At 45.4% G+C, this 72089-nt stretch overlaps 1 protein-coding gene across 1 annotated transcript; it reads left to right on the forward strand.

Moving 5' to 3' along the window:
• Window positions 1-18401: 18401 nt before the first annotated feature.
• SPARC (secreted protein acidic and cysteine rich) lies at window positions 18402-45087 on the forward strand. Its single transcript, XM_086931272.1, has 10 exons — window positions 18402-18636; window positions 32577-32646; window positions 33810-33863; window positions 34149-34239; window positions 36018-36139; window positions 37536-37656; window positions 39692-39825; window positions 41246-41394; window positions 43119-43267; window positions 44358-45087. Exons 2-10 carry the CDS (start codon window positions 32590-32592, stop codon window positions 44384-44386), a joined length of 906 nt encoding a protein of 301 aa, XP_086787398.1. The 5' UTR covers window positions 18402-18636; window positions 32577-32589; the 3' UTR covers window positions 44387-45087.
• The last annotated feature ends 27002 nt before the right edge of the window (window positions 45088-72089 follow it).

The raw sequence follows: 72089 nt of genomic DNA on the forward strand, positions 1-72089 counted from the left end.
AGAGAGGATCATTGAAGGTTATCCACCCCAGATTTAAAAGACTGAAAGGGGTGGAAGGTGCTTTGCTTCATGAGCTTCTAAACTCTGGAATCTCCTACACTTCACCACCAGAGACCATCCCTCTTTATTAGCATTCAGAGAGCTCCTGAAAACCTGGCTTTCCAACAACTAGCTTCCACTTCAGTCTCTGTGTTTGTTAAGCTGAGTCAGCGCCAAGACACCTCTGGGTATACGTGAGCTTTTATAAATCTATTAACATAACAACATAACATAACATTTTACCAGCAACTCTACTGATACCCGGTCTCAGGCACACTAATCCAGTTATGACATCAGTGCTCTCGGCAAACCACTGCCACGGGCGGCCTTCTGTAGCCTGGTTGGACCGCTTCCAATTCAACCCAATGTGGCCCAGCTCTGCCTCCCATGATCTAGGCCAGCATTACCCAGTTTTGCCTTGGGCACCATAACGATCATACCACTGTCATGGGTGACCTTTGGTGCAGATGGCACTAAGGAAGGAGGATTTCGATACGGCCCAGTTTTGCCCAATGTAGTTTGGTGGCCAAATAGCCCAGTTATCTACATACCAGCACGGCGTATCGAACCCAAGATTACCCGCTGCCACCTGCTTGTGCCAGGGTAGGAGCCCATGGTAGGAAAGACCGATCGATGTCACATCCTGACTGGCCTCTGGTCCACCAGTGTCATCTGCTCTCTCGGGGACAATGAATGTCACACGTTGAATGGTCACTGGCACATTGCAGTGGTGTAGCGAGGGTGCGACGTGCTCTGGTGTAAGCAAGGAAAGGGGATCCCCGGCTGCTGTTTGAGTAGTAAAATACAACAATCGGGGTCCAGAGTACCCCTGGGGTCTGTTGGCCTCTGCGCCAATGCAAATGATGCATTGTTGAAGACTACCCTCCCTGTCACTGCTACTCTAGTTACTCTCGTTACCCCAGGACCCCAGGACCCAGGTGTGACGTGTGCATGTTTGACCCCTGCTCTGGTGCACCTCGGGGGCCTATTATGATTGTCAAAAAATCTGATCAGCTAGGCTTAGCCTTTAGGGACCCTTGACTGCAAAGACCCTAATCAAATGGGCTACCAGCACATGAGTGCTGGTCCTTCGTCTCCCTGTGCACTACCATAAACAGGTAGCGCTAACTGCAGATCCAGTAAAGCTTCTACGCGCTCTCAAGGTACAACTTTCCATTTCAGTTGAATGGGGATAACTGGGGTTGCTTAAGGCAGAGACAGATGCGTCACCGGCTAAAAGTGAAGCACGCGTTTTTGACTCTAAGCCCAGTGCCCGAACCAGCAGGCATGACGTCTTGTGAGTACCCCCGCCGTCTGAGTGCTGCTCAAGATGTATAATGACTCTGTGGACCCGTTTCCAGTGCATGAGAAGGGCCCTCAAGTAAATGCAAAAAAAAAAAAAAAAGTTGTGGCGCCCTCCTGCCTCCAAATTAAGAAGAAATAGTTGGAGTTTCCAGGAGTGATGTCAAGGCGAGAGAAGTTTCTTCGTGGCTGCCACGTCTGCAGGCCGCCGCCGTGGCTTTTATTTATCCGTTGCCGCCACGTTGCCTGCAGAGCGAATCTAAATTTGAAGTCTTTTTTCATGTTCTTGTTTTTCTGAAAACGGTTCCAGATGTTTTTTTTTAGTCGTGACTGGACAAGTCCCAGCAGCTGTTGCAATTGTAAGTGGAGTTTGTGGCTTAGGGCGAACCGGCAGGAAACTGCGCCTTCAACGGCTCCTCAGCATCCGACCGATGCTGGGTCCCGGCGGGCACCCCAGGCTTGTCAGCACCCGCGCATAAGGTACCCCAGGACCACCTTCCCGGTGTGCAAACACCCCTCGCAGATCTGCGTGACGTTATCTGTGAGAAAATGGATTTACGACTAACCAGAAGAAGCGCAGATGAGGCAGTCTGGCACCCTCGAAGGCTAGTGGGCCCGGGTCGAAAGTCACTCAGATACCAATCATGCCAGTTGCTAAATACTCTCTTTTACCTTCCAGTAGTGTGGTCAAGCGGAAGGGAAATCCTTTCCCTATAATTGCATTTTAAAACTTTACTTTTTAATGAGCATCTCCAACCGAAAGACCATCCGACCGTCTGTAACTACCAGCTTATTGGTTGAACGTCTCTGGCCTCCAAATCACATTTGTACCATGAAAAAATGAATGTGCCTTCCTCACCCGGCCGAGTTCTCTGCTCCTTGGGCTGAATTTAGTAAGATGTCGTCAGACATCCCTGGTGGACAGCCAATCTTCTGAGATGAAGGGTCCACCCCCTTTGGAACAAGCCACCTTAGGAAACCACACCGCTGCTCCTCTGGCAATGTTTCCTGACCTCATCCAGATGTGCCCCTCCGTGGGGGCATGTGCTGTCCAGAGCCCTCTGTGCCCCAGGTGTTGTCTTAGAGTCCACTGTACATTTGCACCATAGAACATACCAAGCTCACTGGTTCTTATGAGATCACTTCCAACTTTTCCTCTAGATCATCATTTCTCGGTATCCAGCCTCTCCACACCCTGTTGCACAGTCCAACTTTGGTATCAAACAATATGCCCACCCCACACTGGCTATAGATTATTTTCCGGCAGTGCCGTACCAGCTTCTGACTTAATGGGTCTGCATGTGGTGAATTGAAATGCGTTTCCAGAAGAACTGAGATACTTAAAGGCTTTGTTGTGAACTACCCCGTTTTCAGCTGTCCCTCAATGTACATCGCTACGTGTATGAACATAAGACCGTTTAAATTACTCAGACCCTCAGGTGCTACAGGAATCACACAAGGGGGCATATTTACAAAAGCTTATCACCACCAGAACGTCACTTTTTGTGACGTTCTGGTGGCAATAAGCCCATTTTCTTATTTACAAGGCAGCGTTAAGCCACTTAATGCGGCTTGACGCCACCTTGTAAATAAGGCCCCCTGTCATGCAGCACTTAGCGTGAAAGGGGCGAGCAATGGGTGTGTCAGTGGGTGCTCCACCGCAACACCCATTGCTTTTTGGCACTGCCCCCTATTTACAAGGATTAGCGTAAATATGGGGCGGCGCCAATAATAAGACCAGGGAAAACCTGGTCTTAACCTGGCGAAACGAGGAGAAATGATGCATTTCTCTTCGTCTTTGCTGTTTCTATGTGTGCTGCATTCTGCCGCCCACATAGAAAGCACGCATAGAAATCGCCACTAGTTATTGTTCATTTGCAGGAAGTTGTCCCTTCCCGCACAGAAATAATCCTTAAAAAATGCCAAGTTGCAACTTCTATGTCTGCTGCATAAAGCAGCACATATAGAAGTTACAAACCGCCATTACTGATTGATTATGAGCTGGAAAGGACACCTTCTTGCACATGAACAATCATTCACCGCAATGCAAGCACCCTTGTACTAGATTGCAAAGGTGCCTGCATTGGCGCTAGAAAGATAAATTTAGCACCAGTAATAATGTAAACTCGGGGGTGCACCGCATTCTTGTAAATATGGTGCATCCCTGGGTTTTCAGATTGGCAGAGCGCAGCATTAGCAATTTTGGCCTAAAGCCGCGCTCAGCCATTCTCTGTAAATATGCCCCAAGGTGTGTTATTCAATGTCATACACTTCTTTGGTCTATGATGTCTTATAAGAAAATGCCCCCTTTTGCATGATCACCTCCAAAGTTTTGAACTGATGCTGCTGGTTTTTCTTTTTCCAAGAGTGCACCGAGGCCTGCTAACCAGTACTTAGTGCCAGTGTTCTACCCTATTACAAAATGTATGTTGAATTGGCTATCCCCAGTTGGCATAAGCTGACGTACCTATAAGTCCCTAGTATATGGTGTCAAAGGTTCCCAGGGCATGTGAAAGTGTGCACTCAGGGCTGCAAAAAGAACAAATGATGGATAGAATGCTAATCAACGTAATACATTCACCCCAGTACAGCGATCTGGGCCTAAATCCATTGTTTGTCTAAACCCAGCCATGTGCAAATCAGTCTTGACCCTTCTCCCCGTGGGAACAGTCCAGCTAGAACTGCCAGGCCAGGTCCTCCCTGGACCGGAAACAAGCACCCTGGGACCGGTTTCGGGGTATCACACCTCTTCAGCCAGAATAGCTGGACTCCAGTGGTATGGAGAACAGGGGACCCCTGTCTGGGCATACTCAGCCCACTCGGGGTAACAAATGCAAAAAGAACACATAATGAGTAGAATGATGAACAATGTCAAACATCTACCCCAGTAAGAGATCTTGGTCTAAATCCATGGTTTTTCTGCTCCCCAGGCCATTCAAGTTTAAACCTAGCCATTTCCGAATCTGTCTTGATCCTACTCCCCATGCCAAGACATGGGTCCCTTGCTTGCTGTGTCACTGGATTCAAGCTAGCCTGGCTAATGGGGATGTTACACCTAAACCGATCCCAGGATGCTTGTTTCCGGTCCAGAGAGGACCCTGCTTGGTAGTTTGGGATGAACTGTTGGCATGAGGAGCAGGGTCAAGACTGATTTGCATATGGTTAGGTCCAAACTGGGGTGGGAAGTGATGATGAATTTAACCCAGATCAATTGACTTGGGATGAATGTTTGCTTCATTGAACATTGCGCCCATCACTTGTTGCCACAGCACTCAGAGCTGCAGCTCTAATTGTGCTTCCCTGCATTTGACAAAGTATAAAATGTTTCCCAGCCTGCCACTGCAGACTGACTGAAAGAGCAGTTCTAAAACTGCTAGGTTGTCTTTGCCATTTAAACCAATGGCAAAGTCCTCATTTCCCTTAACAATATATGTAAGTCTCCCCTAAAGAAGGCCTATTAAGCCCTAAGGCAGTGAGCTTTATATTATTAAGTAGGGCATATACTTTTATATGTCCTAAAAGGAAACCCCTGAAATTGTCGTTTTTGCTGTGGAAAAGTAAGTAGATCCATTGGCTAGTACAGAGTTAGCAGCTGACCGCTTAGCCCAGCTAGCTTCTGAATAGGACTACTAAATTTGGTACTTCAAGGTATCAGATTAATCATTGCATTAAACCTGACTTGATGCCTATGCCAAATGTGTCACGTTCGAGATTGATTCAGAATTGGAAACAGAATAAATACGCTGTGGAAACGCCGATTGAACACGCCGGTTCCATCATCTGCTCAAGCTAAAAAACTTCTTCACGGGCAGATACGCTGTTGAGACGCGGATTGAAATCACCGGTCCCATTATCCTCATTTACTCATATTTCTCAACGAGCAGGTTGTCTGAATCTTCCAGTCAAGATACATTATCCAGAATTAGAAGGATCCAGACAATATTCAGGGGGTCTCTACTCTCTAAAGATTGAATTGTCCTGAGGATGGCCTTAAGGATTTAACAACTACAAGGCCGAAACGTCGACTTCTTTGTCCACATCTTTTTAAGTTGAAAGAACTCAGACAAAAGAATCATTGTTTTAAGTTATGCAAGATTCATTATTAAAAATTCACTAAGAGTGGACCACAGCGCAAGTGGACGTGAAGAACAATTTATTTTTTCCAGTCCATTTGTCTTTGATGAATTTTTCTCATTGTTAAAAGTACCCTTCTTAAACAAATATATATATGTACAGGAATTTATATAGCGCAAATCACCAAGCGGTTCCTAAGCGCTTGCTTAGGGAACCCGTCCTGGTATTCACCTGTGAGATAACCCCAGCAGGGTATCCGCAAGGTGAAAGCCAGGCATCCCGCCGCGAGGGGCCGTTGTGGAGATTAAGCAAGCTATTGCCCAGAGTCGCAGAGTATGAACCCGTGAATCGAGTAGGCACCGGAGCAAGAATTGTCGAGTCCATGGACATTTTAGGACTCAAGACCCCACAGAGCCAGGAATTGAACCCTGGTCCTGGGCTGACCTCTGCTTCCAGGTCTGCCTCCTCTAACCAGTGAGCCACACTTCTCCACACCAGTGAGCCACACTTCTAAAGAGATATTATTTTATAAACTTAATAACCGTGTAGCTTTCCTTCTTTTTGAGTATTTTGTTTACCATGTCCAAATTTATGTGACAATTCATAACATAACAATAGCAGGTATCAATTTAATTCAGTTGATCAGAAGTATAAATGTATAAGTGATCAATTACCTGTGATTTAATCCTTGAAAAAAATCCCCTTTTTGGCACTTTTAAAGAAAGGCAGATTTTAGAAAGTGGTCAACTTGTTGACCAGTTTGTCTGGTGGCCTTTCACAGCTGCCAACCACGAGACAGTCGTCTGCCCTCCTGGCTCAGGAACGATAGGGGCCTGCCACAGAGAGAGGTGTTACCTCTCCCTTACAGGAAGTCACACGAAGCAGGAAGCCGCCTTTGGTGAACATATGGTGATCACACTCATGTGGGGCTTCCCCTTTGTTCATGTAGATGGCGGTGTCAGGAACAAAGAAGAGAAACTAGTGGCCAACCCGGTTTTCCTCTGGGCTTGTAACCGACAGATAGCCACACCTCTAGGGTGAGCTACAAAGCTCCTAACATCCAAGGAAGGGTTCAGAACCTTAAAAGTGGGCAGAATAGCGCACTCTGGGATTGCTAGATGTCAAACATAATCTGAAGTCTTCATAAGGAGGGATGCTGTTAGTACATTGGCTAGTGACCACATCATCCCCGTAGGGCACCTTCTGAAAATAATATGGTACCCCTAACACCCGAACATCAGATCACATCTACACTGGAGAAAGTACCAAAGTAGGACTGCCCTGCAGACCCCTGGACCTGGCAAGATAGGTAAACCAACCGCTAAACTGTGCCTGCTGCTCCTTAAGTGAGCAAAGCCAGGACTGCTCCTAAGGAGCCTGGCTGGAGGAAAAGTTGCTCCACAGACTAAAGTTGTGACACCAAGGGTCAGTCTGCTGACCCCCTGTTCTAGCACCAAGGCGATCGATAAAATCTGAAGTAGCCCCTTCCGGGCCAGTCAGTAGCCACTCGAAAGGAATCGCCGCTGAGGGCCAACGTGCAGCCAAAAAGACCTCTAGCCCGGATTCAAAAGTTGCACCTGTGTCTTCTGGACTCTGGAGTATGGATTAGTTTCCAAAGTCAGACAGTAGCTTTCATCAAAGGATATCACTGGACCTGCTGTGTAGCCCAGCCACAGATGGACTTCTACTGGCTCAAAAAGGACTTACAAGGTCTTGGACCCCTGGTGTGAAAGTTGCCCCACCTTACCCATGGATCAAGGGATAACCTGAGGAAGACCCCTGTTGACGGCACAGCACCCAGAGCATCTTTCAGCATCCTCAGCATCCAGCATCCCCAGCATCATGACCACTTCATTGAAGTCTATGACTGTCTTGATGTAAAGTTTGGAACTGGACATGAGACTGCTTTGGTGCCCAGTAAAATGTCCAAATTCTCCTAATTGGTTCCACTGACCTTCTCCCTGTCGAAATGGGGCACTCTATTTGGGCCGGTGTAGCTGAACACAACTCTTTCCAACTTTTTTAAAGTTTCCAAACTATACAGTTACCAAGGCTTGTTTGCACTTTGGACTAAAAAACTTGAGATTTTTGTTTTACTTAATAATTTATATCTCAGAAACCCTCTGGTGGATTGTGCTCATCCTGGTGTCTAAAATTCACAAAAATATATTTTATTTTCATGAATTGGTGTCAGATTTCCTTTGTGTTGGATTACTTTCTTATTTGGTTGTTTGGTGCATCTAAATGCTTTACACTGGTTAATTTGTTTAACCATTGCTGATAGAAGTCACAGCTATCCAGGGTTGAGCTAAAGGTTTTACAAACAAGCCTTGTTGGACCCAAGATGTTTTTGTGAATGTATTACACAGTAAGGTCACACAACCATACCATATAATACACCACAGTACTCACATGCCTCTAGAAGACAACAAACCAAAAAGCAATCAAACACATATTAATAGATAGGTTGCGTGGGTCCTTTCCAATTGGCAACTCCTCCTCTTGCAAGCCAGACAGTTACATTCCCATTTTTACTTTTCTATACTGCATTCTTCTGACAGACAGCTGGAAAGCAGGTGACCACAGGGGTGTTTAGTCATGCAAATGTCAATACCCCCATTAAACCCCACCAATTCATTGGTAGTTACACCTTGGGCCTCTATGTGCAAAGGGAGCTCCACTGACTACACAAAGGATGCTCGCTGTACTGGGCTGTCTCTTAGGCACATCTTATCAGTCAGTCAGTCAAAATACTTTATTTCGATAAATCAATATCATAAAAAGACAATAGCACTGTGCAAAATTTACATGTTCTAAAATACATAATTTATACAAGGTACACATCTAATCTTACTTTATTCAAGTCTACGGCACTCTTCCTTGCTCAGATGTGTTTTATAGAGATCATTAATCCTCCCATTGATGAGAATTTATAGAAAATCCTGGCTCCTGAGACACAACGCGATAGGAACTTGTTGGTTAGCCAAGGTGCTTGTACCTGAGGAGGTACAATAGATGTCCAACTCAACTGCTGTTTCACAGACCCCAGATGCAGACTTACTCAGACAGTACATCAAGTACCTCCCACTTCTGTCAGCTTCCACAGTATACAAGAGACCATCCTGTGTCAGACTCTGTTCAGGGAGCACAAGACAGACAGGGGCTACTATGCCTCAACTGTGGGGTTTTGGATTGATAGATGCTGGTATTCTGGAGCCATTTGTTCATTGGTTCTGCAATCCGGGCTAAGTACAACCCCTTCTGCGCTTCACTCTCAGGGTAGTGCGGGTGACAGGCTTCTCATGAAGGTAGGTAGTGTGCGGTGCTTGAGCTCAGAACTCAGAAATCAACCAAGTCACAATAACTTCTATGTCCAGCCCATTGCTTTCCTTTTAAAAGAAAGCTAGTATTTTTAATCATACAGTTGTACAAAATACTACGCAATGCGCTTAGTTATACATATCATTCTTTCTGAGTGTGACTCTTGTTTGTGGTGCTACACTCTATCGGATTCCCTCACTGCTACCCCATTCTCAGGTGGCCAAGTGGCCCACAGGCCTCTAGTTTCCCCTCTCTGGGAAATCTGTATATATATATTGTGAATGAAATGCACGTGCAGCATTTTCTTGTAGCAGACATTGTGCACTCAGTGTTTAATCTGACACCCTATGTGTACTGGGATGGCGCCTTCATATCCTCATTTGTCACTTGCAGGCTTGGACCGCTCTCCCGCACATCTACAGAAGGGGCAGTGGTGAGCAATATATTCACCTACCTGCAGTGGAAACTGTGTGCATGCAGGCTGAGTCTGTCTGTGTGCAACCCAGCCTTAGTCTTCTGAGTCCGCAGTACTTGTGCTGGTACAGACCAGACTGTGATGGTCTCTGCTGGATGGGGTGAAGTGGTCTTGTTTAGGCAAAGGACATTCCCCTGCCAGATCGAGCTAACAGTGGTCACAGCAGTTGTGGTCCCAATTGGGCCAGAGGTAGGTGAGGCCCTGAATGGGCTTAGAGAGATCATGGTAGTTGCAGCCCCTGTCTGGGCCTTCAATGATCACTGTAGTTGCAGCTACTGTGGGGACGACAGTGATGTCACAGTCGCAGCCCCGAAGGGCCTCTGATGATCACAGTAGAGAGAGTAAAGAGAGCAGGAGGACCCATTTGACATGGGTCCTTCCTAGCGTATTCTGATGAGTCAGACCTCTTTAGATATCTCACAGCCACCAGGGACCTTCTGGCCCCCTGTTCTCCTGGATAGAATCACCCCCTGCTGTGCCAGACAGACTCCTTTGCTCTCTCAGCAGGTAGGCAGGCTTCTCGTGTTTCAGGTCAGATCCACAGCTCCTCCAGAAGAAAGTGCAGACATCATGTGATGCCCCCTCACTTCTGGGAGACTGAATGTAAAACAGAAACCAGCCTTGGTTGCACAGTAGTAATTTGAGTACTCTGTGCAGCACTGATTTCCCTGGTCATGAAGGACTTGGAAATGGAACAAAGTAGGGTGGTTTGAGGTCCCCACTTTTATACCCAGCTTCTAGACAGGTGATGTGGATTCACTGTCCCAAACTGTAGAATGGTTCTTCTTTTAATTGTCTTCCTCAAGTTGCTCTCCATGCACAGTCTCAAAGCAGGTAGCACGAGGGATGTCTCCAACCTGTATCACCCAAAACACAGGCTCAAAGAAGTGTGCGATGTCTGCACCCAGCTGACAACTACCCAAGTGAAGGCATAATCAGGGACAGATAAAAGGGTCGACCTCACCTGTAAACGTCCTCACCTCTTGATGGAATTTTTTTAAGGTATCGATTTTTCTCCTCTCCAACTACAGGAATGCAGGCAATACACTTCAACTTTGTTCTGTGCCAGGTCAAATGCATCTACAATAGATCCCGCTGGATTCCATCCCTCAGGCTCACTCACACACACAACCCATAATTACAGATGTTACATGCACTACACATGTGTACTCACTTGACATACACAAGGGATGCCAGAGAAAATTCTGGGCGTACAAATATAAGTGGAACTTTACAGTTCAATAGGTCAGTAGGCCTCAGTCCCAGATCTATTGCTGGGCTTTTCCAAAAACACAGTATGCTGCCACTACATTCTATGTGCTATACTCATGAGAGGGACATTGATACACTATCCATAATGAGACCATGCTTGCTGTGCCCCTTCATGTCACAGGACAGGTCCTCGCATAATCAGGGGCATGTCTAGCCCTCTGTACACATGCTAAATTAACGTGATGCCTGGGCCAAAATAAAAAGTCAGGATACAGCTATATATTCAGTTGGGCACTTAGGGCAGGGTAACATGATCGTATACCATGGCTGGAGCATTTCCTTCCCAGTACCCTGAATTCTGAAGTCAATAGAAATTGTGCTCAGAACATGCATGTTCTGAGCATCGATTGTTTGTTCCTTCACAGACCCTCAGATGATTTTCAAACTTGACCTGCATTAAAAGAGTCTGACGTCTTGGATTTCTGATATGGGAGCAATGAAGACAGATCTACCTGCTCCAGAGAACGTGTTATCACCTGGAGGACTCAAAGTTGAGTCCCGGCATGTCCACGTAGTAAGCCTTTGCATCTTTCCAAGGTTAATAGTATTTCTTTAAGCCGCCCAAAACTAAGTTAATTTAGGAGCTTGCCATGATCATCAGTAGGACTGGGGGAAGCTCAGCATGTAGCTCCCCTGCTATACCACTCTTACAGAAGGTTGTTGTGAACGGCATGTCAAGACGAAAGTCACACTGACTAGTTTACTCTGGTAGTGTGAGAGTTTAAAAGATTCCATTCACCTTTCAATCACAGATGTCATTTGGCTGCTGTCTTGTTTTTGCAGCTTGGCTGTTTTTCACAAGGAAGCCATGCTGATGTTTCCAAGATACAGCCCACGTCCAAAGAATATCCGTGACAGGGGTTGATAGTAATCTCAGGAGTGATTTCTTGCTAGATCTATATGTGTTAACAGTGACACCAAATGTGTAGCTTATTTTGGGTTGAAAGGTTATTTCATGCACTAGCTTATTGAGAGCAATGGTCCATTATTCAAGCCTTATCTGGAGTAGATTATCAATTCTTTAGTTAAACCTCACCTATGGCAGTGCATGAACTCCTTAGAATTCCTTAGACAGACCTCACCTAAAGAGTTTTGTGCACTTAGCAGTGGGCGTGCTTCTTAAATACAGTATTAGTTAATTTGACCTCGTTAAGATTATCACAACTGTTCAACATTGTAACCTTACCTGAAGAAATACATCTAGAGTAAAGTCGTTTGTGCGGCCTCATCTGGGTGACTGCATGCTTTCACTAGCGAGACATGAATGAATTTCTGTGTCCACATATTGGTAAAATATCCCCTCTAGCATTGCCAAGAGTGTCCTGGAATGTGGCGTCTAAATCAAACGTTTCAAAAGACAAAGGTTAATTTCTGTTTTGAAAGTGGTAAGTGTGTGCAGCGTATAGCATATTGGTTGAGGATTGGTAATGATGGCAAAGAAGACGACTGGTGTGGTAATCCCTGTGCGAGGGTATCTCCAGAGAGAGTATTAAGGGGGATATTATCAAGAACGATGTTAAAATTATGGCCGGTTTAGCGGCAGAACACTGCTGCTAAAGTGGCGATAATGGGCTTGATAATATGCCCTTGAGAATTCCAATTGAAGCCCATGTTCACACTAGAACATGGACTTCTATTGGAATTCTCAAGGGCATATTATCAAGCCCATTATCACCGCTTTATGGCAGTTTTCTACCGCTAAACCAGCGATACTTTCTAACACCTTTCTTGATAATATGCCCCTAAGGACTTTACGTATTTCCACCTGGCTGTGGCATCCTTCATTGCGGAGATCACATTAGCACATCCTAATCTTTGTATACTGGGAGACTTTAGTACTTTGCAATAGTTTGAAAAGATTGAACGATATCGGTCTAAATGCCTCCTCTCTATCCTCTTGTCAATTAACGTTCATAAACTAGTTGTGAGACATACAGGATGCAGCAGGGAATGCACTTAATATGACATTTACTCTTTCTAATATCTTCTCAGCAGCTCAGAACAATCCAGTCACCTCGACTAGCCATCACGTAATCCTATTCTACTTTACCACTAATCCTCACTGAAACCTGCCAGCCACACAGCAGTGCATAATACCTGTCAGATGATGGAGGAAACTCAACCTATCCTGCTTCACCTCTGAACTACTTACTTACTTAGCTATCAACCTGATGAAAAGCAGCGTGACTCCCAAGACTTTCGATGCCGCTTGGTGCAAACCACCTCTAATTCACCTTAAGATTTAGTGATCAAAATAACGCGGCAGGCGCTGGGAACTAGAAGGCGAAGAACATGTTTATTTCTCTAGAGGAGAGTACATCACATCAGACACCAGGGCTATTGTCAGGAGGTGCTCTAACTGCATCTCTGTGGCATGGCCTTTTATATGCTTTTTCGTCAGTTTATTACATGGTCAAACATCCTTGGAATCCCCGCCTCAAGCTAGTTCCCACACAAACTCAGCAGCAATCGTCCCTCCACCCAGATCTAACAGATGATCGCTATCTTGCAGCTGGACATTCCGACAGGATCTAAAAGTATGTGGGATCGGTCAGATCTAAGAGTTTGTATCTTTGATTAGATCAGGCCCCTTTGTTGGTGAACCAAGCCCTGCCGTGTGTGGGTAATAAACTATGTCCACAGGGGTTGGTTAGTGCCTAGGACCGGATTGAGTGGCCAGGTGCAGAGAAGTGACTCCGGGGCATTATCATTCTGACAAGGTTTTACGACCCTGGTACATGTGTTCAGGCTTGGTCAGAGCGTGGGGGGATGATAGCGAGGTCGGGTTGATTCACAGGTTTAAGTTTAAGTTTAAAATATTTGTTAAGCGCAACGTACACCTGGGCGGTTTCTTGGCGCTAAAGTAGCAGGCAGCCAACTGGGCAAGAGCAGCTGCTAAGGCGTCGACTGGAAAGGCAAGCAGGGCTTACGGTAGAAAGGCCTGAGAAAATAAAAAGGTCTTCAGGGCTTTGCGGAAACTAGAATACTGGGTAAGGGACCTAAGATGAAAAGGGAGAGAGTTCCAAAACATGGGGGCAAGAGTGGAAAATTTCGAGCCGCCCTGTTTTTTTTTCCGGTAGCGAGGGACTGATAAAAGAAGGTGTGCCGAGGAGCGGAGGTCTCTGCCAGGGACATAGGCCTTAATGGCAGAGGATATAAAGAGGGGGGCCAGGCCAGTCCTGGCCTGAAACGCCATGCAGCCTAATTTGAACAGGGCGCGTTCCCGCACAGGGAGCCAGTGGAGGGTTTTCAAGAGGGGGGAGGTATGGTGGAATTTGGGAAGACCGAAGGCAAGGCGAGCAGCCTGGTTCTGCACTAGTTGCAGTTTACGCAGGCTGTACTGAGGGATGCCATTGAACAAGATGTTCCCGTAGTCCAGGCGAGACAGGACCAGTGCGGACATAATTAGTTTAAGTGCAGAGAAAGAAAAAAAACGTGAAATAGAGCGGATAGTGCGGAGAGTAAGAAAGCAAGAAGAAACCACCGAACCAATCTGGGAGTGCATAGTGAGTTTATCGTTTAGCTTGATGCCAAGGGTCTTAACAGAGGGAACAGGGGTAGGAGGAGAACCAAAGGAGGGGGGCCAAAAGAGAGAATTCCAGGGACTGGAGCAACCACCCGTCACCACAAGTTCCGTTTTATCGGGATTGAGTTTAAGGTGGTTGAAATTCATCCAGTCCCTGATGAAAGATAGGATAGATTGGAAGTTAGAGATAGAGTCAGGGGTAGAAGACAGATTGAAGATGAGCTGGAGGTCGTTGGCATAATTATATACCGTGACCTCCAGCTGCTGTAAGGCAAAGATAAGAGGAGCGATGTAAAGATTAAATAGTAAAGGAGAGAGAGAAGAGCCCTGAGGAACACCGCACTGGACCTGACAGGGGGTAGCAGAGAACTCCCCAAGGTGAACCGCCTGGGTCCGGTCCCTCAAAAAGGATGAGAGCCAGATGAGGGCTGAGCCTCCTATGCCCGCCGCCTTGACACGGGAAAGCAAGATGGAGTGATCCACCGTGTCAAAAGCGGCGGACAAGTCAAGGAGGACCAGCGCCTGAGAACTGCCCATGTCCAAGCCCTCTCTGAGGGTGTCTGATACTGACACCACCACTGACTCTGTCGAGTGCTTGGGCCGAAACCCAGCCTGGCACGGAGCCAGCCTCCCATTCTCCTCGGCAAAGGAGCTGAGCGCAGATGTAACATGTCGCTCAAGCACCTTCGCCAGAAACGGGAGAAGGGAGATGGGGCGATAGTTGGCCATCACAGAGGGGTCGGCTCCTGGCTTTTTCAAAATAGGGACGATGGAAGCGGCTTTTAGCGATGAAGTGACAACCCCTCGAGCCAGTGAGTCATTAAGGAAACCCAGAGGAGGCAGAGGGCAGACAGTATAAATCTGCCGTAAGATGTGTGCCGGGCATATATCAGCAGGGGAACCGGATTTAATTTTGGGGAGAAGGGACAGAAAAAGTTCTTCAGGGAGGGGGGGAAAGGAATTGAAATAGGCTGGGGCGGGGGGAGGTGACCAGCAGAGTGTGAAATGGACAAACGTAAAGGCCCTCACTAAGCAAGATGGCGCCGGCAATGTTCATATTTGTCGTTTTATTTTCTACAAACCTAGTATCAATAGTTAACCAGTTTTCCTTCCAGCTGCCAACTGTTCTTAGCAACCTTATCACAAGCAAGAATTTGTCATCAATCAGTCCCCATATGGGAATGGCAGGCTCCACCTGAAATAAAATCCCTAAAAATACATAAGAGGTTCCTAGAAAGACTCTGAGAAATCTTACTGCAGTAATGTCAAATTTGTAGTTAATTTTTATTCCAGAATATAAAAGCCACCAATAAAAAGGCAAAAATATGTAGCTACTAGCACCGAATCTCAGACGCTGTCTATCCAACAATTGAACCACACATAATAATTATCGAATTTCAGAACCCTTCAAAAGCCAAAGATCTGGAATAAAATACCTGGAGGAGAATAAAAACGGAAGGCAATCTAACCTATCCAATTTCACCGGAAACTTACCAACACGTCACCAACTGAAGTTACTCTTTTTCAACCCATGTACCCTCTGAAGTTTTCCCTGCCATAATAAAAGCTGTCTGCTTCGTGCCTCTTGTGCAACAAACAAGTGTATGAACAATTGCAATAACAGTGGTTTTCCCACAGGTGCATTGAGATTGCGGGATGCACCCTGTATTATATATGCATGGCACAGAATGTAAATATATATATTTTTATTACTGCCCGTTAACAATGTTTTACTCATTGTTTCCGCTATCCAGAGTACAACAAACAACATTTTGAAGTAGTTATGGACCATCAAATTTTATTATAGCTAAAAAACAAAAGTCATGCAGCAAATCAGTGACAAGCTTGTTGGATGTTATCACTTCCCGCCCAGAAAAGAAACATATTATCGCTGACATACTTTCCCATCTAGAATCTGAGGCCCAGTAACAGAATGGATGGGCCAACTGGAGCTCTTGATTGACATACTTTGGTTAAGGACATTGCATTTTGGTAATGAGAATCAAAGTAGCCTGAGATAAAACTTCAACAACAACACAAGAAAGATATAAATTTGTGGAAATGCAAGCGGATGTTGGTGGCTAGAAAACATGTAAAACATCCAACATTATGATCATTATAGGTTGATTGCTTAACACTATAAAAACTCCATAAAATGAGTTTGCAGAATGTTGCAAAGCATGTGCAATTTGTGCTTAATCGAACACATCTCAAGTTAAGCTATGAGTTACGACTTTGATTTCCACCACCAGTAAGCTTCTTTACATCATCTCAATGTATCTGCAACTGGAATACCTTGTTATCATTATCATCGTTATCACTTGATAGGGTGCTTCTACCCATAGGCGTACCCCACTGGACCACACTCTGGTCACATGGCGTGACCGTGTTAAAAGGTCTTGGCCAGTTTCCTAAAGGAAAGGAGATTTTCTGTCACCCGAGTGCTCAGAAAGACTTCGACAAGCGCAATACCTATTTCCAGAAAGAGCTTGATGATTCAGCCAGGAGGGACCACTTTGATAAAACGATCTTAGTAATGTCTCTTGTACCTTACTGTTATGTGAAACCTTAGTCCATAGTCTGTGAAACGAGTTAGGGGTGTCTTTTGAAACATTGTTCTTCCACAGAATGTTCCAAACGTAGATGAGAAGCATTGGGATGTGCCAAACCAGGGGTACTTCATTGTAAAAAACTCTCTTGTCTGCTTCCAATTTCTTGGTCAGCAGGGGAAATGCACCACTGATTAGGAAATTGCCAGAAATGTCTCTTAATGCACTTCTGTATTGCCCAGAAGATGGTGAATTCAGTGACAGTTTCTAAAGATAATTAGCAGGGTGCCAGAAAGGAGTCTGTGAGTAAGACTTTATATCAGTCATGTGTGAAAGGTTTGTGATCCCATAGTTAAAACCACCTGCCATTAATGGCACCAGGCTGGTTGGCTAACTGTCGAGAACAAGCACCTAAATTAACTATTGGCCCTGGAATTAAACTGAATGTACATGCCTTCAACAATATATATCAGTGAAATCCGTTCCCACTATATTCTCATGAGAACATCTGATCTGGCAACCTCAATGTACTCATCACTCTAAATTGTCCCTTTGCCACATTCAGATTCCAGTCTTGCAATGTCCTAGAATTCCTCTACTGGAACACCCTGGCCCATGGCCTTCATCTTAGTATTCCAACATGACCGCATGTAATTGCAGCACCACAGAGGCAGATGCCCTGGGATCTCCTATTTCCAAAGTCCCTGGGAATCATAGAGAGAAAGTCCTGGCTGGCAGCGGCTTCCTCTGGCTTGTCCTTTGATAAACTAGGCTGTGCCCTTTCTGCGTGTGGGTTTAGGGATGTTTAGATACTCGCAGAGACAGAAGGTAGGCAGAGCTCCAAGAGGCCTGTATACTTTTTGTTGCATCCACTCTTTGCCGTTTCCCTACCTTCTCAGAGGCGAATATCAGGCTACTAAGGGCCTAATGGAGGGACAAAGATTCAACCCATGTCCCTGAAGGCCAAATGGCCTGTGATGTAATTTCTGCAACCCTTGGGGCTTGTATCATGATGGGCTTTGCTGGCTCAGCGCAGAGCTTGCAGTGAGTAAGATGAATTCATTTCACCCGATAGTTCTCTGAGTTAGTGCTTTATTTTCAGAATGCACTGCTCGGAAAAAGTGAGCAATGTTTACCTCTTTCTGCTTCTGAGATGTTCTGTCTGAAAAAAAAGCTCTCACTCATAAATATTAGGTGGTTCCTGCGTGAGAAAGGTCCCTTGAACTCCAAGGTCACGGTGTCTCTGGAGATAAGAAGGGTGGGGCATTGTCTGCCGCCAATGATCCCTAGCCTGTAGTATTATTTCTTCTCTGCAGGACACTGCACAACCGATTCTAGACGTGGACCACAACGAACATTCACTTGCACTTCATCTGTTTCCAGTTTCTCTTCGAGTGTTAGGATTTTGCACATTTGTTCGACTATAGTTAGCTGAACTCCATGTAAACAATAACTACTTATTCCAGCTCTAAGCAATAACTGTAAAGATACAATTGCACTGTAGAAACTGCTAAATAAGTACTCCAATACCCTGGCATGACATATCAGACAAGCATTGGCAATAAATATATTGTATTCATCTAGTGATATATAAGAACATTGTTTTATTTTGCATTTCAAAGCTATTTCCTGGGCAGTACGGTGTTTTTTTCCCTAGGTCTACACTTGTGACATAGTTGCTGCTATCTTGGCAAGTTTTAAATGTCTTACCAAACACAAATGTTCAAATCCTAAACCACAGTGTTCGGGTTACTATCGAGCCATACATACGAGTATAGTTCCCTTGCTTGCGTTGGGGCCCATGGCACTACGTCATGGCCGGGGCTCCGACAGACCTGACGTCAGACAGGTAGGCAGGCAGAGTGCGAGGTGAAGCAGGTTTGTAAATTGTGGGATGGGGCGAGGGAGGGCGGAGGACGGCCCACCAAGGAAAGAGCTCGGGGGCCGTAATTTGCATAGACGCCCGTAGCCCATCCCAGCCCTGCTTGCCATCCCCGAGCCGGACCCCGCAGCTCTCAGATTCCTTCAGACCTTCCCAGAGCCTGGAGCTGTCTCTACTGCCTGGATCCGCTGCCGAGGTAGGTGCAGAGCCGCTCCGGAGCCCCGGTCCGTCGGGCGCGGTGTCCCCGGCGCCCCGATGGCGCTGGGGTTAAGGTTCAACGTCTGCGCCCTGTTTGTCTTCGGAAACCCGGTTCTAGCCTTAGAAGTCCCCCCCTAACGTCTGGGCCCTAGAGTAAGGCCTCTTCCATGGACTCTGGGGCACCTGTGTGCCCCTGGAATCAAGGACCCTGACACTACTCTCTCACGGTGCCTATGACTTCTACCTGTCCCGAGGTCCCTGCGACCCCTGCCTAGCTCTGGTCTCACAAGTCACTCCAAACTCGTTGTCGCTCTCAGGTGCTCTGCCTGGACGTGGCGTAAGTAACCCCTGCCTGCCCCTGTTCGGAGAACATTTGTCGACTCCTCCTGATCCCAGAAGCTCCTTTCTTTCTGTTCTAGTCTCAGGGCCCCCGTCTGAGTGGTCTCACGGGGCCCTGATGCTGCTGGCATTAGGGGCCCCTCAAGCCGCTGGTCTCAGGGGCCCCTTTCTGGTCTGTGTGTGGATTCCTTTCGAGCCCCTGGCGTTTCCGAGCTCAGCCTATGTTGTGTGTGCTGTTATTCGGCTTGTGGCTGCGCATTTAGCTTCTAGGCACCCGTTCTCTTCTTTGGGGTGAGGTGTGGGGTATTTTAAACGAGCTTTACTGTATTTCAGGATGTGAATAGTGTTGTCTAGGAGTGTGGGGTGGGGGTAGTAACGTCGCCGTTTAACGAGGCAACGCTGCTGCCCAGCCAAAGGCACATCAAAGGCTGCCGCGGGTATAAACTGGAGCAACCGCCTGCAGCACTGCTCGCTGAAAGAAAGTTTTGTGGTGAACTTTTGTGTTTTTCATTGAAGTTGATACAATAAAACACAAAGGCTTTACAGGGCCAGGTATCTTTCGACGTCCCAATGAGAGATGTGGCATTCAGACGCTCTCCGAGGAGAGGTGCGTGGATTTCCGGCTCTTACTTCTTGGCAGTCTTCGAAGAAATGCATTCGACTTTATCGGCCGTCGAATACATGTGTGCATGCTTAGATGTGGCGGAGAGATATGTGCTCTGAGTAGAAGGCTGCAATTTTTAGGTGCTTCATACAGTTGAGCGACATTTTTAGCATTTGGAGGGGTGCTTTTGATTGTGTATTGAGCTGTACATCCCTAGTTGCCTCGGAATGTGTGTTTCTGTGGGGTTATTCGTCATGTGTGCACCCTTTAGGCCATTCTTTGATCTTCCTGGGGCGTTATCGTGTGTTTTGCTCTTCATAAGATCTCTTTGATCTTCGTGATTGTGCTGCTCGGTCTGCGCATCTCTTGGCCGCGGGCTGACGGAAGATGATCTCACTTGCATTCGTGAGGTTGTTCTTCTCTGGACCACTTTTCGAGGTTTTGCAGGGATGCCTCTATGGTCAGATTGAGGACGAGGTGGGCGTTGGGGGTGGGGGGAGGGAATGAACTTTCCCTACCCAGATATGGCCCTGCAGCTATATTGCTGAAGTGACAGAGATGTCTGGAATCAAGCTCAGTCCATAGGACAGCAGAGCCCAGCCCAGCATGAAGCATTATTGTGTGGTTAATGCCTGGCTTTCTGCGGGTGCTGATGTTGACACGTTGACTGTGATGACACTTGACAATGCATTGCTGGCACTGCTCTGCGGGAAGGGGCAGTACTGGAAGTGGGAGCCCGTGAAGGGGTTAAGGATACACGTATTGTTTGCCACATAGGCAGAAAAGGGGGGAGGGAAGCAGACGGGGGAGATCGGATTTTCCATCACTCCTCTGGCCCCTCCCCCTGGCTCTCTGTGCGGAGGGATCTCTTCTTACACCCCCACCCTCAGGAATGCTCTCTGCTGCCAGCCCTTTCAGCTCAGCCTGCCTCGGCTCTCGGCCAGCAGCTTTTGTCCCATGGCCTTTTCTCCCAGCATCCTCCCAGAAGTAACAGAGAGGTCAGCGGCGCCCCAGCCCTCTGCCGACTGCACTCAGCTCCTGTCAAGACCCGCAGACTGAGGCCTGTTCTGTGCCCGCAGTCAGCTGCGTCCAACACTACGCCCCTGTTTGCTGAACTCTTTTCTTTCAGTGTGCAACGGCCTTTTCTTTTCTTCTTTAATAATCCCAATAGTTTACCATCACTTCCTCACAGCCTCTCTCTCTCCTCTCTGAAACCTCACTTCTTGTATCTCCATTATTTGTGAAGGCCTTTTGTTTTCTGTTGGAATTTTAGATTCTTCATCATTTCGTCTTTTTTGTTTCACAGTCATTGTTATCTCTTCTTCCTCGTTAAATGTTTTTGTTTGTTTCTTTCCAAGAGTTTTTTTTAACATTAAAATATATCAGGAGTGCTTTCTTTGACCTGTAAAAGGCTGTGTTGTCCCCTTCATCGTCAAAGACACATGTTGTCTTGGCATTATTTGTCATGAACCAGACACCCCAGCACCCTGCGGCTGATTCTCTAAAGAAACAGAGTTTGCATTTCAGATGACAGACATTTAACACCGAGAATTCCCCCCAGATTCGACATTGGATTACAAATGCTCGCAGTGAAGACACTGAGGCCATCTTCACTGCTGAGCACATAGGTTCCAACACTCCATGTTCAATGTCGAGCATACACATGGGCAGACATTCCATGTTGAGTTGTGCTGAGCACATATGATCGCACAATCCATGTTCAGCGCTGAGCACACATGGTCAGACATTCCATGTTCGGCTCTGCTGGGCACATATTTACAGATAGTCCATGTTCAGTGCTGAGCCCACACGGGCATTCCTTGTTCAGTGCTGAGCACTCACTGCACACACACAGGTCAGACATTCCTTGTTCAGTGCTGAGCACTCACTGCACACACACAGGTCGACATTCCTTGTTCAGTGCTGAGCACTCACTGCGCACACACAGGTCATACATTCCCTCCCCACTGCTCTGGGATCCCAGGTGGGCCAGTCCATGCCCAATGCCCCCTGCACACAGACCACGAGTGCCCCGGAACCTCAGATGGGACATTCCAAGAGCAGCGCTCTCTGTAAACGGGGCAGACATTCCGTGAATAACCTTCCAGACACCGAGGAGAGGGTGGAGAGAGAGAGATAGAGAGAGAAGACAGAGGCAGGGAGAGTGAGAGTGAGAGCGACCGACGGAGGGGACAGGGCAGGGAGAGGCGCACCCTCGATGGAAGGCCAGTGAGAGACTGAGAAAGGGGGTGTGATGAGTACTTGCTGAGGGAGACCTACAGAGCGACAGCAGCTGAAACAACAAGCCGGAGCCCGGCAGCTGCTGGCGGGGAAGAGGGGGCGGCGGTACAGGTGGGTATGCAGCGCGTCCTCTCTGTCCCCGGAGGCCATGCGCGTGCTCTCGGGAGGGAGGCAGGCTGCTCCCCGTGCCCAGACCTGCACCGCACCTGCCGCTGAAGCCTGCTCGCGGGCCTCCATACGCCTCCCCCACATACACGGGCTCCAGCCTGTTTCAGGGGCAGAGATGCTCTGAAGAGAGTGAGCCGAGGATACTATAACCTGGTTTGCCAGGCAACGTTCCTCGCTTCTGATTGGATAGTGGCGGAGGGCAGGGGGGTCAGCAATGGATACAATGTTAGGAATGCAGGGCTAGGGCAGCACGCGGGAAGGGGGGTGATGTTAGGCTTGCAGCGGAATTTTGAATTTTAAGTGTGGAGCAGTGGAGAAACTGGGACGAAATCAAGCTGAATATATACCCGGGAGTCGATTAATAAAGGCGCACTTTCGATTTGTAGATTCCCCAGTCATCGTGTCTCCACGTTTGCAAAGAGAGGTCTTCCTGTCTGCCCTGACAAGCGACCCCGGGCAGTTAGATTCACCTCGGGCCCTGCTGGGTGGACTCACCGAGGGATCCGCGGCCCTCAGGAAGTGCCGCCACCCACATCGCAGGGTATCAATAAAGATTGAGAGCCCCATTTGTATTCCAAAATAATCTAGACTATGGAACGAGAACATAGACCCTTATTACGCGATTGGTGTTTTGATTTTCGTTTTATAGTTTATACTCATGAAAAAGAGCAGCATTGTAGTGTGAACGGAGAGTCAAGTGTGCAAAGCACTTGTGCTCATAGCCTCATAGCCTGCACGAGGACCTCATTCAAGGGTCGACAGCGGCTTGGCCCAGTTCTGAAGTGATTTTGGTATTGTGGACTGAAAGCAGAATCCTTGCTATGATGCTAAACACTGGTCGAAGGTAAGAGCAAAAAGCATTTAATAAGTCGCTGTGCTTTCACTGTTGCAGCTTTCTCAGAATTCCAGAGAAGGCCAGAGGAAAACCATGAAAGTTAGATTGGCACTTTTAGATTTCACGTTTATGGTGCTTGTACCATCAATCAGGATTTATAAAGTGCGGCTAATAACCCGATAAGGTGTCCAGGAATTTGCAGGCCCTGATACTTATTCGAACAGCCAAGTCTTGAGGGTCCTTTGGAATTCCAAAAGTGAGGTGATGGTCCGGAGGGGCGGAGGCTGTTCCAGGTCTTTGCTGCGATGTGGGATAAGAAGCGCCCTCCACTTCTGCTTCGGTAGATGTGGGAAGTATGGGCAGTTGAGAAGGAGGCGGAGCGTAGTCTTCTCAACGGTTGGTGGAAGCTCAGGTGGTGGTTAATGTAGGCGGGTCCTTGGTTGTGTAGAGCCTTGTGTGCGTAGCTCGGCAGCTTGAATTGGCATCTCTTCTGTACAGGGAGCGAGAACAACAAGTTGTTTTCTATGCCTACTCTAAGGAGTTTTGGGTTAGCCTCCTTCAGTCCTTGGCTTCTTTTGCTTCAAAGCTTTCATTCATTGACTGGAGACATACTAAATCATTTCCTGGTTTAACCACTAAAGGATTATTTTAGTCACACTGTTATTATTTGGGTGTGACAGTCTGCCTCCGTTGGGATGCATGCAGGGCTAATTTACACCTGTAATGAGATGGTAGAGAGAGCCAAAGCTGGCAAGAAAGTTTTTGATTATAAATGTGGCTGTCATCTGGCAAAGCCAAAAGAACTCAGAACTAGGATACCCTCTAGGGTGAGTTGTGCGCTATACAAATTACATAACATTTAGGGAGAACAAAGAACGCCTACAAAATATCTATGACCAGCCTAGAAGGATGTCACTGTCCATATAGCTCATGTCTTCTTGTTTCAAGATGTGATGTGGCATACCCTTCCAATAGCCCCTCCCCTGCCCTGCCTCCCACAGCAATACGGACATTTCTGCATTCACTTCCCCAAATACAAGTTCAAGTCTCGTAATCAAGAACCCTGCCCTTAGATCTTTCTGGCTGTGTATAGCTACCACTGGAAGCAACTTGGCATCCTTGGCAACCCAGGACGTGTTGGCATGCCTACCCAGTCATTACCACCCAGATGCAAAATAATTGCAATTGTAAATACATTTGCATAGTGCTTCATACTCTGTTGTGAGGCGCTGAGCAATTTTATCAGATGGCTAGCAAGCCACACTGGGGGTAAGCGCTAGGTTGATGGGCGTTGTGCTTTTAATGAGACCTGTGCTGGAAGCGTTTTGGTGTTATGCATGAGTGAGGAGTTTGGTGCTTTTCCCCTGTCTTGGGTCACAGTGCATGACAGTGAGATGGAGGAATAGGTTCAAGAGGTAGCCTGCACATAGTTTACATTTTTGGGCGGTTGTGAATACCTGCAGGTTGCACTTGAGGTTTTGGGTGAGGACTGATCCTTCAATCCCACCTTTATGCTGATTAGAGCAATTTAAGACAACTATTCTATGAATCTTGTAGATTTTCGGCACAAAAAAGGGGGAAAAAGTCCTCCTTGATGGCCATTATTACAATCATCAATAGTGCAGGTTATTGCTGCACTAAAATATCAATGATGCTTGCAACAAGATGAGAGCAGGACATTCAGACGTTGACTGTGTTAGAGTCATCTACGGTGCAGCCATTATGTGGCAGATCTCCGCACAATCTGTGAATTACTTCTTTGGACTTAGGTACATAGTTTAGGTTGCTTGATGGTGACTACCTAGATGAATAGGTGCTTTCTATAGGTTCTCTACTGCAGGCTGGATAGTCAATCAATTAGGATTTTTGAAGTGTGGCTAATCACCAAATAGGGTATCCAGATGCTTGCAGGTCCGGGTGGCTTATTCGGACAGTTAGGTCTTGAGGGTCCTTCAGCCTTTTGGAAGGGAGGTGATGGTTCTGAGTTTATTCGGAGGCTATTCCAGGTCTTTGCTGCGATGTGGGAGAAGGAGCGTCTCCACTTCTGCTTCGGTAGATGTGGGAAGCATGGGCAAATGAGAGGGAGAAGGAGCGTAGTCTTCTCGATGGTTGGTGGAAGTTCAGGTGGTGTTAATGTAGGCGGGTCCTTGGTTGTGTAGATCCTTGTGTGCGCGAGTCAGCAGCTTGACTTGGCATCTCTTCTGTACCCCTCTCTCTGTGGTAGGATTGTTCTGTTGTTTCAAAACCTGGGTTAGAAACATGCTTTGATCCAATGTGGTTACAGATAGCCAGGGTAAAATGTTGTATCAGGAACAAAGAAACAATTGTAGCTGAGACTGATACAATTGTTTTACAGGTTTTAAACCTTTTTTAAAAGCATGCTCTGATTTGTTTTGGTTACAGGCAGTTAGATAGAGCGCTGCATTGGGAGCAAAGAGGATGTAGTTGTTATACTTGGCCTGGACTGGTTATAGCCAACCATAGTGGTGTGGTAGGTGTGTGACTTTCAGGAGTGCCCCAGAGTGAGTGCTGTGATCTGACTTTAAACGCTGTTCAATTTAGTAACACCTGCGTGCTAGCTTGCTTCTCTGTCATTATCTCTGGAAAACTTAGACCTCAGGTACTTCTTTCATGAACTTCTGATGGTCTTGTATTCAGTATCTTGGCTGGCAAAAAATCTCAACGTTTTGTTGACTGTTCAGAGAATGGTGTTCTAGCAATCCTGCTGCAACACTTTAATGCTGGTGTAAGTTGCAGTTGAGAGAAACAAAGGCCATTAAATCCCCAGAGCTGGGTGCTTCTTGCCTTTTCTGAGCCAAGAGCTCAGGTTGGCCCAGACACAACAACACAAAAGTGTTTCAAGTCACCTGTTGACCGGAAGTGTGAAAATGTCGGTATGATGTCTGATACTCGCTTCCTGGACTAATGGTATTGCATGTACCAACCAAGCTGTGTCGTACCGGGGCACTGAGCGTCCGCTGAGCTGTGCAAAAACAGAACCATGTGTGAGATGGGCTCTCAAGTGGACTTATGGTGTGTGAGCCTAAACAAGCAAGGGCATGACACAGCACAACAAAACAGCAGGCTTGTCAAAAGTTAGTGTGAGGACTGGGGACCAAAAATTAAAGTGGGGTGTTTTGGCCAGATGCAATAAGCAGCGCCTGTTTCCAAGTATTTTAAAGAAGCATTGACAAAGCCAATCGGTCTTACCTTTGAGACCTATTGACTTAGCCAAATGTTTCTTAGTGGTGCTCTACGCCTATTCCGTTGCTGTGCAGCATGATTAAAGAGAAAAAAAGGCGCTATGAGGTAGCCACTATAGCCTTATTATTTTGTAGGTGCACTTGTGTTTCTGTATGTAAGCGTGTGCTAACAAAAGTACACAGGCACTTTTTCCCTTTATATTGATCAATAAATAAAACGAAAAGTGGATTAAATTTTTATTTTCTAAAACAGTTGGGGAAGCAACTCAGAGGCATGGGTGGGTGATGCAACACAAAGGTCACAGGGCCGGAGGCAACAAGAAGGGTGGGGGATGGAACACAGAGATCGGATGGCAGGAAGCAACACAGAGGGAAGGGCGGAAGAAAGAATGAGGGTGGGAAAGCAACATTGAGGGTGTTGGGAGATGCATATATGTGAGAGAGAACAATGTGGAGTATAGGGGAAGAAAGAATACAGGCATGAGAGGGAAAGCCACTTGGAGTTAAAGTGAAGAAGCAAGATGGGGAAAAGGAGCACATGGGGAAGACAGAGAAAAAACATGTGGGTGGTAGCTGAAAAACACATGCACTCTTGTGGAGTACTTAAGCAAAAAAAAAAACCTGTAGTTCCTTAAAAGTGAGTAGAAGGATACAAGTTAAGAGGATGTGTTCAATGGGAGGGATAGTCGCAAGATGGATAAGGCAATCCATCAAATAAGAAGCAAGCACATTTGAGTGACCATCATACCAACCAATGGTAAGCAATGGTCAGATCTGGTCAACCTACAATAGGTCTTTTGCAACCAGAGAGCTACACTGTCTGATAGGCTTGACCCAAAATTGCACTACAGAAAAAGAGAAAAGAAGGAGTTGAACACCATCCGCTGGAATGGCCATACAAGCTGCCTCATTATTAAAAATAAAAATCTATAAATACATGTTGCTGGAGGAGAGCGGGCCTGCAGCGTAATGTTCCTTCCACCCCCATCCTTGTGACTGCCCTGTATCAGGGCCCCTCTCCCCTCTGATACCTGACACGTGTTTGCCCCTTAGGATAAAAGTTCTCCTCACTTCTCTCTACATTCCTTTATTGAAGGCATATCCCACAAGTCATTATGAATCTACCCTTTGCCAAGCTAATGTCCAACAGCAGTTAATTTCCACCCTTGTGGAGCGGCTTCCCTTTCCCTCTCCCTGGAGCCCCAGGTGGGTTCGCTCCAGGGACCCCTTGCCAAACCAAATTTCCGGCAGCTGTTTTTCTCCATGACGGGAATAAAATGTTGACAAATCCACTGCAGAACATCTGGTCTGTATGGCATGGGAAAGTGTCGGTAACAGAAGCTGGGACTGTTCCCTCTCCCTCTACCCTCAGTCTGCACTAAATTGGGTCATGTTAGGGAACAAATCAACATTGATGTTTCCTGCTTTTCAGTTTTTATTGCCTGTTTGCACTTTTTGAGAGGCTGAAAGGCATGGAGACTTAGGGGCAAAGTATTAGTTATGCTTCTGTGTGTCTAAACTCCTCTTGCGGTCTCTGCTTCTGCTTAATATGCTATTGGGTACGTTTAATTAGGTCTGACTTACAGACTTCCTTAGCTGTCTCTTCATCCTCACGTTTTCCCTAAAAATCATAATAAAAATACAATACTATTCAAGTGTCATTCACATTTTGCGTTCCCCCCACCACATCCTACAGCATTGGGAAAGAGGGTCAGTCCACTTCAGCCATTGTCTGTGTTCACTGTCAGTGACAGCATTGTGCTCTTGCACATGTGCACATAAGGAAAGTAGTCCACTTCAGTGTTAGGGCTCGCAGGCAAATTGTGTTTTCATTTTTTTGATGTATTCTTGTGATTGGCCATTTTTGTGATTTTTTAAATGTATTTACATTTTTGCAAACATACAAATGCCAACTATGGGCTTTGCCAGGACCTGTTAGCAAATGTGCCAGTGTGAAATCGGCACTTGCCTCTTTTCTGAGGAGAACTGCCACAACTCGTTAAATCAGTGGGTTAGTTGTGTTGTTACCAATAATTTGGAACATTGAGGACAGAATCCCGTGGCGAGATATGCTAAGGGTAAGGCAGCCTATGCCATAAGGATCCATAACTGGAGGAGTTTACACATGGTGAAGCGATGAGCATCATACAGTGCATCTATGGGTATAGATGTGCCATGCTTCTAAACAGTTTGATGCCTATACACATGCCCCTTGGTGATAGACCACGTGTCTGGAGCCAATGTCAGATACTGACAACCGAAGCTATTCTTCTATAGGTGGCATATGTAACAAGGCGTTCAACCAGGTGCCACCGGATAAAGCTGACATGTGACTGGCTCTTCCTCTCCTAGGCAGGGGGGTCCCCAACCTCTCCTGGATGTGAACTGTCACATCCTTTTTCTATTTTGGGGATTGTTGGGTAGGTTAAGCGGGCCAATTGCCAAGGTTTGTGGAAAGGAGTTACCTACCGCAGCTCTGAGTGTCTCTCCGATCTGGCGTCCTGGGGTTGCCGGGCTGTGATATCCGTTCTGCTGGATGCCTGAACAGGGACCTCCTTTTAGCTAGGAGGACTGCAGGTCCCATTGCAAGTGCAGTATTTTGGGGAACGCAGCAGTGTTATGAACAGGAAGTGCCACAGTTGGAAGAAGCTACCAAGATTCCTCCTAGGGTAATGGAGGGTGGGAGGCATGACCTGGGCGCTGCTGTGACTACAATCCTTCCCAAAACATTTCTTTGAAGTCAGTGCGTTCTAGGCCAGAGCGGGTGTTTTTCTATTCAAAGAGATGGACGGACCTCTCACAACAGACACTGTACCAAAGTCCCATTTCCTTAAGTTAAGGGATAGAAAAGTTCTCATCACCTACAGGCCGCCTCTGTGTGCTGTCCAGGACTACCCTCCCCGGCCTCCAGATGTGCAAACTTTGAAAGGTGGAGGAGAGCAGGCGCCACACAACGGTATGTGTTCAGCAGGCCAATGCGAGGAGCGGCCTCATCTGTTTGCCCACTCACTGGTAGAGGAAGCTTCAGAGACATTTACATAAGTGGAGGCCCTTGGCACTCCCAAGGCAAATAATCCATGTTCTCGGAAGCCTTGCAGCATGATCGGCAGTGTTTGAGGACTCGAGACCAATCATCTCTCTGGGGGAAAAGTATATTAGACCCTGACAGTCAGCACCCAGTGCCTGCCACACTGTTCCACAGGCAAGCATCATAGAAAAGAGCTGCTGGAGGGAAATAGATTCTAATATGATAAAAACCAGTCTTGGAAAGCTTTGAATGGCCTTCAAGCCTGCGATCAAACCCACGTCATTGCTCCTACCAGCTCTTCACTTGTTTTTGCAGACCTCCAGTCTTACTGATTGGTTCTGAGGTTCACTCTTTGGAACACAGAATAGCGCATTGGGTGTGAGTGCCACTTCTTCGAGCACAGTGTCTCTCTGGGTGCCATTCTTGTATTTCTGAGTGCAGTTTGCCACTCACATGGGCTCTATTGACATTCATTGAGTCTCAGAACGGACAGTGATTATTGTTTCTGATAAGAAATATATTTTTGTCCCTTAAGCTGTAATCTAACATTTGCAGACCAACACAACTTTAATATCTTTGTTGTCTGATACACTGGACAGTTCCATTAAATCGGAATAGGGGTCGACTAGCGATACCCATCTCTCCTTCTCACGAGCTGCAGATACATCCAAGACCACACATCTAATAGAGCTGTGTTTTGCAACATGGTTTTATTGGAGGGAGAGGCTGTAAAACAAACACCCAAAGGGTGATGCACAGACCGTTGTAGATGGAGCATTTGATGGCTGGAAGTCAAAGGAGGTGTTTTAGGTGGTGGTTGATGGACGAGGTAGGTGGTAGTCCAAAGATGAGATGGGCAGCAGCATTTTGGATGACCTGCAGGCTTTGTGAGAGACAGGTGGGATCACCCAGGTAACATGAGTTTCCATAATCTATTCGAGATAGTGTGAAGAATGGATTTCCTGGTGGAGATAGAAAGAATTGGGATGATTTTCCTAAGCATTCAGAGCTAAAAAGCTTCCTATTGCTACTGGAACAAATAAAGACGTGATTACATACATCATAATTCCTGTTTTTCTTGGTGCTGTTTATAGATGAACAAGCAAGTGTGTTTGTATAAAATATTATAGCATCTAAACAAAGTAATGCAATTGTATTTTAATAAGTCGAAAGAATAAGAACAAGCGTAGGAACCCTAGCAGCAGCCTGGAGTCAATGGACATAGGACTGAGAGCAGGCCTACGCCCTGAGAGCTCAGCCCTGGGTTTCAACCTATAAAAGTCTTGCTCCAAACAAGCCTCATATATCTACAAAAAAGCTTGGGTTGGGCAGAACCTGAATCCATTGATAACTAGATTCTCTTTTGCTTTACAACGTGCTAAACGCTCTCGGAGCAGAGGGTTGGTTAGGGAAGAAATTCCTAAACCTGGTATTTTTTAAGCTCTTGAAAAAGGGCTTAGTTAGTAAGATAGTTTAGTTGGTTGAGTGTGCACTGTATAAATAATTGTTTAGTTAAACAATTCTATTCGTAATTGTGAATAGTCGCAGCTCTACCTTGACCTTTTTTGAGGTTGAGACAGTTCCATAGAGCTGGGTGACAATGAACACCTGTTAATAAATCACCAAGGTAGAAGTTATTTTGTGTATTGTGCTGTATAGGTTGTCTGCCGAAAAGGCTGCCATAAAAGAAATGGGTTGCCGAATTATGATTTAAAAAGTAATGTATCACAAGTAGCCAATTATACATTTGGAAATTTCACATCTAAAACATACTAATTTCTGACTTTTATGGATGGAATGATCAAACTAATCCTTGTTGTCAACTTTTGCTCACCTGTGGAATGGTTTTGAAATGAAATGAAAGAAGGTACTTATATAGCGCGTGACTGTCACCCTACGGGTATCCTGGCGCTTAGATTGCAGAAATCGATATGGCAGTAGAAGCTGTCGGGGATACAATCTAGTTTTAGCTCCTAGGGAAAAGCCAAGATTTCAAATTCTTCCTAAAACAGGTCAGAGATTCGCTTTGTCTGAGGTTCTTTTGCTAGACTGGCATGTTGTGCTGCTGGTTCATTGAGGAATCAAGGGGCATATTTACGAGTTCTGGCGCAACGGAAGGAGAAGTGACCATATGTGACCATATGTGGTGAGGAAGTGTAATTTCAGAGAGGTGTCATACTGGTTGGTTTTGTCAAGAGAATAACAGGGGGTTCTTGTGTAAATAATGCAGAAAAGTTTGCTAATTAATGTTTTGCGAAGGTGATGGGCTGCATTTAGGCACTGATGCCTTGAATCTTGTCTGAGACCACATTGAGCCAATCTTCTAACAATAAACAATCAGATTGAGGCAGATTAAGGAGGGTTGCACTTATTCCCTCTGGTGTTGCAATGTAGGGACATTTTAATGATTGAACTGCAATGTAAAAATAATGCAGAAGCTTTGTAGCACTCCTACGGTCCTTCCAAACACAAAGCTGTAGTTTACAGACCCACTCCCACTTCCGGCCAACGTATTAAAACCTTATTACCTTATTACAATGAACTTTGTATACCTGCTTGAGCTCCATGCCCATGCAGGCGTATCGTGGGATAATTCCTGTATATTTCAGATGAGAATCAGAGGGAGGGCTGACTTGACTACTTGCGTCACTGGAAATTTGTCACACCTTTGCTAGATACCCACCTTTGATCCCGGCTGGATTCTTGAGGGTGCATTGAGAGGTATCAACTTTCAAAGGTTGGTCAACAAGCAATGGGTCCTTTCTATCCCAGCAGACGTTTCAGAGAAGGGAGGTCTCAGGTGGATATCCAAAACCTGAATCAAAACTGAAGGGATCCCTCGCTCTGGAACATCCTGAAACCCAGCCTAAGAGTTGATTCTTATTCCTGACTGTTGTTGGGAAAAATGAAAATTGCCATGTTCATGATATCCTCAACAAACATGTATGTCGCTTTACCAAAATGCAAGAGGCAGTGGACGTGACACTAGACACTGTCTCATCCAGGGCAACTTCAAAGATGTTATAGAACAGCTTGCACCAAAATGTGCTCCTCTACAGCTTCGTTCTTGCTGGCAGGGGGCTCTTGTAAAGGGTCATTTTTGGAAACAGCAGAAAGTAGGCAGGGCTTACTTTCTATGGCCTTCATGACCTGGTGTAGCAAGGGCAGTACCAGGGGAACCAAAGGACAAGCCAGGATAGTGGTTGGTATTTTTGACGAACACTAATTGATGTTCATGTCAACACACTTTACATAAACCAGTGACTGCTCAGCCTACAAGACCCTATAACTTTATGCACCCCCTCCCTCCTGTAGGATTGGTGCCTACACATGTCTATGTATTTTTCTATATAGTGCCCCCTGGATGCCACACTATGTGCTGTTAGATGTGTTCCTACTCTGAAATGACTTATATGGCTCTGAATCAGCTTGAAGGTGGCAGAGCTGTGCTGTGAAGTGCACAATAATTCAAGAAAAGATCATTAATGTTAATGTCCTCTGTGCTCTTTTTATCTTACAGGTTCCACTGCATCATGAGGGCTTGGATCTTCTTCCTCCTCTGCCTGGCTGGCAAGTCGCTCGCTGCTCCAGTAAGTATTGCAAGGGAGGAACCCAGGTGCACCTTTACAGTCCTCAACACAGCTGCCTTCTATCACTTGTTGATTTGATGTTTGCTGTTTTATAGCCTGTAGAGCGCTCCACTGCCATCTGGCTAGGTTTGTGCTCTAGAGATGCCATATACATCCATGCATACATACATACATACATATGTTAATAGAGTGCTGGAGTATCTGTGAGTGTGCATGTGTGTGTGGGTGGAACAGGGCTAGATCGGTGGGTATGACGCGGGGGACCTCGCCTCTCCCTTTGAGTAGTATCTGACAAAGAGATCACTGTGCGACAGGAGGCTCCGCCCATCCAGCCTTCCCTGCCCCTCCCTGTCTCCCTCACAGTAGCAGTTTGGACAGGTAGAAGAGGCAGCAGGTACAGTAATCCCTGGCGGCCAGGTGGTGAGGGGGATTAATGACTGCGCACAGGGAGCCTCTGTTCTCTGTTGGGGCTAATCCAGAAACATCTGAGCCGCGAAGTGCATGCTGGTCTCTCGTGTATGTGGGGGATAAAAGGATTCTAATGTTTCTGGTGGGCCACGGGGCAGGGGTGTAATGGGCTGCAGTGCCTCTCTGGTCGTGGGAGAGGAAGGAGGGACTGCAGAGCCCCTCTCTGAGGGTAAGGCATACCTCTGGTGAGGTGGGGTGAAAAAGAGGCTTGTTGAAATGGAATACAATGCCTCAAGGTTGTTAATGCAACTGATGGGAGGGGTGGGAGGGAAGGTGTAAGGCTTATAAAACAGACATTGAATGCCTCTCTGATTCCTACCGTATTTCTGTCTGTGTTTTGTTCTTTTGGTTTAAAAAGGCTGCCTTGAGCTTTCAGCATTTACCCCCCACTGCGGATCTGTGTAGAAGAAGCACAGGAAGCACCCGCCTTTCATTAATCCTCTCCTTGTCCCCTGGGACATCCTCCTCTGCGTTAGAAGGCAGATCATGCAGGGCTTTTGTGTGTACATGTAGAGTGTGTCCCTGGTGCTGATACATGGCCATCTTATGTGTATGGTGGCCTCGTGTGTAAGGCGCGGTAGGAGTGGGGGTCAAAGTCAGCCAGTATCCTGCTGGTGGTGGCCAACTACTGCACCTCGTCTTCTGGAATGGTGAAGCTATCTTTCTGACTGCCATTTTCTTTTTCCTTTCCACAGCAGCAGGATGCTCTGCTAGAAGAGGCTGAGGTAGTCGAGGATGCCGTAGCAGAAGTAAGGACAGCTAAATATTTTTAGAGCATCATCACATCAATCCAATGCAATACCTCCTTGATCCCCTTTCCCTTTCCCTCCCCGCCCTTCCCCTTACCTCCTCTCTTCTCTCTGTCCGTCCCTACCCCTTTCTTTCCCTCCCATCCCCTTTCTTCCCCTCTTCTCCTCATTGCACTCAACTCAAGATTTCCTCTCTCGCCATGCAGCCACTTCCAGTAATAATGTTTCCATAGCCCTCAATCAGAATTCAAGACTGACTCAACTGTTTTAACCCTTGTTTTGCAGGAGGCAGTGGGGATGAACCCCGTGCAGGTTGAGGTTGGAGAGTTTGATGAAGCCATCGACGAGGAGGAGGAGGAAACAGTGGTTCCAGAGAGTAAGCAGCCTGTCCCTTATCGTTGGATGCAGTTGTCATTCATACCCAGCCTACTGCATGATGGCTTAGTGGTGTAAGGAAACCTTAGGGGGCCCTCGTGCAAGCCAAGGAATGATGAGGGGGCCTGTCGCAATACCCATACCCTCGAGCTGACAAGCTGAGGGGGCTCCCCTTTATGCCAAAATGAATTGATCCCCCTGCACCCTGGGGGTGCGGGAGCGTCCGTTATGCCCCTGTGATAGCTAACTCATGGGACTTGCCCCCAGCTAGTTTAAAATGCATGGACTCTGCGTGTTCAATGGGTTCCTTCTCACAGGAAGCATGGGACCCAACTTCATGCCTTTCCTGATGTTAAACTCACAAGGCAACAGAAGACTTAATAAGCAATGCTAGATGCTTTTAACTTTTTTTGTCCTACTGACCGCATAGTCTGGTCCTCATGGACTGCTCGCCTCTCGCACTGGCCTGAGATCCAGGCCTCTTCTTTGACACCAGCTTCTCAGGCCAGGCTCTGCGCATCCCTCCACTGTCATTCTTGGGCAGGACCAGGCTGTTGCCGTCACAATGGCTCTTACATCTGGTTTCTCCGGTTCTCTCACTGGATGTAGAAGCTGGCATCTTTTGCTCATTCTCCTTTCACATTAGATGCAAGTCCTGTTCTCTCTGCTGTCTATTCTCATCACATTGTCTGCAGAACTTGGCTTCTATGAATCTGTTCCCACCACAATGGCTGCACTGCCTGATCTCTCTGGGTTTCTCTAATCACTGGTTGTAGACCATATAGCTCTCCAATTCTCTTATTTCACCCATTGACTGCAGAGCTTGGCCTCTCTCAGACTAGTTTTGGTACAAGTCACTGCATAGTCTAGCCTCTTTATCTCTTTCCACATCACAGGCTGGATAACAAGGACTTTCTCAACCTCTACTTATCCACTCTTGCCTCAAAGCCTGGTATCTCCTCTAGCACACTAATAAGTGAACCTGCCCTCTATAGCACTCTCCCCTTTCACACTGTCTGCCATGTGTGCCTTCATGTTGTCATCTCATCCGAAAAACTGGCTGCAAAGCCAGAGCATTTTGGACTTAACACAGTGTCACACTTGGTCTCTCCCTATCACACTGGTTGCACATATGCCTCTGTCTCACTGGTTGCTGACCTGGATTCTCGAGGTCTCGCACACTGGCTGCTGAGCTACACCATCTTGAGACGCTTACACTTGCAAGAGACCAGACTCTTCCATGAAGAGTGTTTTGTGGTTTCATGATCTGAACTAGAGGTGCTTTTGTGGTGCCAAGTTTACTGTATCTCCTTCCCTTAGTCTCCAGTTCCTTGATGAATTTCAGGCTGTAACTGAATGAATGTATCTCAACCCTAGATGCATTATACTGCATGGTAGACAGGCCTGTCTAGCACATCTGGTATCCACAAATGGATTCAGCCAATACTAATGCTCTATGTCAAACGTGCCATTTCTGGTGTGTGATTAGGGCCTTGTCACTAACATGAGGACTGTCCATCCTCTTGTCCCAGTGCTGAGCACGTTGGGATAAATAAAGAGCAACGCCCTGCTAGATCTCTGTTATTGCTTTGCAATTTCATGAACCTGTCTTAGTCTTTCTGTATCACCACCCTGTTGGGAACTCTGCTAATCTTCCTACTAATTGCCCCATCGCCGAGAACAGTGGTAGGAAAAATGCCAATCTTGAGTGTGCTCCAGTAGGCTGAGCCTGCTGCACGTCAAATGTCTTTCTCACTTTACCTCTGTGATTCCCCTTAGATCCATGCCTGAACCACCAGTGCAAGCATGGCAAGGTGTGTGAGGTGGATGAGAGCAACAACCCCATGTGCGTGTGCCAGGACCCTTCCAGCTGTCCAGCCAGCGTCAGTGAGTTTGAGCGGGTAAGTCAGAAAGGAACCAGGCTCTTTCTACTACTGAAATGATATTGAGGCGGGGAGAGGCTGTTACTTCTACTACAAAGACTCTGGGTAGAATGCAGACAGGTTGCTACTAAAGCATCTACAACAAAGTCTTTGGGTGGAATGGAGACTGGTCACACCGCCACTAATACACGGGTACTCCTAAGAGACTCAGTGGGTGGTCTCCTACTGCTGAATCAGCAAAATTAGTAGTATTAAAGAGAGCTGATACTGGTATAGAAGCCATATTGAGGGATGTGGGGGGGAACTGATGTGCTAAATTAACAAGGATCATAAGTTAATAGATGAAACAACTCTGTGTAGATACATCACGCTTACAAGGTTCAGGGGTTCTGGAAAGGGCAGTATTCATGCGACTAGTCGCCAACCAATTAAAACAAAATAGTTAGAGAAGGGTCAATCCTGCTATACTAGGAAGCTTCTTAAAGGGAGACAACAAATCCCTGAATCTCGCGAGATAAAGACTGAGGAATTCTAGGGTTTAGGGAATGACCACAACCACTCCACCAGGAAAAGTGCATAGGTTAGCTAAGACCTGATAAATGACGTCTGAAAGATTCAAGGGGTTTGGGATGAGCAAATACCTCTACACCTGCAATATTCATGAGGATATGTGAGGCCCGGGAGCAGGAGGCCAATACGTCTCTCTCGGCAAGGATCCAGATTTAAGGAGCCAGGGGTCGGGTAATACTACTACAGCACAAAATTATGTGGGTCACTGGTGGATAATTCAAAGATCGGATATTGTGGAAAGGTCTGATACCACTCCACCAGCAATATTTATGGAAATTGGAGCAGACTGAAAAAACTGCATCCGTGAGATTCAGAAGGAAAAGAGCGCGTCGACATTGTGACACTCATAAGACTGAAATGATTAGAAGAGCTCTAATAATGTAACACCAACAAGATAACAGGGGCAAGCAGAGGTGATATACTGGTACAAACATGACTTTGGGGGCAGGATGGATCGCATAAATTGGTTCAGGAGGATACCACCAGCGGTCAGCGGGCAGAGATGGCAGATACAGCTGTCCTTTGAGACGGATTGAACCAGGGAGGTGTTAGTAATACGGTACCAACAGTAATGGGGTGGGGCTGCTCATACGGTTACACTATTCACAATCAGAGGGTGTGCGGGTTGCAATGAGGAGCGAACACTTGCCATTATTTTACCTCTCTGCAAATCCACCCTGAGTTTTTAGACGTGAAAAAGGGACTATATTTTACTTATTGAAATGTGTTAGGAAGCCTATTTTTGTAAATAAGAATAGGATTGCACAGTTGTTTCGGTGATGTGTTGTCTTCTGAGGCATTTCATTCATGTTTTTCTCTGGTTATCATGTTCTTCCTGCCATAGGTGTGCAGCAATGACAACAAGACCTATGACTCTGCCTGCCAGTTCTTTGCCACCAAATGCACTCTCGAGGGCACCAAGAAGGGCCACAAGCTTCACCTGGACTACATCGGACCTTGCAAATGTAAGCTTAGCCCGACAGACAATGAGATCTATCCGCTCACCATCAAGATATCTTAGCTGTCCACGAAGAACCATACTTTCACAGTGTCATGATACTGTCTTTCTTAATCCCTTTTCATCTGCCCTCTGCTGCACTTTTCACATCCGTTCCCTCCTCCGTTCCCCACTCTCTCTCACTCTCTTTCCCCATCTCAGTTTTCCCATTCCTCTTCCTCTTGCCTAAGTTCGGTGCCCCACGTTCCCTTTCTCCAACCGCCCTGATGCTTTTGTCCTGTTTTTCTTCTCTCTTTGCACAACGATCATGAAAGCAAGTGGGTGTCTTCTGGACTGCTGGTGCAAAGGAAAAATGGTGAACCCAGCATGAATGATCAATTAACTATCAGTTTTAAATATATAAATTCACAACATTCGTGGGTCATTTTTTGAAAATAAACCCCACATTTTACTTCCAAATACTACATTTTAATTTCATTTTTTCAACCAATATAACATTTGACCAAACAAAAGGTTGTCACTGAAAATACATTGTTTTGTCACACAGACACCAGCTTTTAATTTTTAGTAAAAGAAAAATATCCTGTTCTCTCACATAATCTTTCTGAAAATACAATAATTTTAACCTCAAATTGCATATGTTTATTTTTGGTAAATACACAACTTGCATGCCCACCACAGATAAGATGGGCGTCATATACCAGGCATAATCACAGCATATCAGGGATTGTGCCTCGATCCCTGCATGCAGGGAATGACCATTAGATGCCAGTGATGAGTTCCAAATGTCAGAATGTGCACTAAATGCCAGGGATGGCCATATGTTTGCTGAGACGTGCTGCTATCGTCCACGACACGAAACACACGTTATTACGGTCCCTTCATCTAAAGAAATAGCAGCCCTTCTGAGAAATGCTTCTACAGTCCATTACTGTATGCAAAATCCCAGTGAGAAGTATTGTTAATGTAATATCAAGGCATTACAGCCATACTGACAAGCCAAACAAATAGCGGTGACATGATGCTTGAGTGCTACCATTGCGTGTTATGCTTCCCTCTGCCCCTCCCATTTCTCACCTGCGGGCCATCGCGTGTGCCTGTAGTAATTCATTTCTCATTTTAAGCACTATGCAGAGCATAGGTTTCTTACTTTGCTTCCAACCTCCTTACCAACCAGATAGATCACAGCTGCCTTGCTGTGCTCTGTTATGCAAATCAGCACACACAGCACAGTGGTAATGAAGTAGGCAACCAGTGCAGCTAGCCCCTTCCCACCTTTGGGCCCTGGTGCCACTGCACTCAAGGTTGGTTTGGGAGCTAGGTTCTCAATCTTCTGTGACCCATTGAGTTACGAAGACTCTCTATGCATCCTACCTATCCATACGCCCACCTCAGGAGTTTGGTTTTCTTCTACAGATAACGACTGGATGGCTTGATTGTTGTGGACACAATGACTACAGTCTCATTTGAGGGCTTTTCCTTTCTCGTTTAGGCCAGGTTAATAGTAGTTGTGTCCTCCCAACATGTGTTGAGCTTAAAACCAAGGTTAGATGTCTCATCCTTGAGCACTGTGGTGATGTGAGCATTATGAACTTTTACACTTTTGTTTGTGTAGAGGATTAAAGGGCTTGTCTCCTGTGTTACACCTGACGTGTAATTTGTTGCTCTCTTTAATGTAAAGGTTATAGAGTTTGGCTCTTTGGCCGACATGTTGTCCTTCTTGTGGTGAATGGTTTAGTGTATGTCTCCTTTGAGCATACCTAATGGGTTACCTGTGGTCCAATATTTCCATTGAGTTGTTCTGGTGACATCATAAGTTACGAGGCCGAAGGCACAGTGGTTTGTAATTGTCACCAGACCCTAAAGCCGAGAACCAATTATCCGTGGCATCCATGCTCATCCAATGAGATCTTCAGTCTTGGGAGAGCTCTTCTAAGAAGTAGCATGGAGATGATTGTCTGACTCCAGCAGTGGTCACTGGTCACATCTAACTGTGTTGGATATAAAATGGTGCTGAGGGTTTTTATTGGTTTTTGTTGCAGACATTGCTCCATGCCTGGATATTGAGCTGACCGAATTCCCCCTGCGCATGCGCGACTGGCTGAAGAACGTCCTTGTCACTCTGTACGAACGGGACGAAGACAACAACCTGCTGAACGAGAAGCAGAAACTCAGGGTAAGGACAAGGCACAGACACTCAATCCATATATACCAAACATAAAACAATACGCCTTGCACAGCTGGATGCACATCACACACAGCAATTCCAGGTGGAGCAATTCCACTCTGAGAACAGTATCTTTAAAAAACACAATGCACAGAAAGCAGTACCACATTGAGGGCGATACTAAAACCCCAACACCACATGTAGAAAAATAGAACCAACAAAGAAATATAACATATTAAACAACAGTATCGTACAGAGGAAATGACAATACACAGAGATCAATACCACAAACAAACAGAAAGAGAATTTATAACTTATTAAGAATACCGCTAACAGGATAGAATCACACTCAGAACAATGACACCCATTCCACACTGAACAATGTCACGAACAGAATAATACAGAATAGAATATTGCACACATAATGCTAACACAAGCAGAAAAATACCACAAACTGATAAATACTCAGTACATATTGTAGAAAATACTAATCCACATATTGTAAATACAAGGAACAATACTATATATGCTTTAGTTGAATATAGTGCACAACGCAAAATGACAGTGACCCCTGCAGAATGTGATTAGAGCCCCCTGATCCTCCCACAGCTCACAGATATTAATTGGTCTTGGGCTGCATGGGGACCCCCTGAAATTTTCAGGTTTCCCTGCACCGCAGAAGCTGCAGGGGCCTGCGTTACACCCCTGGTTCAATACACAAGTTCAAAATCCACCCATAGCTATATTCAAGCAATACAAGTACAAATATAGTGGCACACTCATGCACATACACCATCAATATCCCACCAGCCTGACCTCGTGTCATATATAACTAGTGGATGTACTCACTAGTGAAATGCTTTATTGTATAATTACGCCAACTTTATTCACATGTAGACCAACATAACGTAGTTCCCGATCAGGGTCCTAAAGATGGCGACCCACAAGTTTGTTCCTCCCTGAGAGATTGAAACATTTTAGGGATGACCAGCCATTGATTGAGCTTCTTTGGCGTTCGCTCTTTCTTGTTCCATTCTTTCCTATTCTCTAATTTTCATCTCTCATTTACCCTCCCTCCCCCACACTTGAAGATCTATAAAGCATCCACCACAGCATACCATAACTATTAATATAATACTATATGATGCTCTAATATGACAACCACCTTCCAGCTACAGATCTATGTACAGTGTAACCTTTCTTTACAAAACAGCTTGTTAGTATCGAAATATCTAGGTAATCCCATTCATTCACAAGCTCTCTTATCAAAATCTTCTCAATTCATGGTGTAAGAAGAGTTCACACACACTATGGAGCTGTGACAAGATCGCGATCTGCATGTCTGGATGCCGATGACGCTCCACTGGTGAGGTATTAGAGGGGTGGTTGTAAAGCTGATTACTCTATAGTCCCACCATCTGTATTCCAGGTGAAGAAGATCCATGAGAACGAGAAGCGCCTGGAAGCTGGAGATCACACCGTGGAGCTGCTGGCTCGTGACTTTGAGAAGAATTATAACATGTATGTCTTCCCCGTCCACTGGCAGTTTGGACAGCTGGACCAGCACCCCGTTGATGGGTAGGTAACCGTGGCTGCACGTAGCCTGTCAATTACAGAAACTTAGCTGGGTAGGTGAAAGGGATGGTAAGCATGTGGGAACTCCTCTAAAAGTGTGTTTGTGTGTTTTTCACTGCGATTCTGGTAATAGAGTCGCAGGCTTTGCAAATATGTACCATTTAGTGGTTTGTTTGGAAAGTACATCTTAGTTTTTAAAAGTTTTCAGGAAAAAGATGATTTTAGAAGAACATTTGTTTCATTGTAATATTTTTTGTATATCAAGTGCAGGTTTCCAGGCAGACCATTCCACCTGCATGAGATTTCTTTTTTAAAATGCTGCCTATTTCCCTCTTTGGAGTTGTACTTAGCCTAAAAGTTTGCAATGTGGAAATAGTAGCCAAATGTGCAAAAACATTTTTTTATCTGTATGGAGAAAGTCTTTATAATACACCCCACCAAATCTTGGGTTGATCTGTTTCTCCTTGTCATCCTGGAAAGTGAGTAATTTATTTTCAACAAACTCCAAGGCGGGCAAGGTTTGGATTTTGTTTGTGAATGTTCATAAGTGTGCATTTTGTGGGCATTCACGAACTTACAAGGCCAACCATGCTTTGTGTCACCCAGTTCCCATCCCTTGCATGGGATTGATTGGTTTGGATATTGGCACAATGGAGAAATGGGGGTGGGGTGGGGGGGCTAGATCTAGAGTAGAAAAATCATTTATATCTATCATGAGACGTTTTGGCTATTCCTGTCAGGCATGAAAGAAGCCGTTTTCTGCTGTGATCATTCATTTACAACTCGTAAATTTCAAAAACGTTAGTACTGGGTGCAGTATACCCAGTCTTCTAATACGCCATGGATGTCATTTGGGAGTAGTCAGGGGTCGCAGTGGTAACCTCTAGCTTGCTCCCTGCTACTCCTGGCACTTCCTTTGCGACTCCTGGCCTCAGAGGAGGTAAACGACTTGCTCCCTCTGAGGCCATGGGTCTCAAAGGAAGTTTCAGGAGTAGCAGGAAGCAAGCTAGAGGTCACAGCTGCGACCCCTGGCTACCCCCAACTGATGTTCATCTGATACGTGTTTTGCATTTTAATCCTACACAAGAGGGGGCTGCCACATCTAATGAGGAAACTGTTGTAGAATTCAAATTACTCACTGGTGACAAAAAGGAGAAGAACTCTTCAGTGCCAAAACATTGAACATCGTTAAAAAAGTGCTCAAAGTGAAAATTGATCACTACACGCTACTTGGGACCTTGAAATCTCACACAAAAGGACAATCATACCAGCAGACAGGAGGTGGCTACCTTGTTTTTTGCTTTTTACACTTATTAGTCTAATGGTGTTCTGGCTGCGGGTGTGCTGAGAACCACCAGAGATGGCGAGCTTGTCTGCAAGATAAGCGGGGTGCTGGTTGTGAAGGCTTTTTAAACGATGCAACATAGCGGTAGCTGTCATTACCTGCCCTATTGTGAATATATCATATATAAGAAATACATTTTGCAATAGCAGCACAGGGAACTGAAAAGTGTGGGCCTGGTACATACAGCCCCAGTTGTCCACCGCTTGTGATGACCTTGTTCATACCTTCCCCTTTCCTGTGCCTTTAAATATTTGTCTCTTCAATCTCATCTCCTAATCTTTCACCCTTATTGTCGGTTGGCATCCCTTGTAAGATGGCTTCCGCTCACGCCTTCCTCTTGCTTAGTGTGGCTTCTGATATTCACTCCCTGTAATCTCTGCAGGTACCTGTCTCACAGTGAGCTGTCGCCCCTCCGCGCCCCACTGATCCCCATGGAGCACTGCACCACACGATTCTTCGAGGAGTGTGACTCTGACAACGACAAGTACATTGCCCTGGACGAATGGGCCAAGTGCTTCGGCATCAAGGAGCGTAAGTATTGAAAACAAAGAAAAGGGATATCATGTGCATCCTTCACTGCTCTGCCTGCACCGCCGCATTTTCCATCTGTATCTGGGAAGGTGCCTGTGAGAACATTCCATGTCAAGGCCCCAGAATCTATCACCATAAACAAAACAACATTACTGCACATGCGCACCAATATTGCACATTACTGAGCCAAACCATTGACATAGCGAACAACTCTAGGGTGTTACTCCCACAGCTTTATCCGAGTAATTCTGTAGTATAATATGCAAAGTCCAACGTTATCATACTACACTTTAATGTGACGTGGTTTGTAGGTTGTATCCTCAAGGCTAAATACTGCATAATTAAAAACTGTATTTCATAGAGGTGCACATTTTAAAAATGTTTTTGCTCGATGTTCTCTGGCAAAACATGGTTAATTGTAACTGGTGTGTTTTGCAAAATCTCCGGCAAAATTACACTAACTCACATTTTAGCTAACATTATAGCATTCTAAAAAAACAAGCATTCAAAAATACAAATATCTAGCGATTTCTCTAAACGAGCACAATCTTTTTAAAATTAAATGTCTGTAAATGAATATGTTAAAAAGATACAATTGCTATTCATGAGTTTACGATAAAAAACATTTTGAATAATGCAAGTATTATTACACTTATGTAGGGTTCAATAATTGCTCTTGGTGCCTTAAAAGCTGTAGGTTAGAGAAGAAATGTATAGTTTGTTGAGAAAAAGTATGAAAGTCCTAAATGTAAAAAGATTTCTACTTTGCCAACGTCCTAAAAATATTTTGCACTGACTGCAGATGTTGACGGATGCTTGGTAGGATTATTTTGCATATCTCTAGTAGAATGCACTGATGTGATTGCTTGTTTTCGGAGTGGTGGCACTACATGGAAATGTGGGCTTTGGGAACATATAGAGCCTTGATTACCTGCATGTCTTGTAATGTCAAGGACACGTGTACTATAGCCCTGATCATATTTTTTTTCACTTCAGGCGTTCAGACAATTTCTCCAGTAAATCTTGGCGATTGCTTTGTGGTCAACTAACACTTCTTTCTTTCTCTACTTTTTTGTCTCTTTCACTGCAGAGGACATCGACAAGGACTTGGTGATCTAACCTGGCTGTTGCTGATGTGCCTTTTCTTCCCGTTGGCTACTTTTTTTCCAGAAAAAAAAAATGACAAATAATACAGACCTCTTGTTTTTTTTTAAACTTAATTTCTTGGGACAAGGTGCTAATATAGATCTGAAGACGTATATTAACGGTGCTAAAAAGGCAAAAAGACAAGAAAACTCATTCCTAGTGGCCTTAACCTAAACCACTAAGACCTTAATTCTTTTACTCACTCCCTGTCACTCTTGGGCTTTTTCTTCCTAAAATGAATGTCTGCTTTCACCTGATTTAACACTTAAGGTTTCCTAAAATTCCATGATGGTCCAGTGTTTCACTTCTTAAATAAAACTTTGTTTATATTGTTAACTAAGGAAAATATTTTAAATTAAATGCCCACTACCCCGCAATCCCCCAGTTTTTTGGAGGGCTCGCCCCTTTTCTATGGTGAAGGGATGTTGCCAGCAAGAAAATATGTATTAAGACTGTCAAGTAAGCGGTCGAAGGTATGCAGCAGCAGGTTTACAGGAGGCTGACAAGAGAAAAGGTTAGGAAGGAACAGTGAAATCCAGGTGCCCAGCCATGGTTGTTGTCGTGTGCAGGGTGCCAACGAAGAGACGTTGAGGGCATAAGCATTGGATTTGGGCGATGAAATGCAATGTGTTGACAAATTGAAACTCTGTAAAAAGAATAAACATCGAAATTTCCTTCTGGACCCTATTTTTTCTGGTTGGGCCACTTCTACAAGATGTGGAGGAGCGGTGCAGTAGCAAATATGAACGGTTGTCTGAGGACCTTCTTCCTCAGCATTGTCTGCGGCATGGTCCCATTGGAAGCATTCCACCATGCAACATGTTGTCGCAGATTGCATAGCGAAATCGCAACTAGAAGGCAAGACTGCAAAAATGTATTGCTATGATAGTGTAGGCAATGGGATTGTTATGGGCATTTGGCAATTGAAATAGAAGTTTTGGGTAAAGAATTAGAACCGAACTATTGTGGTAATATATTTTTGCAAAAAATATGGCTGATTGTGTGGGTGGAGCAGGTGGGGTTACTTTCAGGCTCAGGCCATGCTGTGGAGGAGTTGGCATTTTTGCAAAGTCCTGCACTCATGGGCTTGGCCAGCTGCAGCTAGACTGAGTTGTCTTTCCTTGATAAGGGATGTTTCACCTGGAAGTGTGGATAGGATCTCGCAGGCTGAGAGCTCTGCCACTCTCAAGGTTTGCAGTGACTTCATTTCTCTGAAGTATTATTGTATTTTGTGTGAAAATGGAACCAGCAATAAAGAATTTATGTCACATGGCGAAAGCCTGCCTTGCATGCCTTTCTGTATCGACCGCTAGCAACGCTAATCACAATTACTACTGGTCTCACTTCCCTAGTACTCACACATCACCCTCTCCTTGTGTATATGCAATAATGGTGTGTGCGTCTGCTCGCCGAGGGATGACTGCACGCTGTGATCCTGGTCTTGCTTGTGAGCATTCAAGCAATCCTGCAGTGCATGTCCCACTGCAGTCGCCCTCCTAGGCTGCAAATAACTCATTCACAAGCTGTGTTTGTCTGCGAGCACTACAGCATGCAATCATTCTGTTTATTCGCCACAAATTGCATGCATGCGCACCATGAGCATGCTGGATGGATCACAATCGCTTTAAGTACGCTGACAAATATTTACTCATATTCCCTCCGAAAAAATGTAAACATTTTGCACAATTCTCAACCATGTACAGTTCTTCGCATGCACGCGCTCTCTCCACTCTTCTTTCAATTTGTGTTCTTAATTATTTTAATAGTGCCCTGTGTGCTTGAAAATCATTTGTGAAAACCACCTGTGCCCAGCTTCGACTCCGTAAATTGAGAAGTTAACCTCATAATGACATAACAAATGTTTGCCCTTCTCTGCCATGCACCACATATGTTTCCAATAAAAACTCTGCGTTTTTTAAAATTTCATGTATGTGATGTATGCAGCCGGGCCCTTGCTCAAAATTCACAGAATATGGGACAGTACTAAAAATCATAGCTAATAATTGCTGCAAATTATAAACAAATTCCACAATTAGTTCACAGATTAAAGACCTCATTATAAAAAAACACCAAAGCCCGGCTATCCAATATCATAGTAAAAAAATATATGAGAAAAATAGGCTAAAGAAATACGTTCTCGGCTCCTTTGAGACTCCCATTGGCAGAGCACCCAACCGAAAAGGGAAAGGCAAGCTTTCCATTACATTCCTGGGGAGCAGGTCTGGAGAAGACCTATTTCACAGGTATCCAAACGCGTCCTAGGCTCCAAATTGTGCCGGCGCCTTCATCCATGTGTGACTTCTCAGCTAAATAGCTAGATTTCCCTACATAGCTATTAAAATGAGATTTTCCAGTTTTAAAAGCAGACTGACAACTTAAATAGCCAAATGTATGTGTTTGAATTTCGTCTCTTGCGCTGCTAAATCTACTGCAGTCTGAAGCACTCACGTCAAAGGTTGAACTGCAACGTTGTGAGGTGGCATAAAGTCCTCATTTGTTCGCAACATTGTGCAGTTGAAATGTTGCCTTTGGTGCTGTCGTTGCAAACAGTCATTTCAGCCAGAGATTTAAGTCGAGAAAGAATCACAGATATTGGCAGATGAAATGCTACTATCGACAAGAACCTGTACCTCTAAAAGAGACGAGGAGGGTGCTATCTCTAATGAACAAGTTCCTGGAGTATGGAGAAAAGATTGTCTTGGGCTAAAGGAATTTATGAAATAGCAGCGTGTCAGTACAAGGGACAGAGTCCTCCAGGCGCTGGAAGCCAAAACCTCAAGGGGAAGTTTGTGTCCTTCTTAGAGCAGATTTTCAAGCACAGGCCCTTCAGAAAACCCCTGAAATCAGAGCTTTTCAGTCTTTGAGGAATCGGGCTTTGATTTCTCACAAACATTTAAACTGAAAACTAGTGGATAGGGAGCCCTCGCATTCGAATAGGCTCTTTGGTACCCTGGATCAGCCAGCTTCAAATAATTATTTTGTTTTTTACTATTAGTTATCACTCCCACTAAGCCTCACTTGCGTACGGGCCTCTTAGTGTTGCGTTCTGGTGATCCGGACTGACTGTAGCACTTAACAGTACTCAGTAATACATTAATAAATTGATAAGTAAAATCAGGTATTGATGAATGGAGATGCCCTGGCAAGGCATGAGACCTGCCAGTCGCACCAAAAAAAGACTTAAAATCATGGGCCACAGGATGGCATCACACCTGCCAATAGGAAGAAAGGTGCACCTGTTTGTGTGGTGAGGCATCACAGGGCTGCCGGGGACCCTCCGGCAGGCAAGATAAATGGACCCAACTGCTCCCCACCCCAGGTGGATAATAAATGACAATCATAGACCGGTGGATCCTGGTCCCATTGCACCAACTGCACTACTGGCAGCTACCTCCATGTTTGCATGTGTTGGTGTGGGGGTGAGTGCAGTATTCAGTCTGGACAACGTGAAATGACCATCAAAGAAGGCAAAATGCTCCAGCAGAATATTACAAACCTTCACGAGCTATGTGGGCAGGACGCCGTATGACCCACTGCGGAAAAAGGTCACTTAAATAAACTGCTGAGGGCTGCCACCATCCAGCACCCTCCACCTAACAGTAGCTACCTCAGCACTACATCCAAGCTAAAAGTGGGGTTAACAGGGTTGTAATACACCATGAAAACCGACGTGGGTTTGTGACCCTATAGCAGAAGCATTCTACTGTGCCAACTTGTGGAGGTAAAGCTACTGTTGCTGAGACTTCTGCTGCCCATATCTCTATAGTGTTGGGAATGGTGACGTTTCTCTGTAGGGTAGAAGGCAGAATCGCAGGTGAAGGAGTGACGTACATTATGATATTAAACCACAAAGAAACACAAACAGAGTAGCACAGTGACATGGCCTTTTCAATGGTAAGTAAGAATGAGAGAAGGGCTATACATTGCACCATAGGAAAAAAGACATCTTATAGGGCATGATCTAGCATCGAAATATAAGAGAGAGGGTAATCTGGCATCTGGAAAGCTTTATGCATGAGCACTATAACTGAAATAAATATTAACAGAGATACTGGTGACTACATGAGAAAAGTAACTATGGCAGAATATAACACCACAGATATAACAAGCATTGGCAAAACCAACAGGTCTGGCGTTGGTTCCAGACCTCTGGCTTTGCCAATGTCTGTTTTGCCTAGTATTGTTTTTGTGGAAAAGCTGCCGGGTCGTTGTCAGTCTAAAAAAAAGGTCTTGAAAACACACATTGCCGTAGTTGCTTCTATATCTGAAGGGGGTCGCCATTGTCCCATCCTGTATGCTGCAGTGGGCAGAAGAAAATGCTTATGACACAGCATCACACCAATAGATGAAGAGGGCTGAACGAGAGCACTTATAAGTATGCATGTTATTTATATAGTTTCAGTAAAAGCAAAAGTTGTAGGCTCAAGCCCGACCTAAAAAACACAATGGCCTGCAGAGTTACACAGAACAAGCAGCATAAGTACTGAGTGCAAGAAGCAGCAACAGACCTCCCGAGCAGCGATCACAGGGACAGCAGCTGACCAAACGGGCTAGTGCTCAGCAGAGTGGTAGGCACCTTCAGTGAAAACATCACGCATCCTAGATCAAGTCTCTGATATCCTTCTATATCCCGCTTCTCTTGACCATGCAATTGTCATTGTACCCAAAGAACTACAAGAGCAGAAGTAGTGCCCGGTTGGCACTTTACCCCCACTTCTAGAACTGACAGTGCGGGAAGAACTCCAGGAGCAGAGTGAAACTCATTATACGGCATCAGACATGGGCATGATGCCTGTCTGGCACCCACCACTCCCCACACAGTGAGTCGGATAGACAGGCAGGAGGGCACGTTTTATTTCATTTCCAGTGACACTTCTCAGAACCTACCCTTTCACAACTATGTCAGCACATCTGAGATACTTTTAATATTGTGTTTTAACCCTAGTGGAAATACAAGTTAACTTCACTCTGGGAATTTGACCTTTTTACCCGACTGCCATCAGACATCCGAACGATTTTTATAGAATTTAAAGAGCATCAGCAGCATTGATACACTGCCAGTCCCCAAATGCCACAGTGAGGCATGAATGTGGTGGAAGACAACACATACGTATCTTGCACTGCATCCAATATGCTGTGTCTATGTGGCTGTGGGGGAAAAACACAAATGCTGCTTAGACACCAACCTGATTAAAATGAAATGTTTTGTATTACTTGCTTTGTTCTCGCAGGACAGTCAAATATCCAGCACTCAACGTGAGACACAACATTTCACATATGCCCAGCACAATTCACATATGCAAAATGTTTGCCTATCACCCAGCTTCAAACAGTGCGTACCACATGAACCACACAAGACACAATAAACAAATATCCAACACAACACATTACACACATCCAACAAGTTTCAAGAATACTTTATAAAACACCAACATCACTTGAACCAAAACATACCACATACAAGCTTCCAATATAACACATTAGACAGACCGTATAGCATACATCCTCAAATGTTTTACATGCCGCACAGTTCATTATCGCGGGTTTCTGAAAGGCACTTTCCACGACGCCATGGAAAACTCAGACCAAACGAACAAATTGGGCAGAGCAATCTAATCATACCGACTGACTACACGCTATGACACAAACAAAGAGGCTCACATTAGAAATGTGCATCACAAACACAAGATTACACTAGGCAGAAATTCACGATCACACATAAAACACTGAGACTCCACTCCACAGAACACCCCATACATATCTGGGGCCTCATTTATGAAAAGTGATGCATCGCTGCGTGAAAACAGTGATGCGTCACTTTTCACTGCGCCCTCCTTGCGACACCAATGATGCGTCATATTTACAGTATGACGCATCATGGCACAAGGAGTTACAGATACGTCAGTATTTCTGGCATATCTGTATGGCGCAAAAGTGATGCATTGTTGGAGTGTGTCACAAAAGTGACGCAACTCCAGCAATGTGTCCTTTCACATGGGGCAAGCCCCATGTGAAAGGGCCTGTGTCAGTCTGACGCATTTGTGTCCTAGAAGTGGCGCAGTGAAATCTTACAGATTTCACTGCGTCACTTCTATGACCCTTTCTTGCGTCAGAACGCCCCCGTGCATACATTATACCTGGCATAGGTATAATGTAGCGCAGGGGTTTACAAAGTGACGCATCTACCTAGATGCGTCACTTTGTAAATATGGTGCAACAAGGCACATTTTTTATGCTGCTGGTGCGTCACAAAAAGTGACGCACCGGCGGCGTAAAAGTGATGCACGGCCTCATAAATGAGGCCCCTGGACTTTAATAATGCCAGTAACTCGGCAACACTGCTTTTAGACAATTTCTAACTGACATGCATTAGGTGTGCTTCCAGCATAAACATCAGCAATCATTACCCCCAGGTCCCTCCGTCCTCGACACCTTCATTCTTACAAGTGGAGATAACCATCTCCAGACAGAAAAAAAAAACAAGAGGAATGCTGGGACACTAATACTGCCCCTCCCCCCGGGAGTACATAAGCAGTACTTACCCAGCAGACCTCCTGTTCTTTTTTTCTGTCTTCGACAGAATGGACTGATGGACCTCCGCGGTGGGGTTTCCTCCTCGGTTCTCTTGGGCTTATGTCCTTTCTTTTGGGAGTTTGGCCATGTTTCTGGCCTGTGCTTCTCCTTCCTTTTAGGGCTGGGCGCTTGTGCCTGCGCTCTGTTGACCGTTCCTTCTTTGGCTTTCTTCCGGGTTGTCTCGTCTTCCTGGTGGGTCTGCCTGGCCCAGTGTGCCTTCCTGCTGGTTCTGGCCTGGGCGGTCTTCTCCGGTGGGTTGTTTTGGCTGGTCTTGGTGTCCTGGTCCTGGTCCAGGTCCCGGTTGCCGGTTTCTCGGGTTGGTGGCCTCCTTTCTTTGGAGCTCCGGTCCTTGTCCTTGCTGTCCTGTTCTGGGTTGCGGGCCGGCCTGTTCCTGCGGTCTTCCTTTCCTCCTTCTCGGTGCTCCCTTGGGTGGCTGCTTTTGTTGTGGTTTCCTGGGTGTGCTTGTGCGTGCGGAAGGCCGGGTTTTCTGCTTTGGTATTCTCCACTTGTAAGAATGAAGGTGTCGAGGACGGAGGGACCTGGGGGTAATGTCCTATTACTTACCGGTAATCTTCATTACTCCGGGTCCCGTAGTCCTCGACACCTTCATGCGCCCCTCCCTCCCTCCCGGGCGGCCGGCCTTCCTGTCTGGGCTTGTTAGTACAGGAGGTCTGCTGGGTAAGTACTGCTTATGTACTCCCGGGGGGAGGGGCAGTATTAGTGTCCCAGCATTCCTCTTGTTTTTTTTTCCTGTCTGGAGATGGTTATCTCCACTTGTAAGAATGAAGGTGTTGAGGACTACGGGACCCGGAGTAATGAAGATTACCGGTAAGTAATAGGACAATAACCCATTTCAGCTCCAACTGTCCAACATCAACATCACATTTCCACAGTTCTCGGAATAAATTATTTCCATCCAACCTAGTGCTTTACACAAAGCAGTACAGGGTCATACAAATGGTAAGCTATGCACTATTAAAACACAACTAACATAGCATGATGTGACATGGCAGGTCATAGCATGAAAATAAAGACTTCACTAAGCACAAATATAATGCCGTAAAAGAATAACACAAGCAAAACTTTGCATTAAGGAAAATGCCACCCCCTCCACTCAGCAAAGCAGGAGATTGGAAATAAAGCAACAAAAAGGCTGGCATGAGACAAATGTAAATGGGAAGAGCAATGTCTATGTGTGGAAAGCAATGCAACCAGAAGAATTCATGAAATAACACTGCGTGTCTTGAGTACATTTAATCCACTTCAGGATGAAAGAACATGCTCAAGTAAGTGATAGTCCTTTGCAGTCACACCCTGTGCAGGTAAGAGCGGTGGGGCCAGGTTGGAGGGGAGAATTCACGTTCCATCGGCCTTGTCTGTTGACCCTCAATTATATGCAAATTATTTTTCAGCTACAGCTCTCTCGGAGCTTCCAGAATGGAAAAACGTAAAACAGTTATTGCTGGTATTTTTTCTGAGAAAGGTGGCAATGAACTCTACACCGTCGTCACACATTGTGCAGGTCATTCATTGTGATCCAACATACAAGGAGCGACAGGGCCCAACCAGATGCACTAAGCTTACCTGCAGTCCTAATCAGTTCTTTCAGCAGGTGTGAGACTGCATAGGGCACAGGTGCCCTCCTCATACTATTGGTCTCAGGACTTCACATCAAATATTGTACATTTGTCATGGGTTCAGAGGGTATGTTATTCGAGTGTGTTCAATCTATCCTTTGTTTCATAAAATGGCACAGCAGCAGAAGACACACACCTTCTTCAGAGAACAGTTAAACCTTTGGCAGAAACAGTCCAAACTTCTGCCCTACAGTGGACATGCACAGCTGGGGCAGCAGCAGTGCAAGCTTCACCCATCACAGGACACAGACAAATAGGACAGCAAATAGAGCATGGTTGGCTTCGTCGCAGACCAGGCGCAGCAGGGCAGAAGCACAGTAAGATCACTCGCTCACAAAAGGATGCAAGTCATTTTTCCCCACAAGAAGCTTTGTGATGCAGGGCCCTGGGGGTTGCAGCTGGTGCAGAACAAACTGAGCCCCAGGTCACCTTCCAAATAAAGAGAAGTCCCACTCAGTTCCCTCCAGGACAAGACAGATCCGCGGATGACATTATACCACTGATCTCCCGGAAACCCATTCATAGCAAAGCTGAGCTCCTTCCAATGCACCCTGGAGACAGTCAGTGAAGCCACGCCCCTGAGAACAACATTGCAGATGGTGTTCTTCACTGCTTTCCAAAGGAACATCTGGAAGGCCTGATGTTCCAAGCTGAGTCTTGACTGCGGGCCGGTACCACGCCCCAGCCCAGCTGGTATGGGCCTTGGATATTCTGGAATAACCAGGAAAGCACATTCATTATATGCCAGGGTCAGAGACTGATAGGACAGGTCAAGAGGATTCACAAGGAATACAGAGAATAATGTAAGATATATGGAGCACTAAGGAAATACCACATGAATGAGGGAGCCAGGCTGGAAGGTTGGGGTGCTCTGGGTGCTCACAGGCAGAGAGAGGCAGCTGTGGCAGTTGAAAGACTAGTATGCAACCAGAGGGCAGGAAGGCAGATGGAAAGAAAAGTTAAGATTGTGCAGCATGTTGCCCACAATATATCTTCCATTGGTAAGATTATGACAACTGCAGTAGTCCGCTAAATTAAACTTGATTACAGTTTTCTGTCAGAAACTCCACATTGGGCCTAGTTGTGAAGTCCATAGGTTCAGCAGCAACAGATCAGCTCTTGTTACCCTGTGACTCCAGTTTGACAAAATGTCCATGTTGCTTCAAGAATAAATTCTACAAATCGTCTTCCCTTAAATGTGACCAGCGCCTGCTTTGCTAACACGACTACCAAGTGATAGTGCTGACAGAGTTGGGCTGTATTAAGGCACTCACCAAGTGAAATAACAGTAAATGCTAAGCCCAAATAAGAAATTCATTTCCCCTTTGGTCAATAACGCTTGCAGTCAATAATGTGGGGTAAGGTTACGGCTCACGAGGGAGTCCCAAAATGGTGCCTACCTTAGTTTAACCGGGCCCGATTCATCCGGCAGAGCACTTTGCAGCTGCTGCTGGTGTTTCTGACAGCAGCACTGAGTACGGTGTATTATCCTGATATGGTATATTTTTAGCAGTGAACTCTCTTCTGACCAATCCCTGAAAAGTACCTCGATCATCGTTTAACCGAGAGGCTATCACTGAATCAACAGTTCGCTACTTGCCAGATCGTTCATTGGTAAGGACTATCCATGAACACCTGGGATCTCATTCTTTTACAGAAATTATGAGGTCTGCAAAGTTGCCAAAGACCTATCATGTCTCCTTCATAATTTACTAAAATAATCCACCTGGTTACTCACGGGATTCTCCGGAACCAGCCCATAATTGCCGTTATCTCTGCACCCCGGAGGTTACCATGGGGACTTGGAATTACCCTGCTCCTAGGCTCTTGTAGTAAGGGTATTAATGGTGAGGCCTAGCCTGTCAATATGCTTGTCTGCTATGTTTAAATGTGTGAATCCATTTTATTGACAGCACTCTGTCCTCTTTTCTCACCAAGCACCTACGTTCTCCACATTTGCCTGTGAGAACCAGAGCCTGTGGGTCACAGAACACTTAAGAGAGCCGTGAGGCAAAGCCCACCCCCTTCGAACTTCAAGCGGCTCTAAACAGGTCTGACTCTCTGCCCTGATTGGACATGCTGAGAACAGAGTCTTCAGGGTCTTACAATGGGGGCAAGAATGAGTCAGACCCGGACTCAGGGAGAAGACAACCCAAAAACCCGATATTCAATCACGCGTCAGCGTTTAACGTAAGCGATGACGCAAGCCAATTGAAAAGAAGAGAGTGGCTTAAGTCCCCTTCCGAAACCGTATGATTCCAAAAGGCACTCGCAGAGCGAGCAACACACATGCGCTGCAACACAGGTCTGCAAGACCTAAAAACAATTGCAAAGAAAGCAAGAGAAAAACACTGAAGTAATCAATGGCAATTCACCATGAACACCCAGACATCATATCGGATGCACTGACAGGCATGTTACCAGAATAGTCTTACCACATATTGTAGGGAATAAACATTGTGTCTTAAATATTATTTACAAAAATATCACTCACTGGAGTTCACAGTAGATGAAATGGGACGATATTTTATCAATCAGATTTAGGGCACACTATTTATGCCAGATAACATTTTGGCTAATGATTTTCTGATACAAAACAAAGGAAACCACAGGATGCTGCCTGTATTTGTATAAAAGAGAAAATATGCTGCATTTGTCAGTGGATTGTCCCTAGGAGGAGAGACCATGCAATTTCAAATAATTTCCGCTCATTCCATGGAACCCTTTTCAGCAGCAGTCGGAACATTGGCATCTGATCCACGGGTGACGCAAAGGAAACATTGCTTCTTCACGAGCTGCAACCTCGACTCTCTTCGCCACTAACTGTGCTTTCAGCCTCAATGGCACTGCCTGAGGTCACCACGGATCCAAACACTACAACTAGGATGAAGTTTGGTTACTGTAGGAGGTAGGTGACTGTGCACGTGAGTATGTTGATGGTTTATTTTATGACCTGAAAAGTGACATCTGGTTATTAATGGGCCAATGTGGAGGGTCTGGACAGACAGTGAGACGGTGGCAACCAACGAAACAGATTTATTTATAGTGAGGCAGACAAGCACTCCCTGGCCGGCTCTCCTACACTGAACTATCATTTACTTCATATATATCAGCATGTTAAGGACAGGTTCAAACTCTTCTTCTTCTCCTTCTTCTTCCATTACCAAAGGACGAAACACAACCTCTCCTCGGACATAGCATCACATAAACCGCATCACATGGACGTGAAAAAAAAATGTATTTCACAAACAATTTTTTGTAAACATTTGCTGGTCTCTTTCGAAGGAAAAATGATCAATAGAATCCACTTGAGCTTCATTAGGCCTGTCTAGTTCGCCTGCTGATCACATTTTTAATGCATACAGTCCTTTGAGCAGAGTACCCATAGCTGACGGAGGAATACGCTGTGGGGTTGCAATAGCAGATGAGTTTTCCTTGTCATTGGGGTTGGTTAATAAGGCGTTGGTGTATGACAAGTGTCTAGTGTGCTTAATCTTCGACAGAGAGAGAGAGGAGGTGAATGAAGAAAAAAAATAGCCCTTTTGGTGGAAATATTTTGCTCCTCTTTTTTCCCTATTCTACTGTCCCCTCCTATCTTCCCTTCTACTGTAAAAGCAATTGAGTTGCTAATGAGCTCCGTGAAATAGGCCCAGTCTCGGATGGTAGTTCTTGAAAATGAGATGTGCTTAGTGGTAATGACCAGTTTGAAATAGCTGCAATTATGAAGGAGAAAGTGTGTTGCATATTATCCTACTCGCCAACCTCATGGAGGAATAGAAGGGGGAGAGAAAAATCAGTCATTAATAAAACACCCCAGGCCAGGCACCGTACTCTCTTGTAGTCCTTTCAGGGTATGCCCAAATAGGTCCAAAAGTACGCAAGACTTCCCTCACACATAAATATTACATTGGTAGTTAGTCCAACATTTCATAAAACCCACAGAACCCAAAAAAAAATTTATAAAAAAGATTTGTACTTCATTTGTTTATCAAAACATTTCATTTTTCATTTTTTTCTATCTGATTGATAGAAAAGTAGTACATCAATAAAACAATTATAACCACAAGCCCAGCACAACAATATAACAGAAAGCCTATTTGTAACTATACATGTAACCACCCCAACCACCAGTTTAACGCATAGCCGCTTCGTGTACTTACTTTGCAGCTTTGACACTTATTGACCATAACGGGGTCTTTGGAGATTAGGCGTTTTTGTGTGACACATGTCTACCGTTTGGAGGATGTCTGTTTACGATTGAATACGCTCGCGAAGGGTGAGCTTTTTAACGTAAATATCGGGGGGGGGACGGTGGTTTCTAGTCACCCCAAGCCGTCAAGAGCAGGGGATATTGCTTTCCAAAAACCGGGCTCCGTTGACATTACACCTTATTTTCCCAACAGCTAACGTACTGGGATCGCATGCGCTGACTCAGCGAGACATCAAAAATGGACGGTGCTAAAGACTTAATCCTTCAGTCCTTTAAGGTCCTTTAATCTGGATGCATATCAGTCTGAGGGTTTATTTTCACTAGAATCGTTAGAAACGATACCACATATCGCATGAAAATTATTGCATCACGTGAAATTTCATCACACATGGTTTGACATAAGGATAGGTAGGCTGCTATAAATTTTCAAAAGGTTCCTTGTTAAAATCTCGAGGCTGCATCATGTATCTGAGAGATACGAAATAAGTGATTAGTAGATTGCCTGAATTCATTTTAGCCACTGGTAGTTGATCTGGGCCACATTCCTGCCCATCATGGTTTACCCACTCTTCTATTACATATAGGGACCAACCGTACCCAAGGTAGTCTTGGCGCATCTCCAGTAGGAACAATGCAGCCCCAGGTACCAAACCACATCTCAGAATGGGAAAAATGCACCCAAGACTGGTTGGTTTTGACCTTGTTTGGCTTCATCAGTGAGCATGTCCAACAGTGATTTGCATATGGTTGGTACCCTTTTGTAAGGGCAAAGGTGAGGTAAAGCCAAAGGCGGAAAAACAAATATTAATTAGCAGTGGCTCTGATTAATTCAAGCTTCTTGAAGCGCCATGTTTTGCTGAATATCGAACAAGGATGGGCTCAAACTTAAAAGCTGATTTCATACTTAATTTTAAAAGAACTGTAAACAGAATGTTAAATTAGAAGTGGGTCAGGAACCCACATGATGTGCCATCAATAATATAGTGATAGCAACAAGTTCTGCAAAATGACACTGTTGCGAGTTACCTGCCAGTCCACGAAGAATCAAACAGGAAGCATTGCTGATTCACACAGGAAGAGGGGAGGGTTGTGACCAAGGATTTCAGCAACCGACGTCCTCCTTACAACCTTATACCCTGGCAGGGGCGTTTGGTGGATAAGGGAACCTGCCCAACTACTACAGCTTAAATACACTAAATGCAGAGGATGGAGACATTTGTGCTGTCTGCCAGGGATGAGAGACTCCCCAGAATGAAAGGAAAGCATTGCAGCCTAGGCAAATAAATGCAAAGGTTAAGGTTGCATGGCATGGCCCTGATAGATTCTCAGCATGCGCACTGTGATACATAGACAGCAATGCACACACACACGCACAAAATCACCCCATTGTTCATCTATAACAATAACACCAAGGGTAACATCATGTAAGCACCAATAGCAATCTATAAGCATATATTCACACATACACCTTTAAAATCCCCCATTGTATGCTTAAGAACCCAGACAATCGCCATCAGTGATAATATATATAGGTCAATGCACACAAATGTATATCGGCATAACCACGCACACCGCCACCTCATGCAGACCTATGGAAATGCAAAACCTGATAAAAGGGACCTCAGTTTATACAAACGAGTAAACGGCTGACAAAACGCTAATAACCGAAGGAAGACACACAGACACATACATGTAGCGATAACATCCATCAATGATCACCCACAGTCGCACTAGTAGCTGACCCACTAATCACGTCTCTATGCTGCACACGCTAGTGCGTAAGTGAGTAGAAAGACAATAGGCCAGGGCCGGCCATGCACTGCAGGCAGCCTGCGCCACTCGCTGTCAGGCACTGCACCACACAACGCACATCCCAGGGATCCGCGAGGCAGCGAGCTGCAGGCCGCCGCGTCTCCCCAGCTGCTCCTGCGCAGCCTGGGACACCAGGGCCGCGCGCCAGTGACTGACTCAGCCTCGTCTGCATTCCTTCCCAGTGAGGCTGCTGCCCTTACAGCCAAGAGACAGGCCCTCGGAGCCTCCCACACTGGGAACGAGGCAGCCTCTCACCCCGACCCCTCCCCGTGCGCTGTCCTCATCGCTCGTACCCTGGCCTGCAGCGCCCACAGCCGTCTCCTGTGCGCTATAGCCTTCACTACCGAAGCCACGCGCTGCTGCCCCAACACTGGAACTTTCACAAGTACAACACCAGATGATAGAATTATGCCACTAGGACGCAATGTACCACTCAGTCCTGTGTTCCTATTTAGCTGCCAAATGCATTCTGGGAGGTGTATTCCCGATTCCCGCGAACGAGACTAATTGGGCTCATCTACCGGATTACAATATATTTTTGTAAGACCTGACATCCTTGTTGTGGTACTTCCCGGAACATTTTGCCTTCACCCCTCCTGTCTTGCTGAATTTGTTTCTGTTGGCTTTAGGACTTTGTGCACTTTACCACTGTTAACCAGTTCTAAAATGCTTGTGCTCTCTTTAAACATGGTACATTTGGTATACACTTGATTGGCACATTTAATGTACTTGTTGGTCACTAGTGTATTGTAATATCTGTGCCTCTGGCCGGTAAATCAAATAGTACTAGAGGGCCTACAGCACTCATTATGTCACGCACTTAAGTAGCAGTTTTAAACATGTCTGCGGCCTGTATACTACAAGTGGGGGTGGCCAGGCAATGAAGTCCAGTAGACTGTAAGTAGTGTCAAAAAATCCTTTATTTCAAATTTAGTTTTTCAAAATTTTGGACTCGAGCGGACAAACTTCTTGTGGTCTGCAACATACAGGGGTATCCAGCGCAATATACTTGAGGAAATTCTAAAATTCTAAAGTTTCTTTAAGGAAAATTTATAAGTGAACAATTCACCTTGGGATATAACCTGACGACCCTACAAACCCTGATGAAGTTCCCCTTGAGGGAATGAAACGTGTTGGCTGAGTGCTGTTTACTCATATGAAAAACACGAAATTTTAAACAAAGAATTTTTTTACACTACGTACTGTCTACTGAACTTCATTGCTTGGCGCACCCCCACTTGTAATATTTGTTCTGGATCTAGAGCACAGGGGTGACATCAACAGCTGATGTTGGGGAGTATTGCGCAGGACCAGGACTTGATGAAACTAGCGTGAGGTGCAGAGCTAGGAGTCCACCATTGTAATTGTGGACATATATGTCTCAGGCCTGTCACTGCAGGCTGTAGTGCCATTTCAACCTGGCAAAATAAACCTTTAGCCAGGCCTAAACGTTCCTTTTTAGGTCTCACCTATGCAGTGCGAATGCACTGCTTAGGAGAGAGACCTACTGCCATCAGCAGAGCTTTGGGGGCAAAAACGTGCATGTGTTGCATTGCTTGCACGTCTGGCGATTTCCTTGCAGGAGCGCGCAGCGCCATATAATGGAGCCATATGGTCACACACTCTCGCAAGGGAATTACGCAGGCCCCCTCCCCCTGCTGCCTCATACGCTTGTTTTCGCTTGGGGTGAACATCAGTGAGTGCTCGTGTGCCTTAAACTGTTGGTGTTGTGAGGTTGTCCTTATCCTTGATTTTATGGGCGTGGACGAGTATTTTCCATCCTCTGTCAGGCTCTGCGTGTCTGTTCTCTCTTTTTTCCGTTGGGGCTATTTGATAAGTGGTTTATTGTCTCTCGGCGTGAAGGTGAGTGAGGGGCTCTCTGTTCGCAATTCGTCTTTCTCTAGGCGGACAATCTCTACTTTCCGCCCCTCTTCCACTGGACGGCTATTCTCCCTTTTGATGGGTAAAAGACTCCCATGCAAATAGAATGTTCCTCTCCCCTGTGCACTCAGTAAGGCAGGCACGCAACAGCCATTGGGCTAATGCCACTCTACACCCATCCCCCGCCCCCGCAAACTCTCAAGTGAAACCGCACCTTGCAAAACCCACTTCCTTGCCTTTGAGGTTGAGGAGGCACATTACTGGCAGTTTCTCATGCTGGACAAATCCGCAATAGTAAATGCATTAAGAGTAGACCTGACAGGATCCCCTATGTGAATTGCTGACAGGCATAACACGTGTTTTTAGTTAATAAAGTACATCTACAACAGAATTTGTAGGTATATATATATATATTGCTTGTTTTTCTTTTGGAATGGCTCTCTTTGCCCAATGTGCACACATGAACAGAACTGCTTCTAGGTGCTTCGGTAGATGGACGACACAAGTCGCAGAAACATGAAGTCCCACTTAAGTAATGATAGTTCAAACAAAAGCACAGGCCCTGGGTTAAAAAAATATAATTTATCTATAGAACCCTGTCTGCTCTGATTTTATTTATTTGCACCTCCAGACTCGAACACTTATTGCAACAAACTATTAACTGTTAGTTTCCCTCAGCTGCGTTGGCTGGGGTGGAAGACGCAGTCTGTTCCTAGTTCTCCCTCCAGAGCTAATGTAACAGAACAAGGCTGGTTATTTCTGCTTTCAGACCTGTTTTGAGGGGAATGCTTTCACTGTGTGTTAATGTCAGAACTTGTCGATACTTTCAAGCTTCCTGAAGTGTTACAGCAACACTGCATTTGGCCCAAAGGCATAAAATTACCTTTCTGTTCACATTGATTATATCTTTAGGCATGTGATGAAAGAATGAGTGTACAGTTAACGTTTGCTGTCAAGCTGCTCTGCTGTCTCTCTTTTGTGCCCAAAGGCGGGTCAGTCAGCAGTGGTCGCGTTATAAAATAAATTAAGCACACTCAATTTGTGGCTTCGACAGCACAGTGTCAATCACCAGGGAAGTGGGCAGGCTTCAGGGTTAGATTGGTAAATTAAAAACATCTAGTGCCTCAATACGCATGTTATGTACATGCATTTGTTACCCCCTATAGCCACCCCGCCCCAATGACAAAGCCAATAGTTCCCCCATCGGCGAGACCTATTGGCATTGCCAATGCTTGTTAATACTTATAAGTACCCCTAAGGTAAGTCCTAAAGGTGCATATGGTAGGGTACGTTGTATGTAAAAATTAGGACATGTGTACATTAGTTTTACATGTCATGGTAGTGAAAAATAACTAAAGTTTTTTTTCAGTGTCGTAAGGGCTATATTTCCCATTGACTAACGCTGGGTTACCTTAATAATTTTAAGAAGTGCTAACTCTGGATTGGGAGCTGTTGGGATGGAAAAGCCCTCTGTATGTTGAGAGACATGCCCAACTGTACTGTTGTCTGGATTCCTAATGCTGATGCGAGTGCACCAGGACAAAGGCGTGTCTTACAGATTGTGGTCTTGTTGGACCGGGAGGGGTGCCCAAAGAACTACCCTCATAGCGGTGAAAGGCTACCGTCTTCACCAAGAGTTAAGCAGCAGAAGCGCGGTGGTGGTAGTATACCATGGAGAGATCTTTCCCTCTTTCCTAGGACCTTTGCACCCTATGTCACTGGAATGAGGCTTACAGGCTCAATCACCTTTTTAAAAGTTCCACTACTGTGTGCTTAACTCGTCCCTGGCCTACATTAGGTAGGAGTGGTGCGAAGCGCAGGAGTAGTGACTCTGCGTTATTTGTATGTGTGCCTGGGAAGGGTACTGTACAAGGATGAAGCTATACTATACAGTGCATGTGTGGTAAGTACATGTACAGAGTGTGGGTAGGCCTGAGAGGAATACATCACATGAGAGATGGAGTGCCGTGCTGCACAGGGACCGCAAGTGCTGGGTGTATGTGTGCTTGTGTAAAGTATAATACATTAAGGATGAAGAGTTGCAGAGTTGTGCAGCACGTACATAGTTGAATGTGTGTTTTAGCAGTGCATGTGTTGAAATAACTCACCTGGTGAAACATAGGAACACTTCAGTGCTGAACAGTGCACACAGACTGAGTGTGTGTGCTGGGTGCATGGGTAAATACATGGGTACAATGCATAGCTGTATTTCTGCTGAACAGTAAGTGCGCTGAGAGTGTACACCGAGTAAATGTACCTGCAAGGGTACAGATTTTGGAGGGCCCTGGGCTCCATTTTGCAATGCCCAGGTCTTGTTGATTACTGCATTTATGTGATCTGTGTAGGAACACACACTTGAGGGAAGGAACAGACTCCCTTTACATCTCAAAAGACTGCTCTTTGATTTAGGGGCCTGGACACATCTAAGGATGGGACATGGGGCTGATAAGAGAATCATAAAAAGTAGGTTTGGGGATCTGCAATGAACCTTTTGATGCACGCATCACTGTGGCTGACATTGAGGGGCGAACTTTGGTCACTCCCATGAATTATGTTGTGGACAATCGACTTCGGATACGTGCCTGCTGTGACTGTTCACTTTCATGAAGGAAGGTGAATAGGAGAAGTTTAGGAGGTCGAGTTTCCAAAAATATGTCATCACCAGACAGGCTGTGAGAGAAGGGAACCTCAGCAAGACTTATGCCTGTGACTAGGACTGGGCGCAAAGGCCTGCTAGTCTCCTTGCTGGGTTAGGGGACCTCACCCAGGAAAACAAGATCACCTGCCCTGGAGTCTGGAGCACCATCGCCTGCCTGCTTGCCAAGACCAGTGGGCCCTGTGAGGGAGAGGAGAGTGTTGGTGGGTGCGAGGTCTAATGGTGATCCCTGCATGAGGATTCCCTGACAGAGGTGTGAGGCTGTGCACTGATCAGGCCATTACCTGTGTGCAGTAACGAATCTGCGACCTTTGTATCCCAGGAGAGGGCTGCATCGCTGCGAGCCGTATTACAAGTGCTGGCCAGGAAGCACCAAGCTGCACCACCGCGGTATGGGAAGCCTCTGGGGCACCTCTGAACTACGTTTGGGCCAGATGCCCTGGACCTGTGAGTGCAGAGATCAATGACCCAGTGTGCCACGAGGGGCCACTGTAGGAAAAGCGATCATCTAAGGAGAGTCTGCTCCCTGATCATGAGTACTGAAGCATCTGCGTATGCCAGGAGGGACTCCCAGTATGACTTTGATCTAGGGTTTGGGCCGTCGCCCCAGATCGAAGAAGAACTTCTTACGCTAGCCCGTATGCCGTGATCTGCTCCTGACAAAGGCTCTAAGGTTGGCTGAGATGCCGCCAAGTGTGTCACACCCTGGTTGGAGCTCCGGTCATGAGCTAGTGGATCACACCAGCCCTCCCCATTAGAGGGAAGAGCAGCTTACCTTTTTTGTCAGCCGAGTGATAGCAGCTCCATTTACTGGAAGCTGATCATCAGTGCTACTCGACAGGAACAGCCTGTGCCATTGGCTGTTCCCATACTGGATCCGGAATTAGGAGTGCCTGAGGAGAGGGCACTTGTTGCACTGCTGAACACTGCCATATGGTCAGAGTAGGTAAGAATGAGATTGGGCCTTTGGGGCCCCAGGGGACTTGCTACTAAAGGTGCTGCGACACCATAGACACTTCTGACTAAGGTTATACTCACTAAGGGGTAGCTGTTCCTATCGAGGAGAGGACAGGACAACCTATTATGGTTCGGAAAAGTGTCAGGGTGTTCTCTCAATAAAGTTGGGTTGAAGTGAAGGTGGGGAATACCTCCTTTTTGACTTAGTGCCCTCACACACCCTTGCGATTGTCATGATTCATCATCGGGCATTGCTCCTTGTGGGGGTGGTGCTGCGGTCCTCCACAGGCCCTGCAAGAGGGCTCTTTATCAGATATCTTTCCAAGGAGATGCCACAGTTGTGCATGTGGGTGTGTGGGTCTGGAGAAGTGAGTGAGAGAGTTAAAATTACCCTTGCGGTACCCAGAACCTAATTTTATTCAGGGGTCCGGAAGATAAGGTTAAAATGCAAAGGATATGGAGAACCTCCTCACAACAAATGTTGAGGAGTGAGTATTTTATCGCTGCTCTCACATCCATGAAAAAAGGGTTTTAAGAAGTGCAATTAGGACAACATGTTTCGCGCTACATGCAGGTCCCTAGTAGATCCGGGAGCGCTTTGTCAGGACTGTGTGGTGAAGTGAAGTGGAAATGAAATATAGGAGTCAGGGAAGAGACGCCCTATACTCCGACTATACCTACAATCAGGTGTCAGTGCTTCTGAGTGCTGACTGGAACATCTAAATCAAGTTCCATTGCCCAACCACTATATTATGAATGGTTGGCCTCACCGGCGCTCGACGGATAATCTGCGTGAATATATTAAGTCACCTTGCAAGGAGCCAATGTCCTACCACTCTGTTCTTGCCGCCGGCCACTTCTGACTAAGGGCCTGATTCAGATCTTGGCGATTGGGTTACTCCATCACAACAGTGATGGATATTCCGTCTGCTGAGATATAAATCCATAGGATATAATTTGGTTTATATTTCGGCTGACGAGATATCTGCCACTGTTGTGATGGACTAACCCGTCTGCCGAGATCTAAATCAGGTCTCAAGGTCCTAAAAAGTCAGAAGGGAGAACTCTTGAGTACGACCTAATAGATTGCATTCCCTGATGCTGCCATAGGGGACTGAGGAATAACCATGGATATGTTACATGAAGGAGGGTCAGGGATTTGCTTAACAACTATTAGAGCTCAGAACTCAAGGGGGATTATATTGTTGCCCCTGAATGTCGTATTCCTTGGCATGTGTAGAGTTAGAAATAAAATACGACTTTTTCTTATAAAAGCAAGTATTTGGCTGGACATTGATTTATTGTTTGTACTGTTTGCATTTTGAGTTATAAGTCGTTTTCACTGACCTGTATCTACACCCTCCCTGCCCTTGAGGGAGTTGCTCGACCACAGCTACCATTAAGAGTCAAGTGCAGAGGGAATACTTAGCCCAGCTGAGTGGGAGCCATAGTAGGTAAGGCCTTGGGAGATCAGGCGTAAAAGGCCTCAACCTCTACGGTAGGGCCAGTAGCCACAGTATGGCTCACCACCCTCTAAAAGGGCTTCTGACAGCAGCAGATAGAGATATGCAGTTTAGATTCAAATTAATTGTAATATAAAAGTTGGATTTTAATTCACAATCCTGAAAATGCTACTCTTAGAAAGTTGGCTTTTTCTTATCCTAACCATTTGTTCCTTCCGCCGGTGTCCAGGGTCACAGGACTGTGAATGGCTCTGCTGGTTTGTGTATTGTATCCAGACAGTAACACAAAAGAGGATAGGTGTGGACAGGATAGGCCATCCCTCACTTACAGTTTAAAGATCTTTTCCTTCAGCACATGTGGAGGGACCTGACACCAGCCTTTTGTCACCCCAGACAGTTTGGATCCTTGACAGTGGAAGGGGAAGAACTTTACAGAACTAGATTTAGGGGTAGGAGAGGGAGTCTCCCCACACAAAGGCTGTCACCAAATATAAATATTGGCTTCCCAGGACCACTCCTCAGATCACTGCTGGGCCTGTGAAATACTCAGAAGAAGGACTGTTCTGTTGCCCTGCTGCTGAAAGAACAGTCCTGAGGAAGGAAGATTGGACCTGCTCCTTGAATCCAGGGCCATTATAGTGAGCCCAAGGGCTAGCTTCTAGGCCTCCTGTGTGATCTACAGGGACACAATAAGCTCCAAAGACCCTGCAACCTACCAGCCTGTTGCTGCTGGTCCCTGCTGGAATGTATCCCAGTCACAAGTGGTACCCCAGATCCTGGAGTCTTGGTATGGTGCTAAAGTGATTTTCTTCTACCTAAAAGCAAAACCTGGAGCTTACATTTTTTTACTAAAAACAGCTCTGACAACCGACTGGAGATTGGGACCTACCTGCAAGCAGATCCAACAAAGGTGCATCGCCAGTGGGATTGACTTTTCTGCCACTTCTGATATGTTCTTCTCCGCAGCAGCAAATCCTCTTCAGTGGGACCTCCCGAAGACAGTATCCAGCCTTGTGGAGCCCTCTTCAGCTATAGACTGCAACCTCGTCCCACTGGATGAATTGGGTCACAATTTCACCAAGCCCCCTTGAGTTCGAGGAACTCAACTTTGTGAAACCCTTAGGGTGGCTGAACTCAGTTCTTAAATCTGTATGTCCTTAATTCATGACTGATGCACATACTTTCTGAACTCAGATTTCATACCTGTATCTTATGCTCACACCTTGTATCATCAATACTTTCAAACTCTGTATCTTAAGTCAGCCCTAACACACTGTACCTTAGAACTTAGGGCTATATTTATATTCTGGCAGATGGCCCATTTCTCCATCAGGGAGATGGAGTAAATTACTCTGTCACCCTGACGGAGATGCCACCCACCTGATTTAGAATTGAGAGCCATGCAGGTGGTAATTTTTAAAGCATTGCCAGGAACTGCCATCCTAGTGGATCCTGTCAAGTGACACCAAACTGTTTTCTTTTTATTTTCAAAGAGAAAATCCAGAAACGAGATTTTCTTTTTGAATATAATAAAGACAATGCCCCCCTAACCATGGGAGTCATTTCCCAATCCGAGGGGAGATTTTGTGTTTTATTACTGTCCCTTACTGCAAGGCTTTACCTAGCAGAGATGCACAGTAAATAACAGCTATATGTCCGCCCCTCATAATTGGGTGGGCAGACATATTGCCAATTCTTTCAGAGCAGTCACCCTTGTGGCCAAATTATGGCCCCCCACCATTTAAAGAAGGCAGGCGGACTACAGGGAGGGAACAGTGTCACCATTGGGACGCAGTTCCCGCTCCACCAACATATGAATTAGGTCCCTAGAACCTTGCACTTAGAACCTATAACCCAAAGCATTGAAAACCAAGAATATCCAGTGAAGAGCTTAGAACCTAGAAACTAAGCATGGGCGGGAAATCCGTTCCGCTCACGGACTTTGCGGATTTTCGGTAAATTCGCAATCCGCGAACTCCCGCGAATTTACCGAAAATCCGCAAATCCGCGAGCGGCGGATTTTTCGGGGGGCAAAAGTTCAAGCCTGCCCTGTTGTAACTATTTTAGGATGGCGCCGGCAAGCTGCCAGCGCCATCCTAAAATAGTTACTAAGTTAGCTTCAACAGGAAGCTCTAATAGATAAAATAAAGCAGGTGCTCGCAACTGCTTTATTTTATCTATTAGAGCTTCCTGTTGAAGCTAATTTAGTAAGTATTTTAGGATGGCGCTGGCAGCTTGCCGGCGCCATCCTAAAATATTTACAAATGCCCTTCCTGTGACCCTTCCTGTGGAGCTTTTTCTCTTCATCTGCTGAACTGATCTTTCTCTGACCTTTTATGCACACAAGAGGCATGTGAACTCGCATGGAAGCCCCGCACGTTTGGCCCCGCGCACACACTCGCGGTTTGCACCGTCTTCTCGCCATTCACCCACTATGATGGACAGCTCACTCAAGGGACCCCTGCGCCCTTCGGGGCGATTGCATAGTAACACACACATGGTCGCTCGAACTAGTTGATGCTCAAATTCAGTGACTCATTCATTAGCCCAAAAACAATCATGAGCGTCTTCGAGGCTGGACAGGTGTGCCTCTTCCCAAATCTACTGTGGAAAGTCAGCTGTGATGCTGGGTAGAGGCCTTTGCATCCTTGACTTTCATGAGCGCAATCCCTGTGCTGTTCCTGTGACCAGGAGCTTCTTTCTCTTCATATTATTGTGTTCGCACGGGTTGCTGCAAGTTCGCACGCGTTTTGTACAATTTCGCAATTTGCGAAATTGTACAAAACGCTCGCGAACTTGCAGAAACCCGTGCAAACATAAAAAAAAAAAAATCCGCAAATTCGCGAGAATTCGCGGATTTTGCGGATTGCGAGTTAGCAAATCCGCAAAATCCGCGAACGCGAGATCCGCAAAATTCGCCATGCTTACTAGAAACCCTCTTTGTATTTGAAAACAAAATAAATCTTAACCCTTACATGTCCTTACCCTATTTCCCAATTGTTATCCACAAACCCGAGTGCCTGAATCCCTTGCAGTCATAGTATGTGAGCATAGAGAGTGATTTTGCAGATACAGATGAAATCCCCCTTGAAATGCCTGCCTTTTCAAGATCTGTGCACTTAATTATTCAAGGAGATTATCTGCTCAGCAGACTTTGAAAATGCCTGAACCTGGCCCTTCGGGTGTACAGCTCTATCAAAGAAAAAAGAAAATGTTTCAGGTAAAAACAGAATGCCTGTTTATTTGGGCAATGCTAAGGTAGTGTGTTAACTGACAAGGAGATGATCCCAGTCAGCCACCAGACTCCTTCTGAAACTGGAGCATAGCAGTGCTTATACAAATCTCCAAGGTCAGGGTTAATTTGCTTACCTGTAAGTTGAGGCCTGTTCAAACATAGCGTGTTACGGCTTGACAGGTAAGCAAGATAACAGATACAAGGATTCCTGCAATAAGAAACAGTTTCAGCTTTTGAAGGCATAACAATTAATAACATCTGTAACATTAGCCTTTTTAAGTAATATACGGCTAGCAATGTATAGGGTCAGCATATCTTTTAAAACAAGAAAGTGCTGACTTGCGTTTTCTAAGCTCAGCGAAGGATGAAAGGTGACCTGTACAGATATTCTTGATTCTGAGAAGGGAGGTTCGAGTCAGGAAGCTACAGGAACACAAATGTAGAGCTGCACATACACATTTTCTAATCATGGACACTCATCTTTTTAATTTATGTTCCACAACTGTTGGCTCTTCAAATGCTTAGCCCTAGAGGTGCCTCTGGGTACCTTCTTCCCTTTGGCTAGAATGATCATGGTTACTGTAGTGTTGTGAAATTATGTGCACTAGGACCCTGGCAGTTATGTCCGGACTCAACAGAGGAATTATGTAATTTGCTGGGAGGTGTTAAGGTGTGGTCATTACCAGTTACGACATAATCAAAGTAAACATCAGCACAAGGTAGATGCATGCAAGTTGATGTTTACAAAAAAGAAAAGGTTATGTTTCCGATGTGCATTTTCATTTTGACACGAAGGCAAATGTCCAGCCATAGGACAAACCCTGCAAAGATTGCGGTAAGGAAAACGACTTCTTAAAGGTTTGCAGAGCGAAATAGAAACTAACTATGTCATATTGAGAAGAGAAAATGGACGACAGAAGGTTCCAGAAGTGTTCTTACAATGCCCATAATTACAAAAGGCAACATCAGTTATGACAGGTAGAAACCAGACAAAGTTGATCGTCATCAAGTTCATCCTGTAAAGCCCCATGTACGTCATTATTGAGCGCCAGTGAAGAAGATGGAGGTGCAATGATGACATCGACCAAGGAATGACAGGCACATGGAGGTTTGGCTGCTTGCATAGAAGAACAAAAGATAAAGATGAACCATCTCATGAAACAACTGAATTCATGTGGACATTGTCCCAAGATTACAATAAAAGTCAACGGTTTCCCCAGAACATTTATTTTAGACAGTGCTGCCTCGATTAACATCATGCCAGTCAAAACGTTCAACAGCCTAACTCCTTTACTGGGCCTCAACCTGCCAAACATGAAAGTATACATGGGTTGCTTCTAAACCATTGCAGAGTCAAGGGTCATTCACTGCTACATTGAAAAATAAAGCAGTATCAGTGCAAGCACCAATTCAAGGAACTTCATCCAGTGTCTGCCTACTCGGTTTTGCTATCACTGCTGACATAGGACTTAATATCCCTCAATGTTAGAAAGAAAGAGTTCTCCCAGTTAGTTTAAGGTCCAGAGGGGGGAGAGACAAATCAGGCAAAAGATACAAAGACCTCAGTAGGGACCTATATTGCTTTTGACATTGAGTAAATCTAAAACATTTATGAGAAAGATGCCAGAGAGGAAACTGCAAAATATTATCAAAACATATATATTTTATTGGTCTTTTTTTTGTTTTCTTAGATGAATATTTTTAGGAACATTTATACAACTGTGCATATCATTTTGTTATCATTAGGGGATTCATCACTTTTACATACATTTTTTCTTTTTTTGTAACATACAAAAACAGTAAGTGTGCCCTCTAATAAAAGTTAATCCTAGCATTCACACATACATACTCACATACCAGTCATACTATTTCTATTTTTTTAAAAAAGCATACCTATCAACATAAACACAAGATCTAAATCATACAAGACATAAGACTGACATTGATGGCAACTCTAAGGTGTGCTGTAAAAAGTGGTGTGGGGATCTAGATGGTACAGTTCTGCTAGTTAGGATGGGATTAACCAGTTCGTATCCGAAACAATAGATGTTGGGCACACTTACTGTTTTTGTATGTTACAAAAAAAGAAAAAATGTATGTAAAAGTGATGAATCCCCTAATGATAACAAAACGATATGCACAGTTGTATAAATGTTCCTAAAAATATTCATCTAAGAAAACAAAAAAAAGACCAATAAAATATATATGTTTTGATAATGTTTTGCAGTTTCCTCTCTGGCATCTTTCCCATAAATGTTTTAGATTTACTCAATGTCAAAAGCAATATAGGTCCCTACTGAGGTCTTTGTATCTTTTGCTTAGTATCCCTCAATTACAATACTTGCACCCAATATGAAGTTGTGAGTCAGTTCCCGTCCTTATTTCCCAGCCTAGGCAAGCTCAAGACGATGAAGGTGGGACTTCACATCAATGAGGAATTTTGCCGTGTTGACCAGCGACAACGCAGTGTTGCTTTCCACTTGCAAGAGATTGATGAGAAAAACTAGAAATGCTGCTGAAGTATCACATCATTGAGCGCTCCATTGATCCTTCCCCATGGGTTTCACCCATAGTGATGATGCCAAAAAAGGACAGTGAATGTGAGGTGTGCATCTGTGTTGATATGCGCCATGCCAACAAAGCAATTGAGAGAAAGACACCCCATCTACACATTGTCGGACATGATCATACAACTAAACAGTGCCAAAGTCTTCTCCTGTCTTGACCTGAACAAGGGATATTGTCAACTCAAGTTGGAAGAGAACTGCAGGTTCATCACTATTTTTTTGACGCATGTTTGCTTGTTCAAATACAAAAGGTTTAGTTTTGGAGTATAGTCAGCTGCAGAAATATTTCAGGATGTTATATGTCAAATAATTCAACCTGTCTTGAATGCTTATAGTGATGACATGCTGGTATTTGGAGCAACGCAAATGGAGGATGACAAAGTTTTTACTCAAGCGTGCCAGTTACTTGCTGATGCAGGTCTCACTCTGACCCAGATAACGTGAAAGCACTGTCAGTTACTTGCCCACCACATGATGTCATCATGCTGCAATCCTTCTTAGGAGTGGCCAGTTATTGCTCCAGGTACATTGGTTATTTTGCTACTGTGAGTGCCCCATTGAGAGACTTATCAAAACAGGATGATCCATTCCAGTGGTCTGATGAATGTGATCAAAGCGTCAAAAGAATAAATCATACAATTGAGAATGCAACCAATATGGCCTTATCTTGCCCCCAAATTCCAGA

Source organism: Lissotriton vulgaris, chromosome 7 (assembly GCF_964263255.1).
Source record: "Lissotriton vulgaris chromosome 7, aLisVul1.2, whole genome shotgun sequence".
NCBI classification, from domain to species: domain Eukaryota; kingdom Metazoa; phylum Chordata; class Amphibia; order Caudata; family Salamandridae; genus Lissotriton; species Lissotriton vulgaris.

Coding starts and splice junctions, on each gene's coding strand:
- SPARC (XM_086931272.1), top strand. CDS start 32,590: ATGAGGGCTTGGATCTTCTTCCTCCTCTGCCTGGCTGGCAAGTCGCTC. Junction 32,647..33,809: donor GCAAGTCGCTCGCTGCTCCA/GTAAGTATTGCA, acceptor TCCTTTCCACAG/CAGCAGGATGCTCTGCTAGA. Junction 37,657..39,691: donor CTACATCGGACCTTGCAAAT/GTAAGCTTAGCC, acceptor TTTTTGTTGCAG/ACATTGCTCCATGCCTGGAT.